We start from the raw sequence: 72089 nt of genomic DNA, 5'->3' as shown, positions 1-72089 counted from the left end.
TTTTTATCCCCTTTCTCCCTCCCCAATTTGGGGTCTCTTCTGATTTGGTTAAAGCACATTTTACTGGGGTCTTTGCCACCCATTCAGTATTTTATTTGCTCCTTAATATACTCTTATCTGGACAAAATTACAAGGCAGAAAAACTCACCATAAAAAAAAAAAGAACAAGAGACAGTACCGAAGGTTAGGGACCTCATCAATATAGACATTGGAAATATGTCAGATATAGAGTTCAGAATGACGATTCTCAAGGTTCTAGCCCAGCTTGAAAAAGGCACAGAAGATATTACAGAAACCCTCTCTGGAGAGATAAAAACCCTTTCTGGAGAAATAAAAGAACGAAAATCTAACCAAGTTGAAATCATAAAAGCTATTAATGAGGTGCAATAAATAATGGAGTCTCTTACTGCTAGGATAAATGAGGCAGAAGAAAGAATTAGTGATATAGAAGACCAAATGAAAGAGAATAAAGAAGCTGAGCAAAGAGAGACAAACAGCTACTGGACCACGAGGGGAGAATTCGAGAGATAACTGACACCATAAGAGGAAACAATATTAGAATAATTGGGATTCCAGAAGAAGAAGAAAGAGAGAGGGGGAACAGAAGGTATATTGGAGAGAATTATTGTAGAGAATTTCCCTAATATGGCAAAGGGAACAAGCATCAAAATCCAGGAGGTGCAGAGAACCCCCCTCAAAATCAACAAGAATAGGTCACCTAATAGCAAAATTTACAAGTCTTAGCGACAAAAAGAAAATCCTGAAAGCAGCCCGGGAAAAGAAGTCTGTAACATACAATGGTAAAAATATTAGATTGGCAGTGGACTTACCCACAGAGACCTGGCAGGCCAGAAAGAACTGGCAATGATATATTCAAAGCACTAAAGGAGAAAAACATGCAGCCAAGAATACTATATCCAGCTAGGCTATCACTGAAAATAGAAGGAGAGATAAAAAGCTTCTAGGACAAACAAAAACTGAAAGAACTTGAAAACACCAAACCAGCCCTGCAGAAATATTGAAAAAGGTCCTCTAAGCAAAGAGAGAGCCTAAAAGTAGCAGATCAGAAAGGAACAGAGACAATATACAGTAACAGTCACCTTACAGGCAATACAATGGCACTAAATTCATATCTCTCAATAGTTACCCTGAATGTTAATGGGCTCAATGCCCAAATCAGAAGACACAGGGTATCAGAATGGATAAAAAAAAAAAATCAATATGTTGCCTACAAGAAACTCATTTTAGACCTGAAGACACCTCCAGATTAATAGCGAGGTGGAGGAAAACAATGTACCATGTTAATGGACATCAGAAGAAAGCTGGGGTGGCAATCCTTATATCAGATCAATTAGATTTTAAGCCAAAGACTATAATAAGATATGAGGAAGGACACTATATCATACTCTAAGGGTCTGTCCAACAAGAAGATCTAACAATTTTAAATATCTATGCTCCTAAAATGGGAGAAGCCAATTATATAAACCAATTAATAACAAAATCAAAGAGGGGGGAGACAAGATGGCGGGGAAGTAGGAGGAGGCACCCTTTCAGCCTTTACCCTAAAGTGAGCTGATTACTTTCCAAAGAACTCCGATCACCCACGAAATCAGCCTGAGATCAGAATTATACACGTCTGGATCTCTACCAGAGCAGAAGACGCCAGTGGGCAGATAAAGCAGAGTGGGAAAGTCGGACTGATATCAGAAGATAAACAAAAGGGGGAGGGAGCCACCAGAGGCGACCTTTTGGAAAGTAATATCCCAATATGAGAGTGCCCTGTGCCTGGGGACCAGCATTAACTCGGGAGTCTGGTAGAAAGCACTCAAAAAGAGTAAAGGATCACCGGGGGGAAACTGCGGGAATCGGGGTGTTAGGGTCAGGGGCTTAATCCCCCAGACCCAGGACAGCCACCCCTGGTGCAGAGCCAGAGAGAGTGCGGCAGAGAAACCAGGTCTCAGTCCCTGAACCACCAGCGCGCCTGAGAGTGCATGGCACCTGGCTCCCGTGAGGGTCTGAGAGCCTCGCCAGCCAACAGAAGTACAGCCTTTTTGCAGTCCCCACGTGAGTGCCCTGCTATGCCTTCAGAGTCTGAGTCATGCCCCGCACCCTCCCCTGAGAGAGGTGCACACAGGCGCCAGCCAGGTGCTCTCGGACCTGGAACGACCAGGCACTCCCTGCCCGGGCCAGCGGGAAAACCTCAGTGTGCGATCACTGCTTGGAACTTCTCTGGCAGTCTGGAGTTGCCCAGACAGCCGCCACTGCTGTGGTTTTGGGCAGAACCTGCTCTGCCAGTGGCCAAGGAGGGATTTATTTGGGCTCTGCAGCCAGACTAAGGCTTCTTTCTGAGAGGGAGGTCAGGGTGCAGTTTGCTTTTCTCTAAACCTACAAAAACCATCAAAAGCGGTCATGGCGAGAGAGAAAAACAAAAGTGAACAAGTATAAAAACCTCCAGAGAACAAAAGCCTGAAAAAAAAACAGTTTCCTCAGAGCCCACCTTCTTGAGGGGGGCAGGAGGACTTAACTCAGAGAACCTCATTGACTGAAAACACACGTGGCAGACCCCTCCCCCAGAAAACCAACCAGGAAAGGGGGAAAAAAAAAAAGATGACAAGAGAACAACCGCCACTACTTCATAGGACAATTTTTATTATTAATTCGATCCCACTATTCTGGCTCATTATTTTTGTATAGATAATTTTTTATTATTATATAGATAATGTTTTAACCTATTTACTGTCACACTGAGATGTCCAGTACATCAAATTCCATAATAACCATCTAACCTGAACTTTTTGATACATACACCTGTGTTTTCCTTTTGCATTTCTATTTTTTAAATTTCTTTTTTTTTTCATTTTAGTTTGGTTTAGTCGTTTATTCCTTTTTTTAATTTTTATTTTCTAATATTCATATAGAGTTCAACTTCAAGGTAATCCCCTTTCCCCAGACAATGCCACCCCTATAGGTAAACCAATTCCTAATCCCCCTTTATCTTAGGAAAGTTGAGTCCTTTAACAAGGATATCAAGATACATCCAGGAAGAATCAAAACAACCTTCCTCACCCACACTTAGAATTTAAACCACTCTCCCATCTTTTTCTTCCACCAGTATTTCTGTGATTTTGTTTTTGTTCTGATAGTATATAAATCTTACACTTGGGGTTCTTTTTAACGAGGTTCTTCCTTTATTGGCATATGTATATGCAAATATATATATATATATATATTTTTTTTTTCTCTTGTCATATACTTTTTCAGTCTTTTTGTTTGTCTGTGTCTGTTTGTATACTTCATAAATCTTACCGTGGGGCCCATTTGGGCTAAACCTTCTCTTTTATCTCACCTTTCATTCCTGTCTCTCTCCCTCTCTCTTTTTTTCTTCTCCTTTTCTTTTTCCTCATTTGGGTGGGGAACCCTGATTGCTCAAAAGCATTCCAAGGTGCACCTTGACTGCACTATAGTAGATACACCCAGCTACACTGGTTCAGCCATTTCTCACCAAAATGACTAAGAGGAAGAATGCCCAACAGAAGAAAAAAAAGACCTTCTGCAACAGAGCTAATGGCTATCAACATAGACAATATGTCGGAAAGAAAATTCAGGCTAACAATTATCCAAGCAATAGCTAGGTTGGAGAAAGCCATGGGTGACCAAAAGGAATTGATTAGAGCCGAACTGAAAACAACCAGAGATCATGTTTTCAATATTAGGGAAGAGCTGAAAGCTACCAGGGATGAGCTTCACAATGCTCTCAATGAGTTCCAATCTAATCTAAATTCTCTCAACGCTAGAGTAACTGAGACAGAGATAGAATTAGTGATCTGGAGGACAAACAGATAGAGAGAAAGGAACAGGAGGAAGCCTGGAAAAAACAGCTTAGAAGCCACGGAAACAGAATCAGGGAAATAAATGATGCCATGGAATGTTCCAACGTCAGAATTATTGGAATCCCTGAAGGGGAGGAGAAGGGAAGAAGTCTAGAAGATATAGTGGAACAAGTTCTTCATGAAAATTTTCCAAATCTCATGAATGAAACCAGCGTTCATGTACTAGAGGCCAAAAGGTTTCCCCCCAAGATTAAAGTTTCTTGAAAGTCCTTGAGACACCTAATAGTAAGAATGAAGAATTATAATTGTAGGCAGAAGCTCTTGAAAGCATATAGGACAAAGAAGATCCTTACGTACAGAGGAAAGCCCATCAGAATAACGTCAGACTTGTCCACAGAGACCTGGCAAGCCAGAAAGGGCTGGCAAGATATATTCAGGGCACTGAATGAGAAGAACATGCAGCCAAGAATACTTTATCCAACAAGACTGACATTCAAAATGGATGGAGAGATAAAGAGTTTCCAAGACCGTCAAGGCTTAAAAGACTATGCAACCACCAAGCCGATACTGCAGGAAATATTAAGGGGGCTACTTTAAAGGAGGAAAAAGCCCAAGAATAGCATTGAACAGAAATATAGAGACAATCCACAGAAAGAAAGACTTCAAAGGTAACACGATGTCAATAAAAACGTATCTATCAATAATCACCCTCAATGCAAATGGCCTAAATGCACCCATAAAATGGCACAGTGTTGCAGACTGGATAAAACGACAGGACCTATCAATATGTTGTCTACAAGAGACCAATTTTGAACCTAAAGATACACCGAGACTGAAAGTGAAGGGACGGAGAAGCATCTTTCATGCCAATGGGCCTCAAAAGAAGGCTGGGGTAACGATTCTCATATCGGACAAATTAGATTTTAAACTAAAGACTGTAGTCAGAGATACAGAAGGACACTACATAATCCTTACAGGGACTATCCACCAAGATGATCTAACAATTGTAAATATCTATGCCTCCAATATGGGAGCAGCCAATTACATAAGAAAACTGTTAATCAAGATATATAGTCATATTGATATGAATACACTAATCGTTGGATTTCTTAACACACCTCTCTCAGAAATAGACAAATCATCAAAGCAGAAAATCAATAAAGAAACAAGAGCATTGAATGACACATTGGACCAGATGGACCTCATAGATATATACAGAACATTCCACCCTAAAACAACAGAATACTCATTCTTCTCAAGTGCACATGGAACCTTCTCCAGAATAGACCACATACTGGGTCACAAATTAGGACTCAACCAATACCAAAAGACTGAGATTATTTACCGCACATTCTCAGATCACAATGCGTTGAAACTGGACCTCAATCACAAGGAAAAGTTCAGAAGGAACTCAAACACCTGTAAGCTAAAGGCCACCTTGCTTAAGAAGGCTTGGATCAACCAGGAGATCAAAGAAGAACTGAAACAATTGATGGAAACCAATGACAAGGAAGACACTTCGATCCAAAACCTATGGGATACAGCAAAGGCGGTCCTAAGGGGGAAATACATAGCCATCCAAGCCTCCCTCGAAATAATTGAAAAATACAGAACACAGCAGATGTCTCTACACTTAAAGAACTGGAGAATCAACAATAAAACAAACCAACTCCACACATAAGAAGGGAAATAATCAAGATTAGAGCTGAGATCGATGAAGTAGAAACCAGAGATACAGTAGAATGTATCAATGAAAATAGAAGCTGGTTTCTTGAAAGAATCAATAAGATCGATAAACCATTGGCCACAATAATCCAAAAGAAAAGAGAGAAAGCCCAAATACATAAAATTATGAATGAAAAGGGAGAGATCACAACGAACATCAAGGAAGTAGAAACAATCATCAGAAGTTATTATCCACGTTATATGCCAATAAGCTAAGCAACCTAGATGAAATGGATGCATTCCTGGAAAACTATAAACTCCCAAAATTGAACCAGGAAGAAACTGACAACCTGAATAGACCGATATCTAGTAACAAGATTGAAGCAGTGATCAAAAACCTCCCAAATAGAGTGGAGAAGGGAGTTGGGGGAAATTGGAAGGGGAGGTGAACCATGAGAGACTATGGACTCTGAAAAACCATCTGAGGGTTTTAAAGGGAGGGGGGGTGGGAGGTTGGGGTACCAGGTGGTGGGCATTATAGAGGGCACAGATTGCATGAAGCACTGGGTGTGGTGCAAAAATAATGAATACTGTTATGCTGAAAATAAAAAATAAATTAAAAAAAAAAAACCTCCCAAAAAACAAGAGTCCAGGACCTGATGGATTCCCTGGGGAATTCTACCAAACTTTCAAAGAAGAAATAACACCTATTCTCCTGAATCTGTTTAAAAAATTGAAGCAGAAGGAAAACTTCCTGACTCTTTCTATGAAGCCAGCATTACCTTGATCTCCAAACCAGGCAAAGACCTACAAAAAAGGAGAATTTCAGACCAATATCACGATGAATATGGATGCTAAGATGCTCAACAAGATCCCAGCAAACAGGATCAAACAGCACATTCAAAAGATTATCCACTATGACCAGGTGGGATTCATTCCTGGGCTACAAGGATGGTTCAACATTCGCAAATCAATCAATGTGATAGAGCAAATTAATATGAGAACAGAGAAGAACCACATGGTCCTATCAATTGATGCAGAAAAAGCATTTGACAAAATCCAGCATCCGTTCCTGATTAAAACACTTCAAAGTATAGGGATAGAGGGAACATTCCTGAACTTCATCAAATCTATCTATGAAAGAACCACAGCAAATATCATCCTCAACGGGAAAAAGCTTGCAGCCTTCCCGTTGAGATCAGGAACACGACAAGGATGCCCACTCTCACCACTCTTGTTCAACATAGTATTAGAAGTCCTAGCAACAGCAATCAGACAACAAAGAGAAATAAAAGGTATCCAAATTGGTAATGAAGAAGTCAAACTCTCTTTCTTTGCAGATGACATGATTCTTTATATGGAAAACCCAAAAGACTCCACCCCCAAACTACTAGAACTCATACAACAATTCAGCAACATGGCAGGATACAAAGTCGATATACAGAAATCAGTGGCTTTCTTATATACCAGAAGTGAAAATACAGAAAGGGAAATTAGAGAATCGATTCCATTTACTATAGCACCAAGAACCATAAGACCTGGTAATAAACCTAACCAAAGAGGTAAAGGATCTGTACTTGAGGAACTACAGAACACTCATGAAAGAAATTGAAGAAGACACAAAAAGATGGAAGGCCATTCCATGCTCTTGGATCGGGAGAATAAACATTGTGAAAATGTCTATACTGCCTAGAGCAATCTATACTTTTAATGCTATTCAGATCAAAATTCCATCGGTATTCTTCAAAGAGCTGGAGCAAATGATCCTAAAATTTGTATGGAATCAGAAGAGACCCCAAATCACTAAGGAAATGTAGAAAAACAAAAATAAAACTGGGGCAACAAGTTACTTGATTTCAAGCTTTACTACAAAGCTGTGATCACCAAAACAGCATGGTACTGGCATAAAAACAGACACATAGACCAGTGGAACAGAGTAGAGAGCCCAGATATGGACCCTCAACTCTATGGTCAAATAATCTTCGACAAAACAGGAAAAAATATACAGTGGAAAAAAGACAGTCTCTTCAATAAATGGTGCTGGGAAAACTGGACAGCTATATGTAGAAGAATGAAACTCGACCATTCTCTTACACCGTACACAAAGATAAACTCAAAATGGAGAAAAGACCTCAATGTAAGACAGGAATTCATCAGAATCCTAGAGGAGAACATAGGCAGTAATCTCTTTGATATCAGCCACAGCAACTTCTTCAGGATATATCTCCAAAGACAAAGGAAACAAAAGCGAAAATGAACTTTTGGGACTTCATCAAAATAAAAAACTTCTGCACAGCAAAGGAAACAGTCAAAAAAACAAAGAGGAAACCCACGGAATGGGAGAAGATATTTGCAAATGACAGTACAGACAAAAGGTTGATATCCAGGATCTATAGTGAACTCCTCAAACTCAACACACACAAAACAGACAATCATATAAGAAAATGGGCAGAAGATATGGACAGACACTTCTCCAATGAAGACATACAAATGGCTATCAGACCCATGAAAACATGTTCATCATCACTAGCCATCAGGGAGATTCAAATTAAAACTACATTGAGATATCACCTTACACCAATTAGAATGGCCAAAATTAACAAGATAGGAAACAACATGTGTTGGAGGGGATGTGGAGAAAGGGGAACCCTCTTACACTGTTGGTGGGAATGCAAGTTGGTGCAGCCTCTTTGGAGAACAGTGTGGAGATTCCTCAAGAAATTAAAAATAGAACTTCCTTATGACCCTGCCATTGCACTCCTTGGTGTTTACCCCAAAGATACAGATGTAGTGAAAAGAAAGGCCATCTGTACCCCAATGTATATAGCAACAATGGCCACGGTCACCAAACTGTGGAAAGAAACAAGATGCCCTTCAACGGACGAATGGATAAAGAAGATGTGGTCCATATACACTATGAAGTATTATGACCCCATCAGAAAGGATGAATACCCAACTTTTGTAGCAACATGGATGGGACTGGAAGAGATTATGCTGAGTAAAATAAGTCAAGCAGAGGGAGTCAGTTATCATATGGTTTCACTTATTTGTGGAGCATAACAAATTGAATGGAGGACATGGGGAGATAGAGAGGAGAAGGGAGTTGGGGGAAATTGGAAGGGGAGGTGAACCATGAAAGACTATGGACCCTGAAAAACAATCTGAGGGTTTTGATGGGGCCGGGGGTGGGAGGTCGGGGTACCAGGTGGTGGGTATTATAGAGGGCACGGATTGCATGGAGCACTGGGTGTGGTGCAAAAATAATGAATACTGTTATGCTGAAAATAAAAAATAAAGTAAAAAAAATAACAAAATCAAAGAAACACATCAACAACGATACAATAATAGTAGGGGACTTTAACACTCCCCTCACTGTAATGGACAGATCATCCAAGTAAAAGAGCAACAAGAAAATAAAGGCCTTAAATGACACAATGGACCAGATGGACATCACAGATATATTCAGAACATTTCATCCCAAAGCAACAGAATACACCTTCTTCTCTAATGCACATGGAACATTCTCCAGAATAGATCACATCTTCAGTCCTAAATCAGGCCTCAGCCAGTGTTAAAAGATTGGGATCATTCCCTGTATATTTTCAGACCACAGTGCTCTGAAGCTGGAACTCAATCACAAGAGGAAATTTGGAAAGAACCCAAATACATGGAGACTAAACAGCATCCTTCTAATGAATGGGTCAACCAGGAAGTTAAAGAAGAATTGAAAAAATTCATGGAAACAAATGATAATGAAAACACAACAGTTCAAAATTTGTGGGACACAGGAAAGCCAGTCCTGAGAGGAAAATATATAGTGGTACAAGCTTTTCTCAAGAAACAAGAAAGGTCTCAAATACACCTCCTAACCCTAAACCTAAAGGAGCTGGAGAAAGAAAAACAAAGAAAGCCTAAACCCAACAGGAGAAGGGAAATTATAAAGATCAGAGCAGATATCAATGAAATAGAAACCAAAAAAACAATAGAACAATTCAATGAAACTAGGAGCTGGTTCTTTGAAAGAATTAATAAGATTGATAAAACCCTGGCCAGAGTCATCAAAAAGAAAACAAAAAGGACCCAAATAAATAAAATCCTGAATGAAAGAGGAGAGATCACACTGACACCAAAGAAATACAAACAATTATAAGAACATACTATGAGCAACTCTATGCAAACACATTTGATCATCTGGAAGAAATGGATGCATTCCTAGAGACATAAACTACCACAACTGAACCAGGAAGAAATAGAAAACCTGAACAGACCCATAGCCAGTAAGGAGATTGAAACAGTCATCAAAAATCTTCAAACAAACAAGAGTCCAGGGCCAGACGGATTCCCAGGGGAATTCTAACAAACATTTAAAGAAGAACTAATTCCTATTCTCCTGAAACTGTTCCAAAAAATAGAAATGGAAGGAAACTTCCAAACTCATTTTATGAGGTCAGCATCACCTTGATCCCAAAACCAGACAAGGATCCCATCAAAAAAGAGAGCTATAGACCAATATCCTTAATGAACACAGATGTGAAAACTCTCACCAAAAAACTAGCCAATAGGATTCAACAGTACATTAAAAGGATTATTCACCACAACCAAGTGGCATTTATTCCATGGCTGCAAGGTTGGTTCAACATTCAAAAATCAATGTGATAAAACACATTAATAAAAGAAAGAACAAGAACCATATGATACTCTCAATAGATGCTCAAATAGCATTTGACAAAGTACAGCATCCCTTCCTGATCAAAACTCTTCAAAGTGCAAGGATAGAGGACACATACCTCAATATTATCAAAGCCATCTATGACAAATCCACCGCAAGTATCATTCTCAAGGTCAAGAACACGGCAGGGATGTCCATTTTCACCACTGTTATTCAACATAGTATCAGAAGTCATAGCCTCAGCAATCAGACAACAAAAAGAATTTAAAGTCATCCAAATTGGCAAAGAAGAATTCAAACTACCACTCTTCGCAGATGATATGATACTATATTTGGAAAATCCAAAAGACTCTACTCCAAAACTCCTAGAACTTGTGCAGAAATTTAGTAAAGTGTCCAGATATAGAATCAATGCACAGAAATCAGTTGCATTTCTCTACACCAACAAGACAGAAGAAAGAGAAATTACAATTGCCCCCAAAACCATAAGATACCTAGGAATAAACCTAACCAAAGAGGCAAAGAATCTATACTCATAAACTATAAAGTACTCCTGTAAGAAGTTGAGGAAGACACAAAGAAATGGAAAAATGTTCCATGCTCCTGGATTGGAAGAACAAATATTGTGAAAATGTCTATGCTACCTAAAGCAATCTACACATTTAATGCAATATCTATCAACATACTACCCATTTTTTTCAAAGAAATGGAACAAACAATCCTAAAATTTATATGGAACCAGAAAAGACCTCGAATAGCCAAAGGAATATTGAAAAAGAAAGCTATAGTTGGTGGCATCACAATTACGGACTTCATAATCTAGACAGCATGGTACTGGAACAAAAACAGACACATAGATCTATGGATCAGAATAGAGAGCCCAGAAATAGACCCTCACCTCTATGGTCAACTAATCTTCGCCAAAGCAGGAAAGAATGTCCAATGGAAAAAAGACAGCCTCTTCGATAAATGGTGTTGGGAAAATTGGACAGCCACATGCAGAAAAATGAAATTGGACCTTTTCCTTACACCACACATGAATCGACTCAAAATGGATGAAGAACCTTAATGTGAGAAAGGAATCCATCAAAATCTTTGAGGAGAACACAGGCAGCAACCTCTTCGACCTCAGCCACAGCAACGTCTTCCTAGGAACATCGCCAAAGGCAATGGAAGCAAGAGCAAAAATGAACTATTGGGATTTCGTCAATATCAAAAGCTTCTGCACAGCACAGGAAACAGTTAACAAAACCAAAAGACAACTGACAGAATGGGAGAAGATATTTGCAAATGACATATCTGATAAAGGGCTAGTGTCCAAAATTTATAAAGAACTTAGAAAACTCAACACCCAAAGAACAAATAATCCAATCAAGAAATGGGCAGAGGACATGAACAGACATTTCTGCAAAGAAGACATCCAAATGGCCAACAGACACATGAAAAAGTGCTCCATATCACTCGGCATCAGGGAAATACAAATCAAAACCACAATGAGATATCACCTCACACCAGTCACAATGACTAAACTTAACAAGTCAGGAAATGACAGATGCTGGCGAGGATGCGGAGAAAGGGGAACCCTCCTACACTGTTGGTGGGAATGCAAGCTGGTGCAACCACTCTGGAAAACAGCATGGAGGTTCTTCAAAATGTTGAAAATAGAACTACCCTATGATCCAGCAATTGCACTACTGGGTATTTACTTCCATTGTGTGTAGGTCAATACTTTGCCAAAATTAATACTGAGACCATCTGCATATTTTAAGATTTTAATTATTTATTTGACAGAGAGAGAACACAAGCAGGGGGGAGCAGCAGACAGAGGCAGAGGGAGAAGCAGACTCCCTGCTGAGCTGGGAGCCTGATGTGAGACTCGATCCCAGGACGCTGGGATCATGAGCTGAGCTGAAGGCAGATGCTTAATTGACTGAGCCACCCAGGCATCCCAACTTTTGTATAATTTATAGTAAAATATTAGCAATAGAAGAATTAGCAAAAAGTGATTTATCCACATTTGAGAAGAAACAGTCCAGTTTTCTTTGAATGTCATTATTTGTTTATAAAGGTTATCTCTCCTTTGATATAACTAGAAAGTATTATGAACAATGATATATCTAAGCTCCAAATAAGTTCTGCACATTAGAATTAGGTCAGATGTTATGCCAGTTATCGACAGTTTAACAAATGTACCCCCAAAATCTTGAGTGAGGAAAAATTTCACTAATTGTAAAAACAGTTGTTTCAAGGAAGAAAGTCTATTCTTTTGGAGCTACATATTCCCAGAAGAAATAAAATTCTGCAAGAGGTAGAATTTTGTTGAATTTAATTGATAACTAATGCAATAAACTAAAAAGTCATAAATGAATAATGTTTGAGAGTACACTTTAATTTGAAGTATGTGTTCGTTGAACTTACTTCTTGCTAAATTGCTTTATTTTTTTTCATTTTCTTCATTCCTTGACATAGTAAATTGACCTCTCATTATTGCAAAGACCATCTGCTTCTGCCTGTTATTTTTTTTTAAAGATTTTTATTTATCTATTTGACAGAGAGAGATCACAAGTAGGCAGAGAGGCAGGCAGAGAGAGAGAGGAGGAAGAAGCAGGCTCCCTGTTGAGCAGAGAGCCTGATGCAGGGCTCGATCCCAGGACCCTGGGATCATGACCTGAGACGAAGGCAGAGGCTTTAACCCACTGAGCCACCCAGGGGCCCCTCTGCCTGTTAATTTAACTGGTGACTCCACTGAACTGAGTAGGAAAGCAAGAGAAGATAAGAAAATTTATCAATTCAAGAAAGTAAAGTTAGCCACTTTTATTTATTTATTTATTTATTTATTTGGCGATTTGAGTGTAGGAGAAAATGGGATTTATTCTTTGCAGAAGAAGCAATCCACTATAGGACAAAAAAATGTGCATATGTGAAGATGTCAGAAAGTATTTTTGTTTATGTGAGCAGATGGAAATCTACCTATTTTAATTTATACAGTTACCTCAAACATTTAAATATTTAGTCACACCGAGGTCACCTAGTCAGAGAAAGAGAGGTTGTCAAGTCAAAGATTTTTTAGAATTACATGTGTATGTATCTATTATAATTCATTGTGGTATTGGTTTGCAATTCTACTTCGACTCAGAAGTACCACAATTTGGGCGCCTGGGTGGCTCAGTAGGTTAAAGCCTCTGCCTTATGCTCATGTCGGGAAATTATCATAGGACCTAGCAATTCCTGCTAGAGAGCCCTACATCGGGCTCTCTGTTCATCATGGAGCCTGCTTCCTTCTCTCTCTGCCTGCCTCTCTGACTACTTGTGATCTCTGTCTGTCAAATAAATAAATAAAATCTTTAAAAAGAAAAAAAAATAAGTACGAGAATTTATTTGTATCCAATTTTTTAAGCCCACAATTTGGACTGGTCTCAAGCAGGACTCACTCATAATGTTTAATCAGAAAAGGCAAAAGCATGACAGGTGTCTTAATGCTTAGGCTCACATGGACACACTATCATGACACATTCTATTTATCAAAAAAGAAAGAAAGAAAGAAAGAAAGAAAGAAAGAAAGAAAGAAAGAAATCAATCAATCTCAGGGCACCTGGGTGGCTCAGTTGGTTAAGCATCTGCCTTTGGCTCAGGTCATGATCACAGGTCAGAGGTGGGGAGTCTGCTTATTCTTCTCCTTCTGCCCATCCCCCTGCCTGAACTTTCTCTTAAATAAGCAAATGAAATCTTAAAAAAAAAAAAAAGAAGTCTCCAAGGCAGCACATATTGAAGGGATTAAAAAAAATAGTCTTTACCCCTTGGTTATATATATATTAATTTCATGGAAAGTTAATACAAGGAAAAGAATAATCAAGGTCATTCTGACAAACACTATACCACAAATAGGTTTTACAAAATGAAAGAACACATGCCAAAAAAAATTTTTCACACGGTAGAGAATATTAAAAAAAAAACCAAAAACTCAATTTTCCTTGATATCACAATCTAACCCTGCAGCTTCTTAAACATCATTCTAAAAATTTCTGTGAACATAAATATATTTGTATCCACTTTTCTTCTGGGTAATACTGAGTAAGCATACTCCATCTGGTCTCTGCCACTGAGTGCAATTATAAAACCTGAAAAGACCACAGAGAACAGCTTTTTGAAGACTATGAAAAGAAATAGTAGCAGGCAGATTAAGAACACCAAATGTAAAGTATCACTGAACTGGTAACAGTTACCATTGACCCCTAATATTTCCTAGCTTGAACTTGTGACAGAAACCACAATCAGCATTGGGGCTCATGCCGAGAGCATCCTAAAATACTGTCTTGAAGAGAGAGAGAGAGAAAGAGAGAGAGAAAACAAAACTCCTAATGCTCAGTTGAGTATGGAAATAGACCTTTTGTTTTCTTTTCTTTTCTCTGTTACGTTACTGCCCATTCCACCAGCCAATCTCCACAGTGGCAGCAGAAGCTGATGGAAACTACCTGAGGCTAAACACTGGGGAATGGAAACTTACTTCCATCTTCATTCAGGGGACCTGCAGTTCCAAGAGTGTGGGGCCATTCCACACTGTTCTATTTTCCCATCTCCCTTTACTCCATGCCAGACAGGGATGTAATCACAGAAGTGTACAGCAGAGTAAGTTCATTAGTTCTCCAAGTTTTTCACTGAATGACAAAGGTAATGTCATCGAACAGGAAATTGCAGGAAAGACAGCAAAGTGAAAGGAATTAGAAAATAAACAATATATTGGTTTGGTTTGTTGTTGTTTTATCAACTCCTGGGCTTACCCCCATGGATTTGTCCTTAATAAGTCTATCAAAAACCTAGAAAACTGAACCAAAGCATAGATAATCACCTGGGTTCCATAATGATCACCTGGGTGTCATATGGATATTATCAAAGAGCAACGTAAATTTGGAAAAATAAACTGACAGTGAAACCAGAGTCCACAGAAGTATGTTGGAACTTGTGGCCTGAACTTTCATTAACCACACTGACTGCCTACCAACACAAAGATATCCTCATCATCAGTAGGAAATGGACAAGACCCAAAGTTCTGAACATAATACTAAAAAATAACCAGGTTACAATTATCATTTTTTGGCATACAAAGAATTGCACACAAAAAATTAAACACACCAATATTACACAGATAACCTATTATGTGATAAAGACCTTTAAGTGGCTATTTTGAAAATGTTCTAGGTGATTTTTTTTTCTTTTAAATATAGAAAAATAGAATGGGTCAACAAAGAATAAGATTGAGAAACAAATAGGAATTTTAGAAATGAAAAAGTTAATAACTGAAGTAAAAATTTCACTGGATGGTTTCTCAATAGTAGCGTGAATTGAACAGAGGGAAAGAGTCAATGAATTCTTAGAGCCTATTTTCTATTGATCTATCTAGATAGCATAGAAAAGAAAAAAAGCAAAAAACTGAATAGAATTTCAGAGATTGTTAGATATTCCTAAGTATTCTCAAGTTCTTGTCATAGGTATCCCAAAAGGCAAGAAAAGTGTGGCACTGCCAAGTATCGTAAGAAATACTGCATCAAAACTTTTCCAATATAAAGACATAAATTTATAAATTCAAGAAATTCAATGAGTCCCAAATGGAAAAACCCAAAAGATCTTTCCTCAAAGCCATCATAAATTACTGAAAACATAATATATTCAAAAAAATATTGGAAGCTTGGGGTGCCAGCTTGGCTCAGTGGGTTAAGCCTCCGACTTCCGCTCAGGTCATGATCTCAGGGTCCTGGGATCGAGCCCGCATCAGGCTCTAGGCTCAACAGGGAGTCTGCTTTCTCCCTCTCTCTCTGCCTGCCTCTCTGCCTACTTGTGATTTCTCTCTGTGTCAAATAAATAAAATCTTTAAAAAAAAAAAATACTGGAAGCAGCCAGGAAAGAAAAAAAAAAAGTATGGTATTAATAACAGCAAACAATTCAAATGACTGTAGATTTCTCAGCAAAACCATGAGGGTCAGAAGAAAGTAGCCATTTTTGTTTTCACTGATTTTTAAATAAAAGTTATATATGTATTCATGATGTACAACATGGTAACTTTATATAATATGTATTACATATATAAATGATTACTACCATTAAGCTAACAGGTTTCTTTAGTTATTTTGTGTAAGAGACGCTTGTACCTGAAATCTATTCTCTTGGCATATATCCAGGGCTCAGTACTATTATAATTGAGTAATTGAGAAATACTGTAATTGTAATATTGTAATTGAGTAATACTCAATACTCAGCATTAATAAATATAGGAATCATGCCTATATACAAGATCTCTAGACCTATCCTATGCAAATCCTACTTTGTTCCCTTTTATCAACATCTCCCCATTTCTACACCCTCCATTCAGTAGCCCCTGGGAGCCACCCTTCTACTGTTTCTTTGGGTTTTATTTTTTTCTTTCCTTCAGATTCTACATATAACTGTGATCAAAGTATTTGTCTTTTCCTGTCTGGCTTATTTTGCTTAGTATCATGTCCCCCACTTTCACCCATGTTGCAAAAAAATAGAATTCTTTCCATCTCATTGCTCAATAATATTACTTAAAATATAGAAATATTATACATGTATTTATACACACATACTTCATATGTTCTTTAGCTTCTCATGCACTGACTTAACGGGCATAATTTCAAAGTGGTAAATGAAAATATGTCATTTTATAATTTTGAATTCAGTGACAATATCCATAATTAAGTTACAATGACATTTTACTGATTAAAAAAGAAGAAGAAAATCATAGCTAACAGACCTCATCAAGAGAAATGCTAAAGGAGCGCCTCAGGGGGCCCAGACAGGTAAGCACCTGCCTTCACCTCATGTCATGATCTCTGGATCCCGGGTTGGAGCTCTGTATTGGAATCTTTGCTCAGTGGGAAGTCTGCTTCTCCCTATCACTCACTCTCCCTCTGTGCTCTCTCTCTCAAATAAATAAATATATAAAATCTTAAAAACAAGTTAAGCAACTGCCAAAGAAAATAATTTGTTTTTGTTTTTTTTTTAAGTTGGCTCCACACCCAGTGCATAGCCCAGTGTGGGGCCTGAACTCACAACCACAACCTGGAGATCAAGACTTGAATGGAAATCAAGAGCCAGCCATTTAAAAAAAAAAAAAAAAAAAGAGCCAGCTACTTAACCAACTGAAACAACCAGGTGCCCCAAGAAAATTCTTACTGCAGAAGGATATAGTTTCAGAAGGAAACTTGGAAAATATGAATGAAGAAAAAGCTATAAGAGATTGTAAATTAACTACTTCTCTGAATTCTTCAAAGTATGTTTGACATTTAAACATTTAGAACATTGTCTAATGAGAAAAAACAGCCCATGTTCATGGACTGCAAGAACAGATATTGTTAACCTGTCTACACTATCCAAAGTTATCTACACATTAATGCAATCACCAGCCTTTCTTCACAGAGCTAGAGCAATCCTGAAATCTGTATCAAAGCACCGAAGACCTCAAAAATCAAAAAAAACAATTTTTAAAAAGAAGAGCAAAGTTGGTGGCATCCAAATTCTGGACATCAAGCTCTATTATGAAGCTGCAGTCATCAAAACAGGGCGATATTGTCACAAAAACAGACACACTGATTAATGGAACAGAGTAGGAAACCCAGAAATGAACCCACAGCTATATGGTCATTAATCTTCCACAAAACAGGACAGAGTATCCAGTGAGAAAAAGTCTCTTCAACAAATGGGGTTGGGAAAACTGGATAGCCATACACAGACAAATGAAAGTGGACTTCTTTTATTCATCATATAAGACATAAACTCAAAATGAATGAAAGACCTAAATGTGAGATAGGAAGCCATCAAAATCTTAGAGGAGAAAGAAAAAAAAAAATCTTACAGGAGAACACAGGCAGCAACCTGTTTGACCTCGGTTGTAGCAACATCTTCCTAGGTATGTCTAAGGCAAGGGAAAGAAAAGCAAAAATAAACTATTGGAATTTCATCAAGGTAAAAATTTTCTGCACAGCAAAAAAACATACTCAACAATATTTAAAAGGATTATATAAGTAGATGGAGATTATGTAGCACTAAGACAACTAAAGCATTAAAATAAGAGGGTGAAGAAATTCCTATAATCCTAACATTTCTACATTCCAACTTAAAAAAGGGGCTACTCTGAACATAGTTATATATGGATTTTGCAAGCCCTCAAGTAATAAAAAACATGAAATATTAAAAGTCATGGTCTAGAAGTTAAAAAAAATACTAAAAATCTTTCATAAATCTCCAAGAAAGCATGAAGTATTAAGTATAAGAAAATGAACAGAAAATAAAATGTAACAGCAAATTCAGACTCTTACAACTGTATTAAGAGAATCTAAAAATATCGACTTAAAGGCAGAATTTATCATAATGGGTTAATACGACTAAATGCAATCACAGAAAGACTTATTACAACTATAATAATGTAAGTAGGCTAAAACTTAAAGGATGGAGGAAAAATCTGTAACAACAGCACTATTTAAAATAAGCAGAGGTGTGCCTGGGTGGCTCAGTGGGTTAAGCCTCTGTCTTGCACTCAGGTTATGATCTCAAGGTCCTGGGATTGAGCCCTAAGTGGGACTCTGCGTTCAGCAGGGAATCAACTTCAGGATTCTCCTGCTCTCCCTCTACCTATTCCAACCTGATCTCTAAAATAAATAACTAAATCTTAACAAAAATAAGTGCAAGTGGCTATATTAATATAAGAAATTACAGCATGGAGAAAAGAAAATTTCCAAGGATAAGGTCACATTTTCTGCTTCTGAATTGATTATAAGTAACTTCAATATTAGGACTGCAAATATTACTTAGTTTATATTTTACTAAATATTTTATCATTGTGAAGTATTTCTCATAATTCTTTATTAACAAGTTATGGCTAAGACCTTCAGACAATTAAATTACTAAGTGGGTACTCCAAATTTATGTGTCCACATTCATCACAGAGGATTGCAAAGCAGTTCAAATAGTCTATTACAGAGCAACAAAACATTAAGACTAACTCCATCATCATAAATGTGATTAAAGCTATGTTTTAACAGGAAATATAATAAGCAGCCTATAGAAAATGTGAAAACCTTGAAAACAGAAGTATTAACATTCAGGTGAAGGATACGTAGGTCTTTCTTGGGTTCAATGGACTGGTGAAAATGCATTAAAACATTAATAATTTGTTAGAGCTTTTAGCAGGTGCAATTCTAGATCTGGAATTTAACCATGACAAGACATAGGACACTATTCATAAACCTTTTATACATGACATATACACTTGCCCATTCATGTTCTCACATATTTAAATACTCAAAGGTACCTCATAGGTGTAGCATACCCCACACTAAATTTAGTTAAGGTGGAAAAACAGCTTATTTTCAATTCCAGTGTATACATAAGTAATTTTAAGGGATTTTTGTCAATAAAATGAATCCAAAGAAAATTCATTTTCAAAAAGACTCCTTAAGAAAACGATTTAATACACAACACAGAACACCTAAGTCAAAACTGGGCTGATCTTTTAATTCACATACCATGCTACTGCCTTCAACTGGCGTCATTTTGCATCAATAAACTACAGCTCAGAACTCATTACTATTTCAATTAGGGAGACAAATTAAGTTATTCTTGAGCAGTATGAACAGATGGCATATATGTTAAAGATCAAACTTCGGTAGAAAAGGATATCTAATTAGTATCTTACTCAGTGAGAAATATTCTTGTGTCAGGCATGTAATGATTAAGATTAATGTAATGTATACAGCTATGCAAAAACTTCCGTATGATAAAATGAAGAGGTTTAAAACACACTTCATCAACTATCAATCAGAGGAAATGTTTGTAGCTTTAGATACAAATCTACTTCATTAGGAGGGTTAGATAAATCTCATTTTTTGGAAAAAAAAAAAAAGGACTATGTGACTGACATGTGAAGAAGCAGTAAAGGTACAGAGTTAGATGGATACAGGACACATTTGAATGACAGTAAGATAATGACCTTGTCTATGAAGGAAGGTTGATGGAAAATGAATGGAGAATAATTTGGGCTAGATCAACAAGGGCACGGCATGCCGAGATAAAAGGCAGGGACTTACTATACCATCCTAACGAAGAGTCTATTCATCTATTCAGAAAATAACCAATTGCTTCCATCTATCAATTGGTTTATTTTAACTGCATTTGATTTCTGAAGATAATACAAGTTAAAAAAAAACACACACAAAATACATGACTTGTTTCTGGCTCAATTTAAAAGAAATACTAGTAATTTCATGATTTGGGAAGTATGTATGTGGTGAAATATGAAGACATTTTTAGAAGTTCTCTAATTTTGCTTCATTTATTTTCTTAACATTCTTAATAACATCTTTTTTTTTTATCTTTCTCACATTGAGGTCCTTCATCCATTTTGAGTCTATTTTCATGTGTGGTGTAAGGAAATGGTCCAATTTCATTTTTCTGCATGTGGCTGTCCAATTTTCCCAACACCATTTATTGAAGAGGCTGTCTTTTTTCCATTGGACATTCTTTCCTGGTTTGTCGAAGATAAGTTGACCATAGAGTTGAGGATCTATTTCTGGGCTCTCTATTCTGTTCCACTGATCTACGTGTCTGTTTTTGTGCCAGTACCATGCTGTTTTGATGATGACAGCTTTGTAATAGAGCTTGAAGTCTGGAATTGTGATGCCACCAACTTTGGCTTTCTTTTTCCGTTTTCACAATATTTGTTCTTCCAATCCAGGAGCATGGAACATTTTTCCATTTCTTTGTGTCTTCCTCAATTTCTTTCATGAGTACTTTATAGTTTTCTGAGTATAGATTCTTTGCTTCTTTGGTTAGGTTTATTCCTAGTTATCTTATGGTTTGGGGTGCAATTGTAAATGGGATTGACTCCTTAATTTCTCTTTCTTCTGTCTTGTTGTTGGTGTAGAGAAATGCAACTGATTTCTGTGCATTGATTTTATATCCTGACACTGACTGAGTTCCTGTACAAGTTCTAGCAGTTTTGGAGTGGAGTCTTTTGGGTTTTCCACATATAGTATCATATCATCTGTGAAGAGTGATAGTTTGACTTCTTTGCCGATTTGGATGCCTTTGACTTCCTTTTGTTGTCTGATTGCTGAGGCTAGGACTTCTAGTACTATGTTGAATAGCAGTGGTGATAATGGACATCCCTGCCATGTTCCTGACCTTAGCGGAAAAGCTTTCAGTATTTCTCCATTGAAAATGATATTTGCAGTGGGTTTTCATAGATGGCTTTGATAATATTGACGTATGTGCCCTCTATCACTACACTTTGAAGAGTTTTGATCAGGAAGGGATTCTGTACTTTGTCAAATGCTATTTCAGCATCTATTGAGAGTATGATATGGTTCTTATTCTTTCTTTTATTAATCTGTTTTATCACATTGATTGATTTGTGGATGTTGAACCAACCTTGTAGCCCTGGAATAAATCCCACTTGGTTGTGGTGAATAATCCTTTTAATGTACTGTTGAATCCTTTTGTCTAGTATTTTGGTGAATATTTTCGCATCTGTGTACATTAAGGATATTTGTCTGTAGTTCTCTATTTTGATGGGATCCTTGTCTGGTTTTGGGATCAAGGTGATGCTGGCCTCATAAAATGAGTTTGGAACTTTTCCTTCCATTTCTATTTTTTGGAACAGTTTCAGGAGAATAGGAATTAGTTCTTCTTTAAATGTTTGGTAGAATTCCCCCAGGAAGCTGTCTGGCTCTGGGCTTTTGTTTGTTTGGAGATTTTTGATGACTGTTTCAATCTCCTTACTGGTTATGGGTCTGTTCAGGCTTTCTATTTCTTCCTGGTTCAGTTGTAGTAGTTTATATATCTCAAGGAATGCATCCATTTCTTACAGATTGTCAAATTTGTAGGCGTAGAGTTGCTCATAGTATGTTCTTATAATTGTTTGTATTTCTTTGGTGTTAGTTGTGATCTCTCCTCTTTCATTCATGATTTTATTTTTGGGTCCTTTCTCTTTTCTTTTTGCTAAGTCTGGCCAGAGGTTTATCAATCTTATTAATTCTTTCAAAGAACCAGCTCCTAGTTTCGTTGATTTGTTCTATTGGTTTTTTTTTTTTTTTTTTTTTTTGGTTTCTATTTCATTGATTTCTGCTCTGATCTTTATGATTTCTCTTCTCCTGCTGGGTTTAAGGTTTCTTTCTTGTTCTTTCTCCAACTCCTTTAGTGTAGGGTTAGGCTGTGTACCTGAGACCTTTCTTGTTTCTTGAGAAAGGCTTGTACCACTATATAATTTCCTCTCAGGACTACCTTTGTTGTGCCCCACTGATTTTGAACCTTCTGTTTTCATTATCATTTGTTTCCATGATTTTTTTCAATTCTTCTTTAACTTCCTGGTTGAGCCATTCATTAGAAGGATGCTGGTTAGTCTCCATGTATTTGGGTTCTTTCCAAATTTCCTCTTGTGATTGAGTTCCAGCTTCAGAGCATTGTGGTCTGAAAATACGCAGGGAATGATCCCAATCTTTTGACATCGGCTGAGGCCTAATTTAGGACCGAGGATGTGATCTATTCTGGAGAATGTTCCATGTGCATTAGAGAAGAAGGTGTATTCTGTTGCTTTGGGATGAAATGTTCTGAATATATCTGTGATGTCCGTCTGGTCTAGTGTGTCATTTAAGGCCTTTATTTCCTTGTTGATCTTTTGCTTGGTGATCTGTCCATTTCAGTGAGGGGAGTGTTAAAGTCCCCTACTATTATTGTATTATTGTTGATGTGTTTCTTTGATTTTGTTATTAATTGGTTTATATGGTTGGCTGCTCCCACGTTGGGGGCATAGATATTTAAAATCGTTAGATCTTCTTGTTGGACAGATACTTTGTCCAAGGATATAGTGTCCTTCCTCATCTCTTATTATAGTCTTTGGCTTAAAATCTAATTGATATGATGTAAGGATTGCCACTCGTACTTTCTTCTGATGTCCATTAGCATGGTCAATTCTTTTCCACCCCCTCACTTTAAATCTGGAGGTGTCTTTGCGTCTTAAATTAGATTCTTGTAGGGAACATATAGATGGGTTTTGGTTTTTTATCCATTCTGATACCCTGTGTCTTTTGATTGGGGCATTTACCTCATTAACATTCAGGGTAACTATTGAGAGATATGAATTTAGTGCCATTGTATTGCCTGTAAGGTGACTGTTACTGTATATGGTCTCTGTTCCTTTCTGATCTACTACTGTTAGGCTCTCTCTTTGCTTAGAGGACCCCTTTCAATATTTCCTTTAGAGCTGGTTTGGTGTTTGCAAATTCTTTCAGTTATTGTTTGTCCTGGAAGCTTTTTATCTCTCCTTCTATTTTCAATGATAGCCTAGCTGGATATAGTATTCTTGGCTGCATATTTTTCTCGTTTAGTGCTCTGAATATATCATGCCAGCTCTTTCTGGCCTGCCAGGTTTCTGTGGATAAGTCTGCTGCCAATCTAATATTTTTACCATTGTATGTTACAGACTTCTTTTCCCGGGCTGCTTTCAGGATTTTCTCTTTGTCACTAAGATTTGTAAATTTTACTATTAGGTGAAGGGTTGTGGACTTATTCTTATTGATTTTGAGGGGCGTTCTCTGCACCTCCTGGATTTTGATGCTTGTTCCCTTTGCCATAATTGGGAAATTCTCTCCAATCATTCTCTCCAATATACCTTCTGCTCCCCTCTCTCTTTCTTCTTCTTCTGGAATCCCAATTATTCTAATGTTGTTTCCTCTTATGGTGTCACTTATCTCTCGAGTTCTCCCTTCATCATCCAGTAGCTGTTAGTCCCTCTTTTGCTCAGCTTCTTTATTCTCTGTCAATTGGTCCTCTATATCATGAATTCTTTCTTCTGCCTCATTTTTCCTAGCAGTGAAAGCCTCTATTTTTTATTGCACATCATTAATAGCCTTTTTGATTTCAACTTGATTAGATTTTAGTTCTTTTATTTCTCCAGAAAGGGCTTTTATATCTCCTGAGAGGGTTTCTCTAATATCTTCCATGCCTTTTTCAATTCCGGCTAGAACCTTGAGAATCGTCAATCTGAACTCTAGATCTGACATATTACCAATATCTGTATTGATTAGGTCCCTAACCTTTGGTACTGCCTCTTGTTCTTTTTTTTGTGGTGAATTTTTCCACCTTGTCATTTTGTCCAGATAAGAGTATATGAAGGAGCAAGAAAAATACTAAAAGGGTGGGAAAGACCCCAGAAAAATATGCTTTATCCAAATCATAAGAGATCCCAAATCATTGAGGGGAGAAAGGGGATAAAAAGAGGGTCAGAAAAAAAAAACAACGACAAAGAAACAATTAAAAAAAGAAAATAAATAAAGAAAAAATATAAAAAATAAATATATATATATATATGATAAACTAGTTGAAAATGTTAAAAAAGAAAAGGTTAAAAGTTAAAAAAATTATAAGAAGAAAAAAATTGAAAAAGAAAAAAAAATTTAAATTAACTACAAGACTAAAGAATCATGAGTTCCGAGCTTTGCTTTCTCCTCCTCTGGAATTCCGCTGCTCTCCTTGGTATTGAGACTTTACTGCTTGGTAGGTGAACTTGGTCCTGGCTGGATTTCTTGTTGATCTTCTAGGGGAGGAGCCTGTTGTAGTGATTCTCCAGTGTCTTTGCCCCAGACAGAATTGCACTGCCCTTACCAGGGACCAGGCTGAGTAATCTGCTCGGGTTTGCTTTCAGGAGCTTTTGTTCCCTGAATGCTTTCCGAAGAGTTCCAGAGGACAGGAATGGAAATGGCGGCCTCCCAGTTTCCAGCCCGGAGGAGCTGAGTGCTCAGGCCCCACTCTTCAGTGAGCTCTCAGAGAATAGCGCCCAATTACTCCCATCTCCCTGGCCTCCAGCCGTGCTCCGAGCTCACCGAGCCTGGGACCGGTTCAAGGTAACCCTGAACTGAGAGTCACTCCTTGGCTCTGTCTCTGTAGCCGGCTTCCCCATTCTAATACCTGCAAGCTCTGGGACACTCACACACCCCCAGTCCTTCTGTGGCCCTGGGGGACCTGACGCCTTGCTGACCCTGCGTGGTCTTCGCCCCGGTTCAGCCTCTGGAGCGATGTCCCTCAGTGGAATAGACTTTTAAAAGTCCTGATTTTGTGGTCTGTTGCTCCGCTGCTTGCCGGGATCTGGCCCCTCCCTCTGCAGTCTATCTTTACCTCACTTTGGATTCACTTCTCCGCCAGTCCTACCTTTCAAAAAGTGGTTGATTTTCTGTTTCTAGAATTGCTGTTCTTCTTCTCTTTGATCTCTCGTTGGATTTGTGGGTGTTTGCAATCTTTTGATAAGCTATCTAGCTGATCTCCTGCAATCTGAAGTGGTCTCAGCCATCTTCTCCGCCATCTTGACTCCTCCCTTCCCAAAGGTAAATATTTTTATAGTAAAATATAAAAACTAGGTTTATTTGACCATCTAATTAAATAGAAAATATTAAAACAATGGTAGTACTACATATCAATTGATTTTTAAACTTAATTTTTAAAATTTTATTTAAAGTTAATCTAATTATCATATGGCCTATTACTAGATTCAGAGGTAGAGTTTATGGATTCATCAGTTGTATCTAATACCCTGTGCTCATTACAACCAAGTACACTCCTTAATGCCCATCACCAATTACCCCATTCCCTCACCCATCTCCCCTCCACTAAACCTCAGTTTGTTTCCTATGATTATGAGTGGGGCACTTGGATGGATCAGTCAGTTAAGCATCTGCCTTCAGCCCAGGTCATGATCCTAGGGCCCTGGGATTGAACCCCACATCCCACTGTTTAGCAGGAAGCCTGCTTCTCCCTCTGCTGCTCCCTCTGTTGTTCTCTCTCTGCCAAATAAATAAATAAAATATGTAACAAAAAAAAAAGGAAAGAAAAAAAAATGTCCCTTATGGTTTGTGTCCCTCTCTGATTTCGTCTTATCTTTCCCTCCCTTCCCCTAAGATCCTGTTAATTTCTCTTGTCTCATTTGTTATGGAATATTTTAAAATGAAGTGAAATAAACTCAAATATATTTGCATAATTCAGACTTTAAGAAATAACATATTGCAAATAAGTGGAAGTTTCTTGGCTCAATTCACTGTCCAGTCTCCCGTTCCTCAATCCAAAGCACCTTTTTACAGTGCACACTTTAAAGCAAGATACAGCCTTTATGAATCTGTAGATGACACCACAGTGTCCTATTTTGCAAAATCCTAATTGTGTTCTATTCAAGTTCTTCTAAGTCCCTTTCATTTTTCTCCTCTCAGCATACTCCTACACAGTGCTGTCAAGACCAGTCTCTACTGACAGAGGCAGACCTGATATACCCATTTTGACTATATTATGGAAATAAAATGTGATTACAATGCTGGATTTTGTTCATATATTTCTCCATAATTCGATACCTTATTTCACAATTTTGCCTCTTAAGAATATACCAGTGATAAAAATACTCACATATGTTTGTAAACAAATGCACAATTACACCAGGAGCGTATATAGCTTGCACAACTATTTCATGGAATAGTTTCATCTTATCATTCAACTACATCGCTGCTTTTTTACTTTTCTAAGAAATATAATTAATTTTTTATCTTTCAGAGTTCTGTTTTCTCTTTCTCATAGCCTTCTTAAAGACTGACAACATTAGACTTTCTGTTTTGTGAAAAAGTAAAGTATTCAAAATATGTCAATGTTTGAATAAAGCCAATCTTAATATATTAACATATTGGTTTAGCCTTCTGTGATATTTGCATTTTTAGATTAGATAGATGAAAGATTTACCTTATTCCCTTATTGTGTTTAGTCAAAGTGTGATGCTGTAGAATTAGAAAGCTCTTCTAGAATCTTCCAATAGAAAAATATTGTCCTTTGTATTTAGGATTTTCAGGTGAATGTAAGTCTTTATGAAGATGAAATAAATCATTTTAAATTGACAGACCCTGTTTATCAGAATTTCATATAGTTTTACTCACCAAAACAGGTAGTTATCTTACTCACAGGAAATTAAGGTTTGTCCTAGTAATATGTCAAAAGTGAAGAATCTTTAATCTGATCCTAAATACTCAGGTAGGATTTGTCATAATGTAATCTTCTTCATTCATGTCTTCCCCATAGCCAGTACCTCGTTAGTCCTCAAGAGAAAGATCATACATTTTAGCTCATCCCCCCACCTTCCTATAGCTCTTCAACAATCCTTCTATTTAAAAGTAGAGCCCCAAGAATCAGAGGATTCACAAGAGGCAGAAAATGAGGGAACAAGCTTATAAGACGTTACTGAGAAAGGTTTCAGAATCAGAATACTTCCCCCTGCCAGTGACTAGTTTCTTATTTTTGTGCTGCAGTATCACTTAATATTCAAAAAGGTAACTCCCAGTTTCAGTAGCAATTATGGCCCCTAAAACATGAAAATAAGGGGTGCCTGGGTATCTCCATTGGTTAAGTGACTCTTGATTCAGCTTGGAGTCCTCTTGAGATCCTCTCTGTTTCCCTTTGCCCCTCCCCCTCCTCTCTCTCTAAATCAACAAATAAAAAGTATTTTTTTATTTTTAAAGGTTTTATTTATTTGGCTGAGAGAGGGAACACAAGCAGGGGGAGTGGGAGAGGGAGAAGCAGGCTCCCCACTAAGCACTGAGCCTGATGTGGGACTCAATCCCCAGACCCTGGGACCATGACCTGAGCCAAAGGCAGACAATTAACAATTGAGCCACCCAGGTGCCCCAACAAATAAAATCTTTAAAATACAAAAATAAGATTTTAATGATTAAGTATGAATTACAGTAGAATGAGTCTTCAAGACAGGTTGAAAAATCAAACTCCTGCTGCCATCAAACAGGCTGCTACATTCCCCTTGGGTATGCCTTTCTCCAGGTTCTTCACCCAAATAAAGAGAGGTACATAGATGGAGATAGATAAAGCTTAGAGATACTTCTCTTTACCTGGGTGCCAAAGAAAAACTGCACTGGATGGATGGTGTGAAACTAGTAGGACTTGATTCAAAACTATTCCATTTGAATAGAAATGAAAGTCAACTCCAATGGAACAAACACAGGAGAATTTTTAAGCACTGCGGTGAGCTAGCAGAAAAGCACTGTCCACAGCCAAAGAGGAATGGGTCCAGATGAAGAGACCATTCTTGTTTGCCAAGTGATGCTAATTCGCTCATTGAATAGCGTCTTCTACCCTCCCACACAGACCAAAGGATGCAGACGCTATCTTTCTTGATGATTTCAAAGGGATGGCTCCCAGTCCTTGAGAAAGCAGTTTCTGGGCTGTAAAGCTGGCAAGACTCTTAGAGATTTATCTCTCAAGAGGCAGAAGAAGAACTTACAATTCCAAGTGTTCTCAAGTAAATGCTTTAGGAAAAGACAAATCAGGGCCAGGAGGCACAGAGAAGCCTGTCTCGAGTTCACTCAAGCTGCCGGATACCGTAAGGCTGTCTTGGTGGATGGAAATAGAGGGTGGGATCAGGCTGCTGTAGGATAATGACAGCAGAGCAAGGCTGGAGGTTTATGACCAGATCATTTGCTGAATTTGAAAATGGCTCTGTTTTAGGAGTTGTACAGGACACAGTCTCCAGCCCTGGACTCAGAAGAATCACTGGCAGATACCACTATGTAAAATGGGGATGATCAGTTTAAGCTTTCCCTGGAATTAACATTTTCCTTTTATTATCTAAAGATGAGGATTCATCAGAGGATGGATGGTAAACCCAGAGGTAAAGATCACACCTGGAAACAAGTTTACTTACACACACACATACACACACACACACTCACAAGTCAAGCGGGGCCTGGGTGGCTCAGTTGGTTAAGGGCTGACTCTGGATTTAAGTTCATGATCTCATCGTAGTGGGATTGAACCCCACAGTGCACTGGGCTCTTCACACAGTGGGGACACCGCTGGAGGTCTCTCTCCCTCTACTCATGCCCCACAACCCCACATTCTTCTGTGCCTTCTCATTCTCTCTCAAACAAAGAAATCTTAAAAACAAACAAACAAAAACATAAAAACAAAACCTCAAGATCAGGGGCACCGGGTGACTTAGTCGTTAAGTGTCTGCCTTGGGCTCAGGTCATGATCCCAGGGTCCTGGGATTGAACCCCCGCATTGGGTTCCTTGCTCAGCAGGGAGCCTGCTTCTCCCACTCTCTCTGCCACTCCCCCTGCTTGTGTTCCCTTTCTTGCTGTGTGTCTGTCTATATCAAATAAATAAATAAAATATTTTAAAATAAATAAATAAATAACTCAATATCAACCACCTTAACAAAGTATTCTATGTCCATATATAGACATCCACTAATTTTCTTATAGACTTAAAATGAGGCTTATTTTCACCTTGATCTTTCTTACTGGTGCTTCATGTATTTGGACTAATGGGGTTACAAAAATGAAATTAAACTGCATACTTCAATAATAATTCACTTGCTAATTTCTGGTAGTCTATTCATAGGATATGTTTCAGAAAGAGATAAAGAAGGTGATGTTTATAGTAACTTAGTGGCATAATTAAAGACATAGTAACAAGATTATTTAACATTTAAGTTCATTTTATGGGACACCTGTGTGGCTCGGTGGATTAAAGCCTCTGCCTTTGGCTCAGGTCATGATCCCAGGGTCCTGGGATTGACCCCCACATAGGGTTCTCTTCTCAGCAGGGAGCCTGCTTCCCCCACTCTCTCTGCCTGTCTATCTGCCTACTTTTGATCTCCGTCAAATAAATAAATAAAATCTTAAAAAAAAATTTAACTTCATTTTGAGTAACAGTTTCTTGGGACATTAAACAGATGCCAGAAAAATTAGTTATAAATGTGAAGGCCAATATATATAGCAATCATGTACAGAATGAAAAATAAATACAGCATCTGCACTATGAATGAAACTATCTAAAAATTTTAAGATGTGTTCAGGTTGAGAGTCCCTCTAATAGTTTGGGAAGCTTTCAAATATTTTCAAAATCCCTTCTTAAATCATCAGACAGTATCAGATATTAGCGGAGTGTTTTTGCATAAACCCCAAGTTCCTTTCAACTGCTCACGTAAGAACAAATTTGAAACCTTCTCTCACATTTTAGGCATTTTGTCAGGATGAAAGCAATGAGTCAAGCAGCTCTCAAAGGGCTTTGCTTTCTAGGAGTAGGAGAATCATGAAGAGACCTTGAATAAAGTTTTCCTTGTATTTATGACAAACTTACCATTTGGAGCATAGCACCTGCCTAGACATTTAACAAGGTGGAAGAGAAAAATAAAACATGAGAATAGGCACTCAGGGTCCCATGTGCTAAGTACACTATACTTGGGTTATGCCAAAGCTACAGTTCTTGCAATGCAATGTTCTTGTTTACAGCAGCAGCATGAATAAAAATATTAAACCATCTATTTTCCATAATTAATGCAGAAAAGATGAAATATAAACACATCACTTTCCATAAGATGTGGAAATAGGAAAGGTAATAAAACCCAGACTCCTGCAATAGATTCAATCTGTAAGAAAAAAAAATTAATAATATACGGGTCCAAAGCAAGACAAAAGTAAGTACCATGTGAAGCTTTTAAGCAAATGGACTGATCATATTAATATAAAGTAAAGGAGTGGCAGAAAAACCAAGAAGGGTGGTTTAGAATATAGGACGATTATGAAAGCCACACAGAAGCGTCAACAAAATAAAGACTGATTAAAAGGATTGACTGGGCTCAGAAAATCACCAGAGTTTCTTCTCATAAAAAACAAGTAAGAACAGCAGATACTTGACTCTAAGATCGTACAACTCTGTATTTCGAGGCTTTTCACCAAAACGTGGGCAAACTTGATTTTTATATCTTTTCACTCACAAGGTCCTCCCACATGTTGGATCAGAAAAATATTTCTCAAAAACTCAATGACATCTTATGGGAAAAACTTGACATAGACACTTGAGATGGCATCACTACACTGTAATTAATGTTAGCTTTAATTATTAGTTAACAAACTTCTGAAAAGCATATTAAAAAGGAGCTTGTCATTTTGTTAAATATATCAAAAGGTGCAAAGTTCTAGTTATCTTCAACATAAACATTTGAGACAGTGCAATGAATTCAGAAACAGAAAGCTGAACAAATTCAATTAAAAATGAGTGATAATTGAATTCAGGATGAAACAAAACAGTTTCATACACATCCCAGTGTATGAAATTATAGTTTTTCCTTTATTTCTATTTTTTTTTAATTCTGAATATCCAAAGTTGCTCAGATTTTTGGATGAGAATTTATTTGATATCAGCTGGAAAAATTAAGAACTTCAGACTAAGCAGCCGAAAACTGGGCAAACGCACTACTGTTGTGTTTTTTTTTTTCATTTGCTTGTTTGCTTTTACACATAGTAGGGCAGATGAAAGAATTCCTTTAATATTCTTCCCTTCGCTGAAGCTTCATGAGGAGTGGATAAAGGCTCTGCATTACTTGCTTCCGGTCTTAACAACAAATTATTTCCTTTGCCCAGCAGACAGCCCAGAACTAAGGACGGGTCAGTACCAAACCGAAGGCTTCCAAGACCCCAGAGACAGGCTTTTATACCTGCCATGCCACAAGAACAATGTGCCCCAGCTAGCACACCAGTTCCCGAGGATGAGAAGCACCTGGAGGCTGGAAGTTCAGTCACGGATCTGCAATGAGAAACAGTCCACGCCAGCTGGTGCACCTGCCCGCGGTTCTCCAGCTGAGTGACGCCTCCATCTCGGGACTCCTGGAGAATCCACAGAGGAGAAGCACAGGACTTTAGAAATGAAGCCACTGCATTCCGGGTGGTTTGTTACTTACTATTTTTGTAAGATTAGCTAGCTGTAACAGGGGGTGGGCCAGAATATGGTGGGGAAAGGGATCCTTCCTCTGGCACGCCCCGTCCGCAGTTTACGGATGGTATTCAGTCAGGCTCCTGATTAAACCCTGGGGCAGTTTCCGTGTTTTAGTGGGAAGAACAACATGGGTAACACGGATTTACAAAGCCCTTCTGGTATCTAGGACCTTTTTTCACAAGAAGCTGGATTTTAGGGATTGTTTATTTATCTCAAAACCCTTGGGAGACAGACACTCAAGATGATGTCCAATGGTTAAGTATTCCATTGCTTACAGGGTCATGGTGTTATTCCCGTTCCTTTACTCCCTTTCTGAAGGGGACTGACATCTGTATCTGACACCAATAATGGTCAGGGATGGACGCCACTCTTTTAAATCCCCTCAGGATCCCAAGTCATCTGATGGATTGCTTCCATCCGTTGCTGAGTCTTCCCTAAATTAGGATTTCACTATGGCAGGTGTGACTAATTGGGAGTTCTACGTTCTTGTCATGACGCCAATGAACCCTCTTAATGAATTTTTATTTTTAAGAAAAGTCTATCATGGTGTGTAGAAAAACTCTAGAGTGTTCTACAAAATACATGATGATGATAATGGAAAAGGAAAATAAGTAACTGAAACAAAGTCTATCAGATTGCCATTGCAAATCCACTAATTCAGTGTTTTCTTTGTAAGATTGTATTTATTTATTTGACAGACAGAGATCACAAGTAGGCAGAGAGGCAGGCAGAGAGAGAAGGGGAAGCAGGCTACCTGCTAAGCAGGGAACCCGATGTGGGGCTCGATCCCAGGACCCTGGGATCATGACCTGAGTCGAAGGCAGAGACTTAACCCACTGAGCCACCCAGGCGCCCCCACTGTTTTTTTTAGCATCAGTCACCCCCACTGCATTTGCTGCTGGCCAGGTTCCACTAGGAACACTCATTTAATCCTTTTCGCCACAATTCCAATGACACATTCAAAACGGAACTCATTCCAGGCACAATAACAACGGCAGTTAAGGAAAGCCAAAGCGGGCTCTGTGGTAAATCACTGGGAGTAAGACAGCCATTCTCAAGTTTTAAAGTGATTATGACTGAAAGAAGAGACCCTGGAAAGGTAACTCTAGACCATTTATAGAGGTTTCAAGGAGATAATTTCAGGCTGTAGATCAGGGATTAACTAAACATTATCACTGGTTCCAAGATGGCTCATTCTGCCTTAAGGGAAAGAAAGATCTTTATGAGAAAGTCTATGAATGCCCCAACAGGTATTTTGGGAGGCTGCTTAGAAGATCTGAATAGTATTTTACAAGGAAATCTAAGTAGGCACTTGTATACTAAGATCCAAAATAAGTAGCTTAAAATTATTTTCCCATATCCAGCTAGATAAAGCACTTATGTTAATTGAATGCCTTTTGCAGACATATTAGTTGGATGTGAGCAAGGAGAGAAGATTGTGCAAAAATACATAACAGGTTGTACAACTGTTACAACATTCTTTATTTTTGTAACTAATCCTCACACACACACACACACACACCCACACACACATACAAACTTGCCATTTATTTGGAAGTTATATCCGTCTTCATATCCATCTTCATATCCGTCTTCCCATCTAGGTGGGTTTCTGTCATATTCATTACATAAATGTTCATTAAATTTTAAGGTGTAAATTCTACATAAGGACTAATTTTCTCGTCACACATGCTTGTGTCTGTAATTTTCCTTCTCCAAACTGAAGCTGGGATAGAAGGCAACCCAAAAGGAGCATCTCCTTTGCTTTTTCTCTGATTTCCCACTGGCCTTCATGGAGATGACATTTTGTCATGGAGACTGGGTATGCTCCTGCATTTCACTCCTCAAGTCCAAGACTAACAGAATCCCCAGTGCAATCCCTCAGTACAGCAGGAGTCAAGCACATGTCTTTGTGTCACGGACTTAGCTCTATCCGCACTGGAGCTCTTCACCCTGCAGAGCCTGGGGGTCTCATCACATTCTCTGTCTGGCCTGGAACTCAGTTATAACATCACCTTATCCCTTACCCCTTGCTACAGCTGCCCCATTCCAAGCTCAATGGCCATTAACTTTTATTGACCCTTCCAACTGGGAGGAAGAGATCTTTCTAAACCTTTAGTGAAGCACAATGGGGAAACTTCTAGCTCTTTCCATATGCACTTTACAGTTGCCACTTCTATTCGTGTGAGACTTTTCTATATGGTGGTCTCATTATAGCCCTGAAAAAAAAAAAGAAAAAGTGTTTTTCCTTCAACTTGAGCTCATATGGGCAATGAAGCAAGAAAATATCCCAAGACCTCTTACTTCACTTCTGTCTCATTCCTCCAAAAGGCACATTCTTTTTCTTTGATAGTAAGATCTTTATTTCTTATAAGAACCTGCCTTTGTTCTTTTCACTACTGGTTTATGATTAAGTGTCAGGACCCCAGTCTCCAAAGCACATATCCTGATACAGATAGAGAGCTGTTACAATTCAGAAACGGAAATAAACATCTTTCATCCATGCAAAAAAATTTTTAAGATTGTTCTTTCTTTTTGTCCTTAAGATTGGCACAGTAAATCAGCCAAAACCTTATCAATGGATCCATACTTCAGTGACTAGCCTGCTATTTGCCATTTTTGACTGTACACATCCATAATGGTCACAGGATTCTTCTTCTTCTAGGAAGATGGAATAAATGTCCTTTGCTCTATTTCTCAAATTCAGCAGGCTCTGAAAGGTAGACAAAGTGGCAGATTGTCTAGAAACTTTAAATTCCAAGGAATGACACTGACGTGAGTTCACTGGCTTTTCTTTTTGCCTCATACACCCCTAGGCTTAAAGCTGAAGAAACCATCAATCTCAAAACATCAACTGGAACAGACAAGTAAAAAGCCAAAATAAAATACTGCTTCTCTCTAGCAGAGAACCAGGAAAGGAGAAAAGTAATAATACAGAAAACTTTTTTTTAAGTTACTAATATCCTTTAATTATTTAATATTTTTATTAAAACTCTCTCATTTTAAATTTTTTTTTATTTTTTTATAAACATAGAATGTATTATAGGCCCAGGGGTACAGGTCTGTGAATCGCCAGGTTTACACACTTCATAGCACTCACCATAGCACATCCCCTCCCCAATGTCCATAACCCCACCCCCCTCTGCCAACCCCCCTCCCCCCAGCAACCCTAAGTTTGTCTTGTGAGATTAAGAGTCTCTTATGGTTTGTCTCCCTCCCAATCCCATCTTGTTTCATTTATTCTTTTCCTACCCTCCAAACCCCTCACGTTGCATCTCCACTTCCTCATATCAGGGAGATCATATGATATGATCTTTGTCTTTCTCCAATTGACTTATTTCTCTAAGCATAATACCCTCTAGTTCCATCCATGTCGCTGCAAATGGCAATATTTCATTTCTTTCGATGACTGCGTAGTATTCCATAACAATACAGAAAACTTTTAAACAATAATTGCTCTATTCCAAAGTACAGGACAGAAAAACCTACCAAACGAATCCCTACTAAATACTGGAGAGACAGTCTCAACTTTCACACTCGCATGGTACAACAAGACACCCAAATGCCCACTTGGAGTAATACCAGAGAAGTTAGAATAGGAAGAGAGAACACAGTCAGCAAAATATGGCTCTCCTTCTTGTCTTGAGTTTTCAAAATTAAGCTTAAGCAAACAAAAATTGTAAAACTACTTAATGTGGTTCTAAATGTATATGTTCCAGATAGTATGTTATAAATGAGGAGACGCCACAGGACATTAAGGTAAGCAAGATTTTCCTACTTTATCTGAACTGGTAAGATTACAACACCAATAGACAGTGACAAGTTTTGTATATATAATACCTAGACCAACCATTAATAAACTTCACAATGAAGTAACCTCAAAAAGCCTGTAGGTAAATCAGAAGGGAATTCTATAAACAAGCAAACAAACAAACAAACAAAACAACAAAAAAAAAACCTGTTCAAGTAACCCAAGGGAAGGCAGGAAAAAGAAAACAAAACCATGAGAAACAGAGAGAACAAATAGAAAGCAAAAAGAGTGGTACAGTTAGTTCTTAATATTTCAATAATTAAATTATAAGCAAATGATCTGAAAATACAAATTAAAGACAGGGATTGGCAGGATGGACCATAAGACATACTTCAAATTCATGCTGTCTGTAAAAGAGCAATATGAGGAATTCTTATAGTTAATGGAAATGTTCTCTATCTTGACTGTGCCAATGTCAGTATCTTGGCTGTGATACCGTATTACAGTTTGGCGAGATGTTACCATGGATGGAAACTGGGTGAGGATAATGTGATCTTATCTCTGTATCATTTTTACAACTTCAGGTGAAGCTACAGTATCTCAAAATAAAAATTTTAGTTAAAAAATAAAATAAATCCATATTAAAATACAAAATATATTATTCATGTTATACTCAATAAATGGAGGGTGATATCACAGAGGCAATACTTCCTAGAGAGATATATTGCTATGCAGAGTAAATCAGCAAGTCACATGTGAAAGAGATTATTTTATTAAGTGTAGCAATGGAAGATCTAATCATTTTCCTCATTCTAGGGACTCACTTTTGGCCAGGATTGCTTTTAGAATGCTGTGTTTAAGTAAGGATTTGAAACTGTCCATGAAAATTGCTGGACATTTGACAGTGCAGAAGTACTGAGCTCCTACTTTACCAGAAGTATTTATAATTAAAAGAATTCACAACTGGGGAGGAGTCAAGATGGCGGAGAAGTAGCAGGCTGAGACTGCTTCAGCTAGCCGGAGATCAGCTAGATAGCTTATCTAAAGATTGCAAACACCTGAAAATCCATCGGCAGATCGAAGAGAAGAAGAACAGCAATTCTGGAAACAGAAAAACAACCACTTTCTGAAAGGTAGGACCGGCGGAGAAGTGAATCCAAAGCGACGGGAAGATAGACCCCGGGGGGAGGGGCCGGCTCCCGGCAAGCGGCGGAGCAACGGCGCACAAAATCAGGACTTTTAAAAGTCTGTTCCGCTGAGGGACATCAGTCCAGAGGCTAAACCGGGGCGAAGCCCACACGGAGTCAGCGTGGCCTCAGGTCTGAAGGATTGGGGGTGTCTGAGTGTCGCAGAGCTTGCGGGTATGGGAACAGGAAAGCCGGCTACAGAGACAGAGCCGACAGTAAGCTCACAGCTCGGTGTTACCTTGAACCTATCGCAGGCTCGGTGAGCTCGGCGCGCGGCCGGAGGTCAGGCAGATGGGAGTAACTGGGCGCTGTTCTCTGAAGGCGCACTGAGGAGTGGGGCCCTGGGCTCTCGGCTCCTCCGGGCCGGAGACCAGGAGGCCGCCATTTGTATTCCCGTCCTCCGGAACTCTACGGAAAGCGCTCAGGAAACAAAAGCTCCTGAAAGCAAACCCGAGGGGATTACTCACCCCGGCCCCTGATAAGGGCAGTGCAATTCCGCCTGGGGCAAAGACACTTGAGAATCACTACAACAGGCCCCTCCCCCAGAAGATCAACAAGAAATCCAGCTGAGACCAAGTTCACCTACCAAGGAGTGTGGTTTCAATACCAAGGAGAGCAGCAGAATTCCAGAGGAGGAGAAAACAAAGCACGGAATGCATGGCTTTCTCCCTGTGATTTTTTTTAGTCTTGCAGTTAATTTTTTTTCTTTTTCATTTTTTGTTTTTTTTCTCGCCTTCTGGTTAAATTTTTTGTTTTTTAACTTTTACCTTTTTCTTTTTTAATGTTTTTTAACTAGTTTATCTAATATATATTTTTTTCTTTTTAATATTTTTCTTATTTGTATTCTTTTTTTAATTCTTTTCTTTTCTTTTTTTCTCTTTTTTCTTTTTTTTTTTCTTTCTTCCTTTTTGAACCTCTTTTTATCTCCTTTCTCCCCCCTCACGATTTGGGATCTCTTCTAATTTGGTTAAAGCATATTTTCCTGGGGTTGTTGCCACCCTTTTAGTATTTTACTTGCTCCTTCATATACTCTTATCTGGACAAAATGACAAGACGGAAAAATTCAACACAAAAAAAAGAACAAGAGGCAGTACCGAAGGCTAGGGACCTAATCAATACAGACATTGGTAATATGTCAGATCTAGAGTTCAGAATGACAATTCTCAAGGTTCTAGCCGGGCTCGAAAAAGGCATGGAAGATATTAGAGAAACCCTCTCGAGAGATATAAAAGCCCTTTCTGGAGAAATAAAAGAACTAAAATATAACAAAGTTGAAATCAAAAAAGGTATTAATGAGCTGCAATAAAAAATGGAGGCTCTCACTGCTAGGATAAATGAGGCAGAAGAAAGAATTAGTGATATAGAAGACCAAATGATAGAAAATGAAGAAGCTGAGCAAAAGAGGGACAAACAGCTACTGGACCACGAGGGGAGAATTCGAGAGATAAGTGACACCATAAGACGAAACAACATTAGAATAATTGGGATTCCAGAAGAAGAAGAAAGAGAGAGGGGAGCAGAAGGTATACTGAAGAGAATTATTGGGGAGAATTTGCCCAATATGGCAAAGGGAATGAGCATCAAAATTCAGGAGGTTCAGAGAATGCCCCTCAAAATCAATAAGAATAGGCCCACACCCCGTCACCTAATAGTAAAATTTACAAGTCTCAGTGACAAAGAGAAAATCCTGAAAGCAGCCCGGGAAAAGAAGTCTGTAACATACAATGGTAAAAATATTAGATTGGCAGCTGACTTATCCACAGAGACCTGGCAGGCCAGAAAGAGCTGGCATGATATTTTCAGAGCACTAAACGAGAAAAACATGCAGCCAAGAATACTATATCCAGCTAGGCTATCATTGAAAATAGAAGGAGAGATTAAAAGCTTCCAGGACAAACAAAAACTGAAAGAATTTGCAAATACCAAACCAGCTCTACAGGAAATCTTGAAAGGGGTCCTCTAAGCAAAGAGAGAGCCTACAAGTGGTAGATCAGAAAGGAACAGAGACCATATACAGTAACAGTCACCTTACAGGCAATACAATGGCACTAAATTCATATCTCTCAATAGTTACCCTGAATGTTAATGGGCTAAATGCTCCTGTCAAAAGACACAGGGTATCAGAATGGATAAAAAAACAAAACCCATCTATATGTTGCCTCCAAGAAACTCATTTTAAGCCCGAAGACACCTCCAGATTTAAAGTGAGGGGGTGGAAAAGAATTTACCATGCTAATGGACATCAGAAGAAAGCAGGAGTGGCAATCCTTATATCAGATCAATTAGATTTTAAGCCAAAGACTATAATAAGAGATGAGGAAGGACACTATATCATACTCAAAGGGTCTGTCCAACAAGAAGATTTAACAATTTTAAATATCTATGCCCCCAACGTGGGAGCAGCCAACTATAAACCAATTAATAACAAAATCAAAGAAACACATCCACAATAATACAATAATAGTAGGGGAATTTAACACTGCCCTCACTGAAATGGACAGATCATGCAAGCAAAAGATCAGCAAGGAAATAAAGGCCTTAAATGACACACTGGACCAGATGGACATCACAGATATATTCAGAATATTTCATCCCAAAGCAACAGAATACACATTCTTCTCTAGTGCACATGGAACATTCTCCAGAATAGATCAAATCCTCGGTCCTAAATCAGGACTCAACCGGTATCAAAAGATTGGGATCATTCCCTGCATATTTTCAGACCACAATGCTCTAATGCTAGAACTCAACCACAAAAGGAAGTTTGGAAAGAAGCCAAATACATGGAGACTAAACAGCATCCTTCTAAAGAATGAATGGGTCAACCGGGAAATTAAAGAAGAATTGAAAAAAATCATGGAAACAAATGATAATGACAATACAACGGTTCAAAATCTGTGGGACACAACAAAGGCAGTCCTGAGAGGAAAATATATAGCGGTACAAGCCTTTCTCAAGAAACAAGAAAGGTCTCAGGTACACAACCTAACCCTACACCTAAAGGAGCTGGAGAAAGAACAAGAAAGAAACCCTAAGCCCAGCAGGAGAAGAGAAATCATAAAGATCAGAGCAGAAATCAATGAAATAGAAACTAAAAGAATTCACAACTGATTTAAGAACTACTTTGACTATATATTATGCTAAATGATGAAGAACACATTAACAATGAACATGAGTTGCACATTGCTTTTATTTCACCATGAAATGTTTCCTTTTTTCTTTGCTAATTTCTAACTTTAATTATTCTCTCCTAAAACAAAAACAAACCAAAAAACGCACAACAGAATCCGGAGAGATAATCCGAGAAAACAATGCAACTACAGATAAGGATAATTGAATATACTCTTGTTAAATTTAATAATTATTGGCCCAAATTTTCCTATTAAAAAGATAGTTAAGCATGTAAGAGATTTGTAAGGCTTAAAGCTCTCACAGTTCATTAATAATTTATCTAGAAGTAATTTAAGTAAGTAAGTAAGTAATTTATAAATCTATAAATAATGTGCTACACAGAGGAATTAATAAAAAGCTCAGAAATCACTGTTTATTAATTTTATACTTGTTAAAAGCCATTTATCAGGAGAGAAGAATAAAAGGCAAATTAAAACTTATTCCCATTATACCTGTGGAACATAGCTCGTGTGGTCATAAAGCAAGCCTAAGAGACTCACAAGTATCAAAACACACCCCAAAAGCTGACACTTGTATGCCTTTTGAAATATAAAAATGTGTTCAAGTACTCTTACTACATCACTTTTTATATATTGAAAGTCTTCTAAATCAAAAGTATCCTAGTTTTAGAAAAATTTAGCTCATCATTCATTCTTCTGGGATTTTCTTTTTAGAAATCCAATTTAAATGAGTATTTCAGATAATTAATTTCTTAAGCTCCATCTCTCCAATGCTTGAGCTAATTGAGAATTACTAACCATGCAACAAATACCATTTTGCCACCTAAAATTACTAACAAAATATTATTAAAATAAATTTTCTCCCTTTCTGGGAAGGGAGGAGTTGGTTTTATTATCAGAATTTCTGAGACCTGAAAATAAAATTTATCTTGTTCCATAATTTTCCTTTCTAAGACATGACTTTACCTTCTGAATCAACCAAATGTATTTACTGAAACAGAAAAACAAAGTGTAAAGTGAAATGAGCACTGTTGGTAAATGGTCTAAAATTTCTTAACAGAAATAGAGAGTGTAATATAAATACCATATTAAAAATATATAGAGAAGGTAACTTGAATTTCTTAAGCCTCTAGTTGCTTACATTAATAAACTGATATTTAAAATGTTATATTACTTCAATTAATATTTTATTAAAATTAAAATGTGTACATATTATTTATTTTGTTAAGAGATACATATTGAGCTCCTACTATGTGCCAGGCAGCACAGAGATCAATCACTGAACCAAAGGATCCTTGGTTCCGTCCTTCATGTAATTATACTCTAGCAGCAAAGGAAAAAGTGTGAATATCATTTAAAAATACCCAGAATATTGGACTTAATTTATTGACAGAAATGCTCATAGTGTTTCACAGAATATTTTACTTTATATAAAGTTAAGACATACAAATAGTAATAAAAATATCCCATTAAGAATTACTCTTTAATTACCAGAAAAGAATCCAATTAATGTTTAGCTTTCAAATGTTTAGTTTATAGCCTGTCTCTAATTAGTTAAAAAATTAAAAAAAAAACACTAGGATGATAATTGATAAATTGTTAAATGTACCAATTACAATATACATTTGAGTTTAGCACAATTATTTTAAACTATAGTCAAGAAAATTTGATTCAACAATTAATGTAGGAACTAATTCCATTATAACAAAAAACAAATGAATTTCAGACTACTGATTTCTTGTTCAAAATTATGTTATAGCTCATTAAAAACAAAAAGATCTGAAAAGCATACATAGCCACACAGACGTTTTTATATACTGTGCACAAAATATAACTGACACTTTAGGACACATTTCAGAGGAAAGTGATTTCTAAGGTACAGATATTTGTAGATAATGAAAAACAGTATTTTTCTCTCATATAGTATGTTTCATCTAGTAAAGTACAGGAAAAACTTTTTAGATAGTCTCGTTTTTAAAAAAATGTTCTTTTGTTCCCAGTTTTTAGTGAGATTTCAAATTTTTAAGGGTTTTCATTTTTATCAAAATGAACTACCTGCAAAATATATCACAATTTTAAAGACTGCACACTATTTTGTCTAGCAATTCTCTTCTATGAATTATTTAATGAAATGTTTACAAAATTTACTTCCACAGGTATTTAACAAAATATAAGAATGATAAATCCTAAATGAGTTTAGCTAAAAGTTAGGTACATACAACAGAGCATATGTAGTCATTAAAGCTTAAATATTTTAAAACATGAAAAGTTGTCTATTGTATATGAAAAAAAATCTATTGTATAGGTATTGTACATGATAAATATTCATAGTAATGAGGAATAAAAAGAAATTACCTCAGTCTTCTAATAAAATCTACAAAAGACAGACAACTAATAATATGCATAATATGGAAAGGTTAGATATTTTCCTCATAAGATCAAGAAGGCAAGAAAAATCGTTCTCACCATTTTTATTAAACATTTCAATGGAAATATTTGCTAGTATAAATAGGAAAAGAACTGAAATGCATAAAAACTGGAAGGAAGGAATATTTTTCTCAGATGACATGATTTATATAGAAAATTATTGAGGAGTCTATAAAAATGTAGTAGAATTAAAAAGAAAAGAATCTATTAGGAATAAAAAGTGGATTTAGCAGACTTGGAAGTTTAGAAATATCAATTTTCAAAAAATCAATTTTATTTACATATATAAATCACAAACAATTGGAAAATAAAACTTTTTCAAAAAGTATAATTTACAACATCATAAATACAAAATGCTTCAGAATAAATTAAACAAAACTCAGGCAAGAGTTCTTTTTTTAAAAAATATTTTATTTATTTATTTGACAGACAGAGATCACAAGTAGGCAGAGAGGCAGGCAGAGAGAAAGAGAGGAGGAAGCAGGCTCTCCGCAGAACAGAGAGCCCAATGCGGGACTTGATCCCATGACCCTGAGATCATGACCTGAACTGAAGGCAGAGACTTAACCCACTGAGCTACCCAGGCATCCCCTCAGTCAAGAGTTCTTACCATTAAAACTCTAAAATATTTCTGAGATGAAATAAGACCTCAATGAATTGAGAGATGCATTGCTCTTGGGTAGAAACACTCAAAACTATTACGTTCAAACTGATATAAAGTTGCAATGTAATTCTTACAAGAAATCCAATAGGGATTTAAGTAATTGACAAGTGACTTCTTGTATTAAAGTAATTAACAAGTCACTTCTAAAATATGTATGGTTCATCAGTTGCATATCAAAAACTATGTTGGCTAAAAAATATGTTGGTGAAAAATATGTTGGTTAACTGAACATTAAAATAATAAAATAAAATACATATGGAATTTTTAAAGACCCATAATACCCAATATAATGTTAAAGAAATGAGGAACTTTTTTTTTCTATTTCTGCCTAATAAACAGTGTACCTTAAACAATACTTTTTTTTTTTTTTTAAAGCAGGCTCCACGACCAATGTGGGGTGTGAGCTCACCACCCTGAGATTAAGAGTCGTATACTCCACTGATTGAGCCAGTCAGGCACCCCTTCAACAATTTCTTAGCTCCCAAGCTCAGTGGGTTAACTGGCCTTGTTCTGGCAGTTCACGGGGCTTCTCTCATAAAGTTGGAACAAATGGTGGACTGGATTCATGTTACCTTACGACTCATTCGAAGGCAGCTTATCTACTTCCACATCTGTTATTTTACTACAGATGCCTGGAACATCTGGGACAGGCTGACCATCTCAGGAGAGATCTCTACACATGACCTTTCCATGTGACTAGCTTTTATTTCACATCATGGTAATACCTCTTGTCAACTATGTCCATGCAAATTTACTTCAACCAAAACAAGTGACCAAAAGACTGAAGTGGAAACTTTAAGTTTCCTTATGATCAAGCATCGGAAGTGTCACAGTATCACTTTTGGCCACACCCTACTGGTTATGGAAAGGGAGCCCTGATGCAGTGTGGAAAGGACTATGTAATGGGGTTTAAATGCCAAGAACTAAGGTTTTCTTCGTAGCAAAACTTGAAGACTAGCTACCACAATTCCCCTGCTGATCCTAAACGAGGCATATCCCTTCTCATTAAAAACATACGTATTGGGTGCCTGGATGGCTCAGTGGGTTAAAGCCTCTGCCTTCAGCTCAGGTCATGGTCCCAGGGTCCTGGGATTGAGCCCTGAATTGGGCTCTCTGCTCTGCAGGGAGCCTGCTTTCTCCCCTCTCTCTCTGCCTGCCTCTCTGCCTACTTGTGATCTCTGTCTGTCAAATAAATAAATAAAATCTTTAAAAAAGAAAAAAACATATGTATCATCTTCCAAAACTTCTTAAATCTTTTACAATACTTGTTTCAGGCTTGAAGTCCATGGTATTATCATATAAACCAGGTTTGAGGTAGGTAAAGTTTCATGTAACTATCCAAGTGCATTTAAGACCAACGTCAAAGAGTTTTGTCTGGGGTGCCTTGGTGGCTCAGTGAGTTAAGCATCTGCCTTCAGCTCAGGTCATGATCCCCGGGTCCTGGAATGGAGCCCATGTTGGGCTCTCTGCTCAGCAGGAGCCTGCTTCTCCCTCTCCCTCTGCTGCCACTCCCCTTGCTTATGTGTACACACTCTCCCTCTGTCAAATAAATAAATAAAAATCTTTTTAGAAAAAAGATTTTTCCTTATTTTTTCTTTTGGGTGTTTTATGATTTCAGGCCTTACATTTAAATCTTTAATCCATTTTAAGTTAATTTTTGTGAATGCCTTAAGATAAGGGTCCAATTTCATTCTTTTGCATGAGGATATCCAGTTTTTCCTACACTGTTTATTGAAGAGACTGTCTTTCCTTCATTGTGTGTCTTTGGCACCCTTGTCAAAGATGAATGACCATATATGTGTGGATTTATTTCTGGGCTCTCTATTCTGTTGCAGTGACCCATAGGTCTGTTTCTTTGCAATATCCACCCTCCCCCCCCACCCAATTTCAAGCTTCACAATACAGTTTGAAATCAAGAACTGCGTTACCTCCAGTTTCATTCTTCCTTCTCAAGGTTGTTTTGGGTATTTGGGATCTTTCCTGGTTCCATACAGTTTTAGGAATTTTTTCTCTTCTGTAAGAAATGCCTATGAAATTTGGATAGGAATCATATTGAATTTGTAGATAGCTTTTGGTGTTGTGACAAATTAACAACATTAGTTCTTTCAATCCATGAACACAAATTATCTTTCCATTTATTATGTTTTCCTCAAATTCTTCCATCCATGTCTTATAGTTTTCAGTACATTAATCTTTCACTTTGGTTAGATCAGTGAAAGACCAGTTACTATCTGTTTAATATATTGAGGTGCTCTGATACTGGGTGTATATACATTTAAAATTAGTAGATCCTTTCAAATATTTGACCTTTTTACTATCATATAATGACTTTTTAAAATCTTGTTACAATTATTTTTATTTAAAGTCTATTTTCTCTACTATAAATATAGCTGTCCTTACCTTTTCTGGCTTTCATGTGCATGGAAAAAATTTTCATATCTCTACTTTAAGCCTATGCAAATCCTCAAGTTGAAGTGAGTCTCTTATAGGCATCATACAGTTGGGTCTTATTCTTTCTTTCTTTCTTTCTTTTTTTATATCCATTCATTCTGTTTTAATCCGTTCACTTATTTGGATTAGAGTATTTCAACTTTTTACATTTAAAGCAATTATTGATCCATAAGGACTTACACGGTCATCTTGCTCTTTTCTTGCTGTTCTGTAGGTCCTTTCTTTTTCTCAGTCTTCCTTTGAGAACTTGTGATTTTGCCTAGGGACATTCTTTGATTTGTCTTTTTTATCTTTTGTGTATTTACTGTAGTTTTTTGCTTTCTGGTTATCATGGAGCATATATAAAACATCATATAGTTATAACAGTCCATAGTTATAAAGTCTTTAAACTGGTAACATTACATACAAAAAAAAAAAAACCCATACTCTTTAATCTTCCTTTACATCTTATGTTTTAATGTTATAATTTATTTATTTTTTATATTGTGCATTTATTGAAAAATTACTATAGCTAGTCATTTTTAATACTTTGGTATTTCACCCTTTCTACTTAAGTAACAGCATACCACCACATCCCAATATTAGGGTATTCTGAATTTGTCTGAATGCTTACCTTTACCAGTGAGTTTTGCACTTACATGGAATATCATACTATTAATTAGAGTCCTTTCCTTTTGACTTGAAAAACTCCCAGTAGCATTTCTTATAAGACAGGTCTGAGGGTAATGTACTCCTTCAGGCTTCTTTTTTTCTTTTTCTTCTTCTTCTTTTTTTTTTTTTTTTAATCTGGGAATGTCTTTATTTCTCTTTTATCTGAAAGGTAGCTTTTCCTGGTAAAGTTTCTTGGTTGACTTTTTTTTTTTTCTGTTAGCACTATAAATATATTTCCACTCCTTCCTGGCCAGCAATATTTTTCCTGAAAGGTCTGTTAGCCAGTGTTACTGTGTAATTAATTCTGTAATCCCCCCTACCATGTCTCCAATCAATTTTCAATGAAAACACATGCTGCTTTTCAATATTTTGAATGAGGTTTTTTTTCCTTCTTTCTTCATGCTGAGTTAAGATGTGAATTAAAAACTTAATCTCAAGAAATTCTAGCTTTATTTGGGTTACACAACATTATATAGTGGGATTACAGAAGATATAATATATGAATGTGTATTGTGAGTTTCCGAGAGGGGACTATACTATGCAGCTTGTCCCAATTTCTCTAATCACATAAACTTTTCTCCAGAAAATTGTGTGAAATCATTTCTTGAAAAACCAGATTGGGGAACAAGTCTTCACAATTCTGACCCATTTAATTAAAATGGCTAAACTTTACTTTTTTAAAGATTTTATTTATTTATTTGACAGAGAAAGAGTGAGAGGGAGCACAAGCAGGCAGAGGGAGAGGGAGCAGCAGGTTCCCCACCAAGCAGAAAGCCAAATGTGGTGCTTGATTCCAGGATCCTGGGATCATGACCTGAGCCAAAGGCAGATGCTTACCCAGCTGAGCCACCAGGTGCCCCATACACAGAACTAAACTTTAAAGCATTCCATTTGTTGAGTTGGTCTAACATGACAAAAATACAATAGAAACTTAATTTCTCAGAGTTTTGGAGTCTCAAAGTCTGAGATCATAACACCAATAGGGCCACATTTTGGTGAGAACTTTTTTCCTGGCTTATAGATGGTAGCATTCGTACTGTGTGCTCACAAAGTCTTTCTTGGATCGTGTATGGAGAGAGTCATCATTCTCTCTTCCTCTTCCTATAAGGCTAGGAACTGTACAGGTTAATATACCACCCTTTTGACCTCAGTTTACCTTAACTAATTCCTGGAAGCCCTGTCTCAAATACAGGTGTATTGGGGATTGAGTTCAACATATGAATTTGGGAGGAACACAATTCAGTCCATAGCAAATACCATGAAAAGTACTACATATAAAAATACAATATTACTTATGTTTGAAAATCTCGTACTTTTACAAATAAATTACTTAAGATATGTGCTCGATTAATGGCAATTTAGTTAGTTATTAAATTTTTTAATGTTAGTGTAGCACTTTTTCAGAGAAATTTGAAATTTATTTCACTGATATTTTTAGCAGAGACAATAAAGTCTTAGGTCAAAACATCAGAGAAAAATTAGAAGTCAAAGTAGAAGAAAAGTCAGAGTAATATTTTATAGTTCATCAGAGTGTAGGTAGAAATAGTTAAATAAAAAAATACAAAGATTAAAATAACTTTTATAGAACACTTTCTTACAAATACTAATACAAAGTTAAAGGAAACCCATTAAAATTGAGAATCATTTTTATAAGTTATAAATGACTTTAAGATGTTTTGTTCCCTACAAACATTCATATATACAATAATCCACTCTATATTTGGACCAAGTAAAATGTAAGACAGATAATTTGGTGATAATACTTATAGTTTCTGGTGGCACTTCACAATCAAAACAAATCATTTTCAACATAATTTTTAATGGCACAGAGAATGTCTCAAAAGTCAGTTTAGACTTTTACACAGTAAACATGACTGGGTATCATGGGTTTAATTTGTTAAATTAGCTATAAGCGTAGAAACCACTTCTCAAAATACTCAAGTCCATGAACTGTAACTATTAACAATCTGCTAAGATTTTTAGCATGCTATTAAAACATTTTAATGGACTTAAATATATGAGGAAAAAATAATGTTTGGTGACTATTTCCAGTAATTAAGTAAAGAACACCTAAAGTGTTACAGAATAACATCCTTTTCATTATTGCTTCAAGTCAGTACATTTAAATAAAGAGCTCAGATAAAATAGGATACTGAAGATGTGCAAATACAATAAAGTTAACGAGGATAACTATGACAAGGAGTAGATAATTTGGGAAAATAATGAAAAAATTGTAACTCCGGGGGAAAATATTCCTAATGAATACAAATAAGAACAAATACTTACCTATCAAATTATCTTTCTGGAATTTAATTTACATGCACATTCCTTAGTACTTATTTTTCTTTAATAATTTTGTAATAGGACAGGAAGCTATCTTTGATAATAGAATTTTGTCTAGATAATTATATTGGATGAACTGCTTGAAATCTCTCTAAATGCTAAGTTCTAGCATTATAAGGCAACCGTTTTTGGTTATTATGAATCAAAGAATAAAATATATAACACAAGCTAATCCATCAATTAAATTCTTGGGGCAGATTATTTGCAAATATGGCCACAATAATCCCTCTCATTCCTGTATCCTCCTCCTTTTCAGCTCCTCCTATGAAGTATAGAGTCTATTTTTACATTCTTAAATCTGGGCTGGTCTTGTGACATGTTATGACCTACAGAATTGAACAAAGATAAAGTTTTGTGACTTTCCACCCTTAACCTGGCCCCTTCCACTCTCTTGGGATATGGTGCTTCTATGTGAGAAAACCAGGCCTTTGATGTTGGAAGGCCAATGGAAAGAAAAACCAAGCTGACAAGAAGAGCACGCAGAAGGGGCACTTTGGAAAATATAGACACACTGAGAGGCCAGATGACTGCATCTTCACAGCCAAATACAGGCCAAATTGCTGACCCATTAGCTCAAGAACAAACAAAATGATTATTGTTTTGAGATACTACTGTACTCAGAGATGGTCTCTTATGTAGAAACAGATACATAACATGGGAACTGGTAGTTTGCAGCATAACAAAAACCTAAAGGATGGGGCGCCTGGGGTGGCTCAGTGGGTTAAGCCTCTGCCTTTGGCTCAGGTCATGATCTTAGGGTCCTGGGATCGAGCCCTGCATCGTTCTCTTTGCTCAGAAGGGAGCCTGTTTCCTCCTCTCTCTCTCTGCCTGCCTGTATGCCTACTTGTGACTTCTCTCTCTCTCTGTCAAATAAATAAATAAAATCTTAAAAAAAAAAAAAACTAAAGGATGTGGCACTGGATTCTGAGTCAGACAGCAGGAAAAGGCTGGAAAACTCATAAGAGGGCTGAGCAGGATAAATAAATAGCCAACTCTGATGAAGCATGAAAAGACAGAAAGGAAGAAGTTACTGAAGTCTCAAAAAAGACCAATTAGACTTGTCACATCTTGAGGCATTATCTGGAGAGAGAATCAGCACTCAGTAGCGAACACACACAGCAACTGGGAAATGGGTAGAACTTCCAGGAAAAGGGAATATGAGCAATGCAGAAGTCTTCTCCACTGTGTTTAAAATTTGGATTAGAATCTTCCCATTAATAAATCTATACATTATATATTAGTGATGTCACATACCAATGATACTTGCTTTGTGATTTATAATTACACGGTTTGAATAAAATTGTTCAGATTATTTTTTATATTTTTATAAAATATATGCCCTTTTACTACATATTGTAGACACTAATTTCTAAGAAACAATGATTGTGTGCCTGGTATGCATCAGAAAGTGCTAGGTATTGAAAACAAAAAGCTTAATTACATACATTCCCTGCCAAACAAAAGCTCGCAGTTGAATACCGGACACTAACTTGAAAGCACATCATGGTGAAACTATTTGAAATAACCAGCAAAGACTGACAAGAGACTAAGTGAGCAAAAGAATTTATTGACCATAATATCAACATCCATAATAAAAAACATGAGACTTTCAAAACTATTTCACTAAATGCACATCTATCGAGAAATCAGAAAATCTTTATGAGTAAAATAGTGTTCACATAGCATACCCCAGAATTATACTACTGCTAGTTATCAATTTTGCTAAAAGTTAAATGATGCTGTTGAATAAATGATGGATCGATAAAGCAAACACTAGTGTCCAGGACTCAGTGAACACTGTGAAATAAAATGTTTCACCAATATTTGTTGAGCATTTCCTGTATTAATGTTGCATTGCTATGTAACAAATTACCACAAACTTAGTGACTTAGAACAATATGTATCTATTATCTCACAGTTTCTGGCAGTGAGGAGTCCATGCCATAAAAGGTCCCCACTGTATGAAATGCTGCTTTGACACTCAACTTAGCCATCAGACCACTGAAAAGGAAACAGACTGGCATGAGAGACAGTAGAAGGTTATGAATGTGCCTATGATCGCAACCTCTACTGGTTGATACATTTCTATAAAGCAAAGAGTATATATGTGTGGGGTCCTCAGTACAGTTGGGTTTCATAATAGAGGCTCTAGACCACAGTGGAATGCGGCACAACATCATGGGAGTTTGAAGTTTCACAGCCTTGAGTTAGCGCTGTAGAGATTTCTAGAATATTTTGATTCTATAACCATGAATAATATATGGCTTCATGGTAGTGTAAGGGCCTGCCCCTTCCAGAGGAACTTGCTTGTGGACCCTGGATGTAGGCGCAGGGCAGGCTGGGTGGAGACATCCAATCGGTGGGGCACGCGTATATCCACTAGGGTGAATTGAGATCCGATTGGCCACCTGTGTAGGGGCGGGGGCTCAACCAACCCCATAAAGGTTGGTGTGCGAGGCTGTCAGGGGAGCAGGAGAGCTGTGGTGGGAGCAGAAGGAAGAGTCCACGGGAGCGGAAGAGTCGGCAGAGCGGAAGAGCTGTAACAGCTCTTGTAAGAGCTATAACAATCACCAGCAGTCCCGCCACCGGTGGTCCCTCAGCGGGCAGTCTCCAGCCGCCTGAGGCCCTGCCCCTGTGGTCCTGCCTCCGGCTGTCCAGCCTCCAGTGGCCCCGAGATGCCTGCAGCCCCTGGACGCCAGTGGTCTGAGACACCAGTGGCCCTGAGATGCCAACAGCCCCTAGCCGCCAGCAGCCTTGCCACAAAATGCCTCACCACCCCGAGCCACGAGCGGCCGTGTCCACAGCAGTGGACTCCTCTGGGTGGCAGCCTTGTCAGAGTGGCATCGTGGGGAGCAGAGTCTGTGTCATCCGGGTTGTCCTCCTTGTCATCGTCGCTGTCATCGTTGCCTCTTCATCGTCGGCAGTGGCCTCGTCTGGGAAGCAGTCTTGTCCAGAATGGCCTCTTCTTGGGAGCAGCCTTGTCTGGGGAGCAACCTCATCGAGCAGTGGCCTCATCCTGGGAGTGGCCTTGTCCGGAGTGGCCTCTTCTTGGGAACGGCTCCAATCATAGAGCAGCCTCATCTGCGGAGCGGCCTTATCTGTGGAGCAGCCTCATCTAGAGCAGCCTCATCCGGAGCGGCCTTCTTGGGAGTGACCTTGTCGGGATCATCATCGTCGCCTTTTCCTAAGAGATAGCCCTGACTGGTCAGTTTGATTCTTGATGCTTGGCGCGAAATAAAGTTTTGCTTGACCTTCGCTTTGTATCAGTCTCATTCCTTTGATCACGGACCCTAACAGTAGTAACTGGGAAACATGGGCAGGAAACAGGTTCTGTAGTTTGACTATGCCCTGTATTCATTTGTAGTGATGCCCTGTTCTGAGTATATAGGAAATCTCTGGAGACATCTGAAATACTTCATGCTTTTAGACATTATTTCTCACAGTTCTTTAAATCAGAAATGTCTTAAAGGGAGTGCACTGTTTTTGCTTTCCCACATTGACTTATTTTATGCGCTAGTCTAAAAAGTCATCTGTATGTAAATGTTAACTCTTTTAGTATTCATTATACATTAACCATCATCTATGTCATATCTTAGGAATGCATCTGAAGTGACCTTAGTGCTGATAATTTGAATGGAATCACTTTGACAGCATTTCCACCCACCCACTTAATGCCTTGTGAAGACACTGATGAAAATCAAGATGTAATTATCTGAAGCAGCAAGGGTTGCTTCTGGGCAGTCTACAAAGTTTGATGATTAGTCAGACAAAACTGGTATCAGTTATGGAGACAACTATCTTGCCTCTACAGTTGTAAGGGCTGAAGGAGAATGTCTCGTTCTTACAAACATTATGGGTGAATGTCTCATAACTATGTCAAGCACATAACCTGACTAATAGCTTTATAAAGGCAAATAGCAAGTTTTGTGATTTTCTCATTAAAAAAAAATGTTTGCAAAAGGATCCCATGCTATACAGATTTTTCTTTTGTCATTGAGTGAAATGAACGGTTGTCCTAACACAGTGTTGCTGTCAATTTTATCAAAATGCCCTGAAATTACTACAGTGTTTACCAGTCTTAAAATACTTGGTGACTTACAGGAAGAAGAAGAAGAAAATATTTTTAGGAAGCATGACATGAAACAGCTAGGAAATTGCAGTATTAATGAGCACAACTGCCCCTTTGGACAGAAGCATGTGAATTCAGTAAATGTGTAATGGGCAGGCCCTATTCTTTGTACAGGTTTTTTTCAGTATAGGGGAGATATAACCCAATAGTATTCATGGCACGCTGGATGAAGGGGTAGATGGATTGTTACCATCAATCTTGTGAGGCCCTTATAAACTATTGGAATATGGATGGCTACAGCAAGTATAGTGAAATGCAGAAAAACATATATATCAGTTTTCTCCAAGGACTGAGTGCGATTAAAGAGAATTCTCTGTTGAATCTATTGGTATGATAGTCACAAATTTGGATTCACACAACAGAGTAAGTACCCCCTTTCTTCACCATTTCCGTATGTGGTTTAGCTTATCTAGCAAGTATATAGAACAAATATTTTTAAAATGCAAAGTTAAGGGGAAGCAAATATACTTGTCTATACAGGACTCAATACAGTCCGGTTCCGTGATAAATTTTTGTGAGCAAATGATACACTTTCTCTAGAATATCTTAGCCTTTCTCTTAAAAAAGGAGTCCCTAATATGGGTGTCTGGGTGGCTCACTTGATTGGGCAACAGCCTTCGGCTCAGGTCATGAGCCCAGAGTGCTGGGATCGAGTCCTGCATGGGGCTTCCAGCTCCGCAGGAAGGCTGCTTCTCTCTCTGACCTTCACCCCTCTCACACACTCTCTCTCTCTCTTACATAAATAAATAAAATCTTAAAAAAAAAAGAAGTCCCTAATATAGAAACTCATTTTTTAATATTGTACAAGCTACAGATATAGGTCTCAAAAACTCTATCAGAGTTCATTAGGAGAATAATTTCATAGATTATAAAAAGTATTGATATTGTAATTATTGAAATAAAATAAGTTATTTGCTTCTTAATTTTTATAATTAAATTAGAAGTAATTATATAATGATACAAATCTCATTATTTTCAATAATTTGTATAATGGGTCCTGGGATCAGCCCCGCATCGGGCTCTCTGCTCAGCAGGAACCCCACTTCCCCCTCTCTCTGCCTGCCTCTCTGCCTACTTGTGATCTCTGTCTGTCAAATAAACAAATAAAATCTTTTAAAAAATTTGTATAATGAATATATAAACTATGCTTTGCAAGATGCATGCCATCAGACGTGAAAGTATTCATACTACAGTGTTATCATTCTAGGAGTCTTATATTTCTGGAAAAATTATGCCCAACAAGTTGTAAAAATCTCTTCCATGAGTTAACACCTGAAAACGCATTTTGCATTCCACCAGCAATAGATGAGAATTCTACTTCTTCCATAGTGGAGCCTACACTAATGACTGACTCTTTATATTTTTCTTTAAGCCATTCCAGTGGATATGTACTCGTGGTATTGGCTTCACCTTTAATTTGCATTCCCCAAATGACTAATGATACTGAGCGTATTTGTCATTCTCATATATTCAGTTAAACTCTGAAAGTTTTGCTCATTTTTACTAGACTGCCTTCTTTGTGAAACTGAGTTTTGCATATAGCTTGGATTTAAGTCCTACATTAAAGATGTGTATACAAATATTTTCTCAGAGTATTGTGTTGGCTTTTATTCTGGTAGAGTAATTTTGGAAAAGCAAAAAAAATTAATTCTAAGGGAGTTCAATTTATACTTGTTTATCATTCATGATTTTGATTTCCTAAGATATTTTTGTCCATCCCAAGGTCATGAAATTTTTTCTATTATTTCTATTTTAAGTTTTCTCTTTTGCATTTAGGTCTTTGACCAGATTCAGTCTGATTTTTGCATATGGCTGTAAGAAGGGCCAAAGCTTGTTTTCATTGGCTTTGTAGTATTCCAGCATTATTTGTAGAAATTACTATTTTTATTATATTACTTTGGCACCATGTATATGATCATCTACTCCTAGACCCGAATTTGTTCCAGTCATTCATACATTTATCTTTATTCCAGTACTATACTATCTTGATTACCCTAGTTTTAGTGTAAGTCTTGGAATCAGACAGTGTAGTCCCACAACTTAAACCTTGCAAAATTATTTTGGTTTTCTTTGCTTTTCCTTATAAATTTTTAAGTAAGATTGTCAATTTCTACCAAAAAAAGTCTAAGATTTTGCTTCAGAGTACATGAAATACAGAGTTCAATGTGGGGAGAACTGACATTTAATAATACTGACTATGTCTATCTATGAACAGTGTATTTCTTCATATGTTGAGGTCTTCATTGGATTCTTTCATCAATGTTTTATGTATTCAAGCACACAAATCTTGTATATATTTTGTTTTATTAATCCCTAAGTATTTCATACTTTCACATTGGTAAAGTGTATATCATTATTATAATCTCAATTTACAACTCCTCCTTGTCATTGTAGAGAAGTATAATTTATTTCTGTAATTTGCCTTTGAATCTTGTAATACTCAACTCGTTTATTTGTCATACTAACTTTATTATAGGTTCTTTGGGATTTTCTACATTGAAAAATAAGTCCTATATGAAAAATACAGCTTCTTTCTTTACAATCTCTGTTTTTTATACCTTTATTTCTTGTTCTGATTAGGTCTGAAAACCAAATGTTGAAAAAATCTAATTAGAGTAGATATCCTTGCTCTGTTTATTGTCTTCACGGGAAAGAGAGTGCTGGGAATGCATTTAGTGTCTTAGCATTAGTTTCCTAGTAGATGTTCTGTGTTAGTTGGAGAAGCATAGATTCCTTCTATCTACACTAAGTAAAAATTCTTTTAAATCATGAATGTTAAATTTTGACTAATAGTCTTTCTACATGTATTGAGACAATCATTTAACTTCTCTTTTATAATATTTTTATATGGTAGATGATATCCATTGATTTTTAAATGCTGAATCAAACTTTTATATTTCTGAAAAATTTGGTCATGATATATTGTCATTTTTATATATTGCCAGATACCAATTCATATAATTTTGTAAAAGATTGTGCCCTCCACAGCCTGGCCTGGTGGTGGATATTATGGTGAGCTAATTTATTCTTACCTGTTACGATGCAAGCCAAGTCTTCCTTCCATGAGTTGTCAGAGGTGAAATGGCTCATGTGCCTTTTCTCTTCTCACAGGAATATGTCATTTTTGGGGGGAATTCAATTCCCTTGATTGCCTTCAACTTTTGATGGACTCAATAAAAGTCATGGTTTTGTGGACTATCCAACTTTTACTCATTTTTTTAAAAAGTAGTGAGAGTCTTTCTCAGTTTTCTACCTCCCAAGCAGGGGAGAAGATCTGCAAAGGCAATCTGGAAAAAAACAAACAAACAAACAAACCCACAGTTGAAGGATATGATGGATGGCAAATATAAAGACTTACAAATACAAAAGTGACAGCTTGGCATGAGGGCAGGCAAAGAGAACAATAGGACAGAATGTGGAGTTAAGAAATGAATGCGTAAATTAATGTCACTGGTTCATGAAGAAAAGGTCAAAGACAAATGTATGAGGGCCAGTTGGGTCAGTCACAGAACATGTGATTCTTGATCTCTGGGGACAGGAATCCAAGTCCCCCGCTGGCCATAGAGCTTACTTAAAGCATACAAACAAAAATAATAATATAGAGACATAAAAAGTGAAAGGATAGTAAAGATATGATATACAAAGTAAAAAGAACAGATGTAGTTATATCACTAGAGATACAATAGGTTGTAGGTAAAAGCTTGAGATACAGATGAATGCCTCATTAATAGAAGTTCAATTCACTAAGAATAAAAGGTATTATATATCAGTGAGATAAAATATAAAAAAGAAAATAAATGACATAAATATATGAGAAACAGATAAATCAACAATAATAGTTACTTAGTAACTTAAAAAATAAAAAGGCCGAAGTTACAAAGGACATGGAAGTAATTGAAAGACTGTAATTAACAAACATCCTAGTAGACATGTACAGAACACTATTCCCTATGATTGTGGCATCTGTACATTTTTTAAAAAGCCTTCATAAAACATTTATAAATACTGACCATATAATGACTCATACCAACAAGCCTCAACAAATTTCAATATTGAAGTTATAGAAAATTTTCTCTATCTACAAGGCAACTAACAAAAAATTAACAACTAAAAGATAACTAGAATGTTCCTGTGTCTCTGTAAGTTGGGAAGTCACTTACAAACACCACTGGGTCAAAAGAAAATTACCAACATATTAAGAAAATATTTAGGACTTAATTATAACAACAATATGACATGACAAATGTTGTGAAATGCCACTAAAACAGTGTTTGAGAGCAAAAATCAAAGATTAAATGCTTCTATTGGAATGACAGAGGACAAAATTAATGAGCTAAAATAAAAAGTAGAAAGGGAACAACATAATAAATACAGATAGATAAAAAGTAGATGAGATAAGAGAGGAATTAATACAACATATGATAGAGAGTATTAACAAAGCTTTAATTATTTCTATAAAAATGATATTTTTTTTAAAACCTGCCTTACAACTGATCATGAAAAGGGGAAAGAAGTTAACAGTCAATTTCAAAGTATTGCAAGCAATGAAATGATAATAATAATATTATGGAAATTTTTATGCCAATAAACTAGTAATCTACATAAATGGAGAAACACCTTGAAAAATTATCATTACTAGCTGAAGAATAAATATTTTTTCTTGTCACCAACTTCTCTATTTCTTCTACCTCCTAGCAAACTATTTCTTTATTTTCCTGCTCTCTGTTTATGACTCTGACTTATTTTTAATTTTTTTTTAATTTTCCACAAGTAAATCATACTGTGCTGTACTCGCCTTTCTCTGTCTGGCTTGTTTCACTTAGCGTAATGCCTTCCAAGTTCCTCCATGTAGTTGTCGCAAATGACAAGAATTCCTTCTTTTTTAAGAACGAATAATAGTCCCTTCAATATACATTTTAAATATATAAATACAAATACGTAGCCCACATTTTCTTAATCCATTCATCTGTCAGTGGACACTGGACACTTAATTGGTTTCTCTACCTTGGCCATTGGGAATAATGCTGTAATAAACATGGGAACACGGGTATCTCTTCAAGATAATTTTGTTCCCTTTGGATATATACCAGGAAATGGGATTTCTAGGTCATATGAAGTTCTATTTTTAATTTCTTTTTTTTTAAGATTTTATTTATTTATTTAAGACAGAGACAGAGAGAGCATGAACAGGGGGAAGGGGGCGAGAGAGAAAGAGACTCCCTGCAGAGCAGGGAGCCCCATTCAGGGTTTGATCCCAGGACTCTGAGGTTATGACTTGAGCCAAAGGCAGATGCTTAAACCAGAGCCACCCAAGAGTCCCTCTATTTTTAATTTCTTAAGAAGCCTTCATACTGTTTGCCATAGGGGCTACACCAATTTTTATTCCTATCAAAAGTACATATCTTCATCAACATTTGTTTTCTCCACTTTTTAAATAACAGACATCCTAATAAATATGAATCAATATCTCACTGTGGTTTGGATTTGTGTTTCCCTAATGACAAGTGATCTTGGGCACCTTTTCACATTTACACTGACCAACTGTATGCCTTCTGAAAAAATTGCTTTTTATGCCCTTGTCCATTCTTAACTGGGCTATTTTTTTTTTCAATTGAGTTGTATGAGTTCCTTAAATATTTTGGATATTAACCCCTTCTCGAATACATGTTTTTCCTTTTTTTTTGTTTTTTTGTTTTTAGGATTTTATTTATTTATTTGACAGGGAGAGAGATCACAAGTAGGCATTGAGGCAGGCAAAGAGGGAGAAGCAGGCTCTCTGCCAAGCAGAGAGCCTGATGTGGGACTCACACCCAGGACCCTGAGACCATGACCCGAGCCGAAGGCAGAGGCTTAATCCACTGAGCCACCCAGATGCCCCTCGAATACATGTTTTTCAAATGTTTTCCCCCATTCCATAGGTTATTTCTCATTTTTAAAAATTGTATTTTTTTTTCCTGTGCAGAAGTTTAATACACTTTATTTTTGCTTTTGTTACCTTTGCTTATGTTATCAAATCCAAAGAAGTCATTGCCAAAGCCTATGTCAAAGTGCGTACTGCCCAAATTTTCTTCTAGCTTTATAGTTTTCTCAAGGTCATTTTGTGTATGCTGTAAATAGTGATCCAGTTTCTTCTTCTTCTTTTTTTTTTTTTTTTAATCTGGCTATCCAATTTTCTTCACATGCATATTGAACAGACTCTCCTTTTCCCATTGTGTATTCTTGGTTACTCTGTCATAAAGTAATTGACCATATATGTTTGGTTTTATTTCTGGGCTCCCTATTCTGTCCATTTGATCCATGTGCCTGTTTTTATGCCAAGAATAAAAGTCTTAAAAATGAATTTACCTATAACATTTTAAAGAATTTAATCAATAGTTAAAAATCTTTCAAAGTGAAAACAAGTGACAGTTTAAACAAAAATAAAGCAGTGACGTAACAGGACTTACATTTAAATTATCACCCTATCTGCTATGCTGAGAAGGCACTGATATAAATGGGATGAGAAGCAGGAGAAAAGTTGAGAGGGTATAGCATTAATCTGGTGTGATATCAAGACCAAGGTTATGACAGTGGAGATAACAGCTGTCAGACTGTGGAAATGTTTTGAAGATAGGGTTGACTGGATTTCCTGATAGACTGAGTGTGAACTGTCAGAGGAGGAAGTTGCCAAGGATAAATCCATGGTTCGGGGTTGACCAACTAAAAGGATAGCATTCTTATCAGTTGAGATGGAGAATACTATTGAAGAAGGAGGTTTAGGAGTAGTATCAGAAATTCTTTGGGTTTAAAATGTCAGCTAAATTTCAGGATAAAAAGAAATGGTTTAATCAAGAAGCAAAGGCACCGCTCATGAGGGAGAGGCCTGAGAAAGAGAACTATATTAAAAGTAAGAATAATACAGAGTGAAAATATAAGTCTTGAATGGAACATTATTTGCAAGCATGCAAAGAATTAGTATTTATAAGGATGGGGTATGGATTCTATTCAAAATATTTACTAACGTCTCTTGTGGTTTACTTATGGACCCATGTGCATAAGTGTATCATTTAATTTTAAATTTGGAAAAATTTCCCAGAGATCTTTCTTTTGTGTATTTCCAGTTTAAATTTATTGTAGTCAGACACAAAATAGGAGTTTAGAAAATTAAATATTCCTGGTTTTATTTTTAGTCAGGCACTTTATCTCTAAGGGGAGCCCAACTTTCTTCTTTGTTCCCTTTTTTCTCACTCTTTGTTCTATTTTTCTCACTCTTATTTTGTCTTTAATTATTTTCCAATGAGTAACTGATTAATTCTTACACTGTTAAAGTTAACAAATGCTAGACGCCAAGCTAGTAGTCCTATTTAATTTATAGTCTCCTAATTTCTTCTGTTACCAAATTCTTTAAAATGTGCATATTAAAATATACCATATAACAAATATACAACAAATTTAAATATTTTAAAGAGGAAGAGTGAACATACAAATACCAAGTTTTAAGAAATAGAGTATTATCTATCCTTCGAGGGGCCCAATATGCCTCTCCTGAGCCTAGTTATGTGAAAAGAAGCATGAGAGGTTGAAGTAGACTGTTCTCCAAAGAGCATTTGTCTAGAAAAATTCTTGTACATAGGGACTTGCTCTCCCTATGGCACATGAAAAATTTAGATGAGCATGTCAACAGGCCTCATATGATTTTCTGGAAAATGAAAAAAGCAAAACAAAACAAAACAAACAAAAAAACACCACAGGGATAAGATCTTTAGTTCTTCACTAACCAACCTTCGAACTCATAAGCAGTGTTGTCCTAGATTGTCCCATTGGCCAGGTGCCTACAGACACAAGAACTAGTTAAGCAGAGATTAGATAAATTGGTCCATAAGAGAAGAATCACAAAGCAATAACCCTGAACAACAATAGCAATAATGTCACTAAGGTTTAGGGAGGTTTGTTGCAGAGCCAAATTCAATTTATGCAAAGGATCACAACACCAAAGGACAGAAGACAGTAAGGTGATCAGAAGAGATTTAAAGAAAAGTTAGTCCGATCTCTGACAGCAAGGAAGCTTCCAGAACAAACAAATAATATCAAGGGAACAAAAAATGTAATGACTGCTACAGGAAGCCAACCTCCAGTTAATATTAAAGAAGAAGTGACAACAACCTGGAAGTGCTCAGCAAACTGGGTAAATTAAAGTCAGTCAAGTTAGAGGAGAGTATACCTGCTTCTTATTCATACCATCTCCATTCCATCACCAAGGGACAGATGCAAACAGAAAGACCATAATACCCATCATTCCTGCAATAACCACAGCTCCATCTCTCGATTGGCATTTGGGTTTGAGAAAAGAAGGAAAGTATTTTGAATCAACAATAAGATCGAACAGTTTGCATTGGTAACTCTCTCAGTAGAATGTGCATTTAATTGAAGGGGGGGATAAAGTCATCAGCTGGAAGGTCCTCTCAAGACTTTTGAATGTAAAGGAATGTGTATTGTTTGTGAAAATGTCTTGGAATTTGTTTCTTTTCATGGCCGTGAAAATAGGTTCATCAAAACCAAAAGAATTAATGCAATTGGAGCTTTGATATTTTTTCTATAAATGAGATGGTAATCTTAGTTAATAATGGCTGACAGAACAGATTGTGTGTAGAAAAGTTTTGAACTAAATACAATTTGCTTATAACCCTTGAGTTAATTAGTAACATATGTCCTTAGATGGATAGAAAATCCAGTGTTATGGAAACTAGATTTATTTGCATAAATAGATTACATAGTACCATCTCTCTGTTCCTTCTTTCTTTCTTCTTCCTAGTGCCTCCTAAAAAGATTTCCAGAAAGTAACAAAGGAAGAAAAGGGAAATCCCTCAGGCAGACATAAACTCACACAAAATAAAATCATTTCTGATACACCATGAGGGCTGTACCATTTTTCCAATTTTTCATGTTTTTATCATTGAGTTAGAAGAGCTAGAAGTACATAAATATGTTTTATGAATCCTAAAGTTGAAAAAAAACTTGATGATTCCATTTCTCTGCCTCAATTTTAACACCCCAGGTAAATGGTATCATCCTCTTGTGGCAAGTGCAAGGGCAACTGCATTTCACTTGTGTCGTATTTGATACTTTTAAACTGATCAAGAGCCTGAACATTTTACACGCATGAGTATATATTTTCTGTGAGGATATGGACCACTACTGTATTTCTTCACTCATACAATGAACAAATACTTCACTGACAATCTGCTAAATTATGTCCTGAGAATTTAAAAAAAAAAATTATGACACTGGAACTCAAAATCTGGTGGAAGACACAAATAAACATTATACAATTTAAAACTGTCTTAATAGACATGGATTTAAGAAGTAAAGGGGTAGAGGATGACAAGTAAGGTAGTACAGCATTGCCAGGATCAAGGTAACACTCATGAGAGGTGCAGAAAACTTTGTAATAGTAAAATTCACTCAAGGCTTATAAAATTGTTCGATGGCTAAAGTACTCTGAGTAGTAAGGGAAGAATGGAACTTTAGGGCGTGTTATGGGGTCGCTGTAAACAAATCCATCACACTTCCCTGATTTAATTATGGTAAGCATTTGTTAAATGATTTTAAAAATATGGACAACTTGAATGGTAGAGTAATGACAGGATCGACACTTACTTTGTAGACATGAGCATCTGATGTGATTTGAAGAGTCAACTAGAGGAGTGCCTGGGAGGCTCAGTTGGTTAAGCATCTGCCTCCAGCTCAGGGCATGATCTCAGGGTCTTAGGATCAAGCTCAGCAATGGGCTCCCTACTCAGTGCGGAGCCTGTTTCTCCCTCTCCCTCTGCCGCCCCCACCCCACTTGTGCTCTCTCTCTGTGTCAAATAAGTAAATGAGATCTTAAAAAAAAAAGAAGAAGTAAAAATGAAAAAAAAAAATCAACTAGGATTTTTGCATTATATGTAGTCTCCCATCTGTCATCCAGAATTGGGCACTGTTAAGTATCACTACACAGTTACTCGCAACTAATACCCAATATTACAGTATAAGAAAATGGTACGGCAACACTGGCATTTATTTTATAACTGATCATCACATGCTTAACTCTATTGATGAAAGGAATATTTTAGACCACGTTATGAGTTTCCCTTCAATCTATTTTAGCATTAGGTAAATGTCATGTTTGTTTAGTCTATCTGGGAGAATGAAATGATGGGCTATGAGAGCAAAGATTGTGCAATGATTACACAACATTGGCTGAAACAGACGCCATGCCTGCTCACTCTTCTGGCGAAGGTTCTTTAACTGCACACAGATTGTAGACAGGCTACAACCAGACTCTTCCTTGTGTAACTTACCAAGGGCACCTGTCTCTTGGCATAAAATGTCCTGGCAAGTGTTTGTGAGAAAACACTTCAGTGGAATTCAAATGAAGTGACATAAAACCTTCAGATGTTCCGTTCCATTACCAAGCAAGGTATTACACTTTTGCAGAAGCCTATTGTGATATATCCTCATTGGAGACATTAGATGGAGCTATGGGTTCATGTAGATTGTCACAGGGACATGGCAGGACAGGCATTTTAGAGACTAAAGACATGAATCCAAAAGCCCAAGGACTTAAATCTAAATCCTACCTTGTCTCCTTATTTGCACAGTGAAATTGGACAAGTTGTTGAGTGACTGTGTGCTCCCATTTTCTTAATTATAAAATGATGTTAATTAAGGGTTGTCATGGAGATTAAATAAATCAACATTTCTTAGGGCTCTTGGAATAGGGTCTGGCACAGCGTAACCACCATGTGAGCTGTATTACTTATTTTTGTGTGATATTACTACAAATATAGTGGATTAAAATTAAAATAATATAATAATAATGTTAAAATATACATTTATTATCTTATTGTATATTATTATCTAAATGTATATTTATTATACATTTATTATCTTATAGTTTTATGGATCAGAATTCTAGGCAGAGCTCAGTTAGGTTCTCATCAAGGTGACCATCGAGGTGTCCTTTTCGTTTGCCATCTCGTGTCAAGGTTTGCCTGGGGAAGGATCTGCTTCAAATCTCACATGGTTCTTGGCAGAATCTGCTTCTCCGTGGCCCGTGGGGCTAAGGACCCAGGTTTGTCTCAGTTCTTTGCCTGGTGGGCTTCTTAACACTGCTGTTGGCTTTGCCTAATCCAGTAAGGGAGAAATCTGCAAATGGGCATTATAATCTTACACAACATGATCGTGGACGTGGCACACTTGTGGAATATCTTATTGGTTAAAAGCGAATCACAGTTTTTGGCCACAATCAGAGGGGAGAGGCTTATACAAGGGTGTAAACACTGTGATGTGAGGATAATTGAGGATCATTTTAGAGTCCCTGTTTACATAAGTGTTAAACAAACAAAAATGTTCCCTAGAGGATGATGTATGTAAAAGAATTGCTTTCTGTTGAATCTGGGCACCTTAAATGACAGGATGTCCAGCTCACGCCTGCTGGGGAGCCAATCCGGTATCTCTTTCTAACTTCAAGTTCAGCAGCCATAATCTCGTTAAATTAACATCAGCCACTGCTGGTATATTTAGACCACTCAAACTGGCAAATGCTACACATCACAGCTATTTTTCCAATTAGAAGCCCCCCAGTAGTTAAACATTTACCATTATAAACATTTCACATATTGTAGATCTTCCTTGGATTCTTTAACTTTATCTACTAAGATAGTTACTAGGATTCTTTAGCTCTATCTACTTGGAAATATCTTAATAAACATCTCAAACAATAACCCAGAAAGACTAGGTAATATCCTGGCCTTGAATTTGCCAATTCTTTCACCTTGATTAACATTTAATATGAAACAAAATGACTTCAAAGTGTGGTCAAATCTCATTTAAAAAAACTGTGTATATGTTTCCTTCGTGTTGAACTTATTTTAAACAACTAAATGCCACATTACAAAGACATAATGGATACTTTGGTTGATTATGGTAACTATGTATATGGATGACTTCTATAGCACAGCTCTCTTTATTTGCTAGATACCTTAAAACTTTAGGCCAGCTTTGCCTGCAACAACTGTTGGTTATATTACCTTAAAATATGTTCCTCAGAAAGAATATTTCTCAAAATATCTTACAGAAGAAGCAAGCATGTGGTAGGTCCAATGACTCTATTTCTGATGGATACATATTCTATCACTGAGAAAACTAGCACATCATAAACATTTTACAGCAGTCCATCCATTTCTCATGTTTAAATATCATAAACTAGTATATAATCACTAAAATATCTCATTTTTGTTCATGCTGTCAATTCTCAAGGTAACTTAGTGTCAATTGTAGCATAACAGTAATAACTTATTATTAGTTAATATTATTGATTTCATTATTATATAATTATTTGATATCAGTTACTTTTTTATCATCCTACACTCTGTATTATTACTGAACAAGCCGAATCTCTGATATCAGGGGTGGGGTGGGAGCTGGAAGATAATTATCCTCTAATATTTATTTTCTAGAATGGACATACTGCGATTCATTTATAACTCAGGCAACAGATTGCTGCTACCAAGTCTTAAAACTTTGCTGATCAAGGGAAGATTCTGCATCCTTTTTAATGCTTTACTCTAAAGTTTCAATAAATACATGTGAAACCAAGAGTATCTAAAGCCTCTCTCTGAAGGGAAAAAAATGACAGATTTTATCAGAAATAGCCACTCCTGTGTTCTGTCTCCATATGGACATTTAATGATCCTGTATGGGCATGAATTCAAGGCAGACTCCCAAAGTGTCACAACAAATTGAAAAGTTTCTCTCTGTTACATCTGGCATAAGGATCTATCTTAAATAAACAATACAGAATACTGTCATAGACAGCAGCTATAAAATAATCTGACCACAGACTGACTGTAATCTAGCACTTTCTGAGAGCTCACTTTAAACTTTTGTATTACAGGGAGTTAAAGAGGGAATCTAAAGTAACGTTTCCAAATGTGACTGTGAATCAGAAATAATGAAAGCTTATTAAAAATATGAACTTCTATATCCTAGACTAGACATAGAAAATCAAAATCTTGAAGAAAAGGACAAAAATCTATTTGTCTGAAGACTCATAAGAGATTTAGAAGAGATTACCAGTTTGGAGACATCTTGTTTATAGAAGCACACCTTTAAACTCTAAAAAAATCTGCATTTAAGAAAATAGAAAACAAAACACCTGAATAATTTCTTCTCTCATCCTCCTGGAAAAAAATTCCCAAAAGCATGATTTATGCCCATGCCCTTTGCATCTTAGGAAATAGCTATTTGACGAATGTTTGTTTTCCATAGTCACATATATTACTACAGTCCATAGTCACATATATTTGTAATCCATAGTAACATATATTACTATAGTTGGCCCTTGAACAGCATGAGTTTACATGAGTGGGTCCAATTTTACATGGATTATTTTCTAATAAATACGGAAGAGTACTATCAATGTATAATAAATATGGTAGAGTACTATCAATGTATTATCTCTTCTGTAATGATACATTAAGAATCAATGTATGATCTCTTTGTAGCATTTTCTTTTCTCTAGCTTACTCTTATGAGAATACATTATATGATACTTGTACAAAATATATATTAATTGACTGTTTATGTTATTGGCAAGATTTCTGGTTATCAGTAGTTAAATTTTGGGGAGTCAAAATTATACACAGATTTTCAACTATGCAGGGGATTGGTATGCCAACCTTCGTGCTGGTCAAAAGTCAAGCGTAATTATGCTTCGAATGTCTCTTCAGATTCCTTTTATAATGTAACAGCCAATATTGGTGTTTCAATATGTAGCAAATATATGTAGTAAATATAGGCAATATACAAACACATTCTACTTAAACAAAGAAAATCTCTGTCCAATAATGAGTTTAGAAGCCAGAGTTCTATAACCATGACTGAGAAGGAAATAGACAAAATATTCGGAGGCTAGCAATTTTGCATGAATTGTGTTTATGTGCATGTGCTTTTACAGTATCTGATCCTAAATACTTAGGACTAAGTTGTGGTCTCACCTTAAAAGTATGGAAAGAAACAACAATGGCTTTCAATGACTATAGAATAATTATAGCCAACAAAATGAGATGCCTGTAGAGAAATGAGCTATCTGAAAGTACATTCTACTTTATACAAGTGCTTTATTTCTGGCCTTAAGTATGAATTTTAAAATTCAGGTTAATCACTTTTGACATGAAGTATTTATACATAGCGTGGTATGTAATATTTAAAAACAGGCCATTAATGTGGTTTGGATTTAGGTAGAGTATTTGATCTTTTAGAAAGACAATACACCAGACTCTTAAAGTAATCCATGCAATGACATAAACTAGTAATCATTGTTGAAATTAACTCTGTCTGCCCTATGAAAAGCTCTGAGTTAGTATGCAGCATGACCAGTCACATGCTGAAGCCCATTCCATAGTGATTCATACTTAAACCTGAGAACAACACAAATGATAAATTAACTCTGTGTGTGTAAGAGCCTTAGCCAATGTCAAAGTCTCAAAGAAGAATATCGTGTGTCCAGTTTCTTTTTCTTTCTCTTTTTTAAAAAGTTTTTATTTATTTGACAGGGAGATAGAGAGCACAATTAGGCAGAGAGGCAGGCAGAGGGAGAGGGAGAAGCAGGCTCTCTGCTGAGCAGGAAGTCTAACGCAGGGCTCCATGCAGGACCCTGGGTTCATGACCCCAGCTGAAGGCAGCTGCCCAACTGACTGAGCCACCCAGGTGCCCCTCATGTGTCCAGGTTTCTAAAGAACAACTCATTAAACCATAATCAAGTGACTTCTTAATATTTGATGAGAAAAAATAAGAACAATATTTTCCAAGTAAATCAATCAAGTAATAGTAATCAGGTTCTCCTCCTGAAAAGTTTTCTGTTTCCATTATACCTTCGATTTCCTTTGGACAATGACATGGATTTAAGTATTTCAATCTGTGATATAGTATCTAATTCTTCTCCCATGTGTGATCAATACAATCTGCCATATTGGTGTCTTATCATAATCAACCAAAGTATTCATTATGTCTTTGCAATGTGGCATTTAGTTGTATACAGTAAGTTCAACACAAAGGACACAGGATTTAATAGAGACAAGATAATCTTCATTTCACTTTTTCCAGCTTTGCTGAGACATAACTGACCTATAACACTTGTAAATTTAAGGCATACAACCTGATGATTTGAAATACATATGCGTTGTTAAATGATTACCTCAAAAACTTAATACATCCATCACCTCCCATGAATAAAATATTTTGGTGGGGTGAGAACATTCAAGATCTATTCCCTTGTCTACTTTCAAGTATAAAATATAGTATCATTAACCAGAGTCATCATGGTAAATATGAGATCCCCAGATCTTACTCATTTTATGCCTGGATGTTTATACATTTAATAAACATTTCCCCATTCCCCTCACACCCCACCCCAGGCTCTGGAAACTACCATTCCATGCTTTGTTTCCATGAGTTTGGCTTTTCCATTTTTTTTTGTTGTTGGGTTTTTTTGTTTGTTTGTTTGTGTGGGTTTTTTTTTTTTTTAGGTTGCAGATATAAATAAAATCATGCAGTATTTGTCATTCTTGTCTGACTTATTTCACTTAGCATAAGACCCTCAAGTTCCATCCATAGTGTCCTAAATGGGAAGAGTTCATCTTTTTAGAGATGAGTAATATTCTATCGTACGTATTTACCACAATTTTTGTTCACTAACTTGCCAAGAGATACATGTTTCCATGTCTTAGCTACATGAATAATAATGCAATGAAGATGGCGGTGCAGCTATTTCTTCTAGATTGTGATTTCATTTTCTTCAGATATATGTGAAGAAGTGAGACTTCTGGATGATATGGATGATATGGTAGCTTTATTTTAAATTTTGGGGGGAACTTCCAAACATTTTTCCATAATGGCTGCACCAATCTACATTCTCACAAACAGTGCACCAGGGTTCCCTTTTCTCCACATTCTCATCAGCACTGAACTATCTTGCCCTTTTGATAAAAGCCATTCTGAGAGGTGTGAGGTAGTATCTCCTTGTGGTTTCGATGTAAATTTTCTGTGATTAGAAATGAACACCTTTTCAGGTATATTTTGGCTATTTGTATGTTTTCTTTGGAAAAAAAAAATCTGTTCAAGTCTTCCACACATTTTCAAAATCAGATTGAGTCATATTCCTATTGAGTTCTATGAATTCCTTCTATATTTTGGATATTAACCCCTTATCTGATGTACAGTTAGCAAATATTTTCCCCTATTCTATAGGCTGCCTCTTCATTCTATTGATGCCTTTTAGTTTTCAGATTGATGTGGTCCTACTTATTTATTTTTGCTTTTACTGCTCAAATTTTTGATGTCATAGACAAACAGTGACTGACTGTCAAAGTCAATATCAGAATCATTTTCTCTGTTTTCTTTTAGGTATCTAGAGGTTTAGGCACTACATTTAAATTTTTAATCCATTTCAAGATTTTTTTTTTGTGAATAGTGTAAATCAGAGTCTAATTTTATCGTTTTACATGTGACTATCCTATGAGGGATATCCCACAAGCTCCTGTGCTTCATTTCAAGGGGGTCACAGTTAACCACACAATGTAGACAGAAGACCACCAGATACAGGCAGAAAATTATAAGTAAAAACTATACTTCCTTCTACTCCTCTCAAGGCTGTATTATAATCTGCTTGGAAGCTTAGAAGAAAGCACTGCTGCCATTTACAGTTTACTTGAAGATTTAGTATTTCCACTTAATTTATCATAAAGTTGTGCCTCCATATCATTATTAGGACCTCTAATACTAAATTCAGGAGAGTTGGGCTTAGCTACAAAGAAAGAAATTAATTATGTTTGGAATCCACCTTAACAAATTAAAGTGGAATTAATTACCTATGAAAATAAAACGAACTATAATAAATTTCTATTATATATTTATATATTAATCCATAATAACATTAATAACATATTCTTAATATATAACTAATATATACTATATAATATACTATTAGTAATGTTATAGATATATTATTCATATGATTAAATGATATATTACATATAACATTAGTAATATACTGATCATACATAATAAATAATACAATAATATATTATTGGGGCGCCTGGGTGGCTCAGTGGGTTAAGCCACTGCCTTCGGCTCAGGTCATGATCTCAGGGTCCTGGGATCGAGTCCCGCATTGGGCTCTCTGCTCAGAGGGAGCCTGCTTCCCTCTCTCTCTCTCTGCCTGCCTCTCTGTCTACTTGTGATTTCTCTCTGTCAAATGCATAAGTAAAATTAAAAAATATATATATATGTATTATTGATAATATATAATAATTATAAAATAGAAATTTGTGCATAATGAATACACTGATGACAGTGAGGGGATATACATTTTAAAATGATTTCCCTGATTGTTGGTTCATTTTTGCCATAGCCATACATTTTCATCTTTTTTGTCCTTGACCAGCATGCCAAGGCAGGTGGCTAATATTAGTGTGCATAGAGACTTCACTGGCTCCCATGTGTTATCTAAGTACTAGATTTCCCTGAAGGCAGTAACAATGTCATTTTTAAAGAGTCTGGGACTTCTGGGTGAGTAAGGTAGATAAAATAACTTTTGCTAATGTAAGCCAATCAATAAGATTTCTAAACTAAAACTTCTAAAATAATAAAATCTTACTGGTTATGAGGTCTTATCTATCCAACTCACTTGATAAGAATGACAGAATACAACATACAGGTAAGACCTACCAGCAATGTTATAAAGCATGGCCACATGAAGAAGAACTGAGCTGTTTATGATAAAGATGACTGACTGTCCTACAGAACAATTCGTATTTGCCCCAGGATTTTATTTCTCAGACCAAGATCCTTCAAACTTCATCACTGTTGGGGTACCTCGGTGGCTCAGTGGGTTAAGCCTCTGCATTCGGCTCAGGTCATGATCCCAGGGTCCTGGGATCGAGCCCCACATTAGGCTTTCTGCTCAGCGGGGAGCCTGCTTCCCCCTCTGCCTCTCTGCCTACTTGTGATCTCTGTCTGTCAAATAAATAAATAAATAAATCTTTAAAAAAAAAAAAAAGAACCTCATCACTGTCTAAGTTTGCGGCCTTATAGTCTTATAGGAAACATTTGCCTCGTACTAACTATACGTTTTGCACAAGCTGCCTATGCTGTTATTTGATACCAGTCACCTTAAGGCTATCTTCTGTTCAAGACTTTGACAAGGGCAGATCCAACTGGACAGCTAAGGACTGTCACTGTGGGAATCAAAGGCAAAGTTAATCTTCATCTCAATTGCAAACATCGATGATGTGATAGCCAAAATAATTCCTCCTCTGTATCAAGGATGTCCATGTTCAACTCCCCCAAATTAGTGAATATGTTACTTTACATTGTGAAAGGGACTTTGCAAATGCCATTACGTTAAGGAGAGATTATCCTGGATTATCTAGATGGGCCTAATATAATGATAACCATCTTTCTAAGAGAAAGAGGGATTTAAGAGTGTCAGTGAGAGAGATTTCAGATGCAATGATGCTGGTTTCAAGAGGAGGTAAGAAAGCCCAAACTAAGGAACAAGAGAGACTCCAAGAAGATAAAAAAGATAAGAAAAAGGCATGTCCTTAACCAAAAAATGACCAAAATAAAAATCTGTTCCAAATATTGTATTTAACATTAGCATTTTCATTTTATTTTCATTAAAGTCAAGAATAAGGAAAAGATATTTTCCAGATCTAGTTATCTATTGTTACATAACAAACCACTCTCAACAATTGATGATAGGAACTATTTTATTATGCACAAGATTTGTGACTTAGAAATTAGGAGCAGACATAAGAGGGATGATATTATCTACTTTATTATGTATGGACCTCCTTGAGGAAACTCAAATTTCTGGGAGCTAAAATCACCTAGTGGCCTCTTCACTCACATATTTGGTAAGTCACTTGGAGTGCCAATACAAAGCCACTTTCTGTGGCATGGGATTCCTCACAGTATGATGGTACTAAAATGTGTTACATTAACAGTTGAGGAAAACCAGTCTTCCAATGAACAAGTCAAAAGCTGATGGTCTCTTAGAGTATAGCCTAGGAAACCATACAGTATCATTTCTGTTATACATTACTGCTAAAAAAAAAAAAAAAAAAAAAAAAAAAGAAAAAGAAAAGAAAGAAAGAAAAAAGTCACACATCTTATCAAAGTTTAAGGGGAAGAGACACAGACTCCTACCTTTTCATAGAGGCAGTGTTCTATCAAGTATTTTGCAGCAGTATTTAAAAAATAAAGTCACTAATTTTCAACAATGTTTTAGACATCTAAATGTATAAGACAAGAATACAAAATAAAAATTAAGAAATTTCGCAAGGAA

This window comes from Mustela erminea, chromosome 3 (genome assembly GCF_009829155.1).
Source record: "Mustela erminea isolate mMusErm1 chromosome 3, mMusErm1.Pri, whole genome shotgun sequence".
Taxonomy (NCBI): Eukaryota; Metazoa; Chordata; class Mammalia; order Carnivora; family Mustelidae; genus Mustela; species Mustela erminea.
The sequence above is the reverse complement of the archived record's forward strand: the minus strand, read 5'-3'. Positions refer to the sequence as shown.